We start from the raw sequence: 72,089 nt of genomic DNA on the forward strand, positions 1-72,089 counted from the left end.
CTACGACGTGAGCCACCTCTAGAATCCATGTGAAACACCTCTTGAGTTCGTATAAGTATATTCAAGGGCTTAATGCCAAATTATCCAAGGGCATAATGCCACTCTATTTAAGGACTTTATGCCGCCATGTTTAAGCGCTTTGTGCCACCATGTTTAAGGGCATCATGCCACCATGTTCAAGGGCATTATGCCACCATGTTCAAGGGCTTCAAGCCATTATGATTTAAGATGTGATATGTCAAGCTGTTACGTTCAAGACTGGGCCTAAGGCCGTTATAAGATGAACACAGAATCAGGTTAACTATGTGACCTCTGCACTTCCATATGTATTGATATATGTCATGTTTCAAGTTGAGCATTGTTTCATTTATGTATTACTATTCACCGAGCCCGGCTCACTCTCTGTTATATCTATTTCTGTAGGCAACCAACCAGGTGGTCAATCCTAACCCATGACGCCCAGTTTCTTTTGTCAACCTTCGTGTATCCAGGCACTTGCGAGGCCACTTATTTTGTGAAGTTTATTAAGATAATTGGCTTACTTCTTGACTATCCTTCCAAGGTTGAATGTATATAACTTTAATAGTTTTATACATGCCCGATTATAAGGCTGGGTCTGTATATGTGTTTGTGTATAAGTACTGCTAAGGAATATTTTTGGACTTTATCGACCTATTGAGATCCTGGCATATTAGAAATAGCTCAATGGAGTTTGTTTGGTTTAGTATTCTTTTAATATTTTGTGCTTCCGATAAGGCCCCATATGCTATATATACCAGGTTATATGTCTGTTTCTGAATGGGTCATGCCCGAACTTTTAGGGACAAGTATGGGGCGTGACAGTTGGGTTCTCATGTGTAACGATCAAAATATGTTGGTAATGCTCGCATATCATAAACTACTAATACGTAATGCATCATTACATTGACCGAACATTCACAAACATTACATTATTAATTATTGCAACGCGTGCGTTACGTGACAGTGGCACCACGTACAATTCATACCATCATAATCTAACATTACATGGCCCAAAAACACAACCTCCATGTTAACAACATTACAAAAAAACCACATCTACTATTCCCATTAACATGTGTATTACCCAAATAAAAATCAGAGCATCGTAAAAACATGACATTACAGAGCATTGTAAAAAAAAAAATAAAAAAAAAAATAGAGCATTGTAAAAACATACAACTAAAACCAACAAATCCCAGCTCCATGATAACATTGACCCAAACATGACATTACAACAATCACATTCCAAATATACCAAACGGACAACCACAACCACTATCTACACCACTGTCAGCCCACAAACATCCACCATCACGGTTTGCAACATCAGAAATACATACACCAACATATGACCCACAAACATCAGCCGACAAACATCAGCCGACAAACACCTCACTAACACGTACATAACATTCCCACAAACACAGTCCAGCCACAACCACCAACAAACCAATTTTGTAAAACGAGCACACATTACACATCAAACATCACCAATGAACACAACCCAAAATTACATTTCAATGCACACAAAAGGACGGCAAGACATACCTTCATTTCTCATTGCCATTCATACTTAACACCAACTTCACGATCAGATGACCATTTCATGGCTGAATCCAATGTTAAGATACTCAACTGTCACGCCCCAAACCCGCCCCTAGAAGTTTGGGCATGACCACTTCAGAAACGGACACTTAACCTGTTTTATATCTATATATATGGGGCCTAAACGGAAGCACTAAATATCAAAATTTGACACTGGAAACAAACTCCATCAAGCTACTACTATCATGCCAGGATCACAAACTTTTAACAAACAAATAAAATCTAAAACATACACCTGAACATTGATTATATACATATATATATATATATACAGACCTAGCCCTATCATTGGGCAAATACAAAAACAGGAAAGCTATATACATCACTCTTAGGTAGACATTCGAAAAGCAAGCCAACATCTTATCAGCTTAACAAAATCAATGGCTGTGTATAGTGCTTGGACATACAAAGGTTGACAAAAGAAAGCGGCGTCATGGCTGGGACTGATCACCTAATTGGCGACCTACAGAAACAGACATAATAGAGAGTGAGCCGGGCTCAGTGAATAGTAACACATAAATAAAACGATGCTTAACTTGAAACATAACACATAACAATGCATATAAAGATGTAGAGTTCACATAGTTAGTCTGATTCTGTGCGAAGTACATAATGGCCTTAGGTTCAATCTTGCAACATAAACATGGTGGCTATAAGCCCTTGAAACATGGTGGCACGAGGCCCTTGAAACATGGCGGCTATAAGCCCTTGAAACTTGTGGCATAAAGCCCTTGTAACATATGGCACTAAGGCCTTAAAACATGTGGCATAAAGCCCTTGAAGCATGGTGGCACGAGGCCCTTGAAACATGGTGGCTATAAGCCCTTGAAACTTGTGGCATAAAGCCCTTGTAACATATGGCACTAAGGCCCTTGAAACACGTTTGACCTTGTAGCATATTTAAACTTGTAACATATACTTGAAACATACCTGAACATACCTGAACTTGTAACATACTGGAAACATACCTGAAACATACTTGAACATCATTCATTAATTTAAACGGAACATATCATGACTAGAGCATTTCTTATTGTATCATGTCATCATCGTACGCTTAACAATGAGAGACTAATTCACATCCTCATGAGGGTCACACAATGATGCTAAACTTTGCACTTATATCGTAGATTCTGAATAACTTCCAAGTTAGAAGCAACATAGCAAAATGACTTCAATTCATATGGATACACATAGCTACTCTTATATTTACTCAGAATCCATTCTTAAAGAATGAACATAAATTCTTTTGGGCAAATGACTTACTTTACGTGCTCTATTAATCAATAGCATACACCTTTGTTTAATCATTCTTATATGTTAACATAGTTGCCTTGCCTTGTAATTAACAGAGTTCTAATGGTAACCGTTACACCATTCCCATGAGTTGACATAATTAACGTAAAGTTGACAGGACATTCCTGATAAGTAGTAACGAGAAGTAAGCACATTTTCATTAGATTACAGATGACTTTATTGGTTTCAAAATTTCACAGTTCGGCCCTTGGCCTGAGGGGTTCACACATTCACAATAGCCTTTGGGTTTCATAGATTCACAACTTATCACATCGGCCTTCGACCCTTTGGATTCACAAGTTCACAAATTTGGTCTTGGCCTCATAGTTTCATAAGTCACAAGTCGGCCCTTGGCCACATAGGTTTGATCTTCACAAATGGCCCTTGGTCACATAACTTCATATTTCACAAGTTCTTTTGATGTTTTCATAATTTCATAATGTTTTTCACATAACTTCACAAACTCTTTTGAAGTTTCCATAATGTCACAGTGTTTCTCACATAGCATACATAACATATATGTCAGCATAATTCTTACGACGAAGATTTAACATCAATAACGATATACGGTTAAAGGTACATCAAAGTACTACTACTCACAGCGTTCAGGTGCTTGATCCGCCCTTGTAGCTGACCCTACACAATTCACATAATTCAAACGTAATTCATCATAGTACAACACCAATCAATTCACTATAAGTCACACAACATGATCCTACAAAGTCGATATCACTTAATTCATCAACACCATTTGTAATTTAACATAATTCAAAATAAATCCTTGAATTCCATTTCAACATTCCAAAATCGAGTTCATATCATCCATATCGTTAATAGATTATTTCCCCAATTTTCCCTTCACATTACAGCATGAATTATAATGTTTATAATATAGCCCATTCGCAAATTTTAAACATAATTTTCAAACATTTCCAAATTCCAATTAAACTTGAACACATATAATTCCATACCTCAATTTCATTACTCTACTTTCAATTTGGGCCAATTCATTGGTTATCATCATTAATCAACCTAGGGTTTCAAGAAAATATTGAAATTTCAAGAAAAATACAAACTTATTAACCCATTACTTTTTATTCCAATTTTCCCAATGATTATACATCTAGGAGTCACAATCCATCATTTTAACCCACCAATTTAACTTCCAACATCTCCAACTCTAAACCCTCAATTCTCAAGTTGGACATAATATGCTCAAAACTATAGATTTTGTTTGTATATACACAAAATTTCATAATTCCATCCATGAATGCAAATATTGAAAGGGAATAAGGACCCCTACCTCAAGAATCAAGCAAAGGAGCAAAGATTGAGAAGAATCCTCCAAAAATTAGAATTTTAATCGGTTGGAAATGTTGACCCTTTCTTGTTCTCCATCCTTGATGCAAGATCCATGGTGGATTTGTTGATAAAAGTGGAGGAAATCAAGGTTTTGGGAGCTAGGGTTTCGGACATAGAAGAGGGGAGAAGAAGAGAGGAAAAAAAAATGTAAGAAATGGGCCAAAAATCTCGTTTTTGAGCTGCTGTCCCGCACAGCCCGCACGTGCGGCGCTATTCCCCGCACGTGCGGCTCTGCTTCCAGCGCAGATATAAAAACTTCAAACGGGTATAACTCTTTCATCGGGGCTCCGTTCTAGGTCGTTCTTGTGTCCAAATTGAAGCCCCAGAAATAAGCTTTCCAATGGTTCTAACCTCACATTCAAATTCAAAGTATAGAAAAAGAAAAGGGCAAATGAGTGATGGCTGATCGTAGAATAACTATCCGGATTATACTCTTTGGTCCAATCTTACTTTACCATCATACCACCACCTCAATCCATACCCCAAAATAAGATAAACACATTCTCAATTCCAATAGATATAGTTGAATTAAAACACATTAACCCGTAATTAAATAAGGATGACTTTTGGGGTCATTACATCAACCCTTACCATCGCAGATCCTCCCTTGCCCCAATTTATGCACTGTTTGTGAACCGATGTTATGCTTGACAAACGTTCTTAGGGTTTGGTCAATGTTAGGGATCCTGATTCACAAATGTATGGAATTTGGATTTGCTAAACCGACGCCGAAAACTATGCGATTCCCATTTACATTACACCAAAAACCACGTCAGTGTTGATCAACGTGACACATATCCATAGAATCTTTCCAAACATGAAATTTGAGATTCAATTCACAACATATAAAAGAAGCCCCAAATGTGTAATTTCCACATAAGCGAACTACCATATTTACCCCCTTATTATTACAGAATTCCCCATACCTATTAGTGTCCTTTTCTGTCAATCAAACTATAATAGGACTTATTGGTCTACAAAAATAAACACAAGACTAAATAGTTCATAAGTTCTCATCTTAGGATTTATTGGTGCATCACCTTTTACTAAAGCTTTATTATAATTTTTTTTAAAATAAATTAAAAATAATTAATTATCTAAAATATTAGTATAAAGGGTACTTTTGTGGCTATGTTGAAAGTAGGAAGCTAGCAATACCGTGTGGATCATTTTATGCATGCATGCAATATGCATGTTTATAGAAAGAATATAACTTCTAGGGGAAAATTTTCAGTAGAATAACGGAGAAATAATTTCATTTTGATAATGGTACAAATTTCTTATGTATATGGTGAAAGTCTATTCGTGTGTTTAGTGCCACTCGTGTCAAAATTTTATAAAAAAAGATTTCATCTATAGCCTATAATGCAATTACTTTATGACGGTCCTACTAATTTACAATTTTTCCTAACTTTTAATTAGAATACAATGTGGTTTTAGTCACCGGCTTTGTTATTTTATTTTGGTTGTTTTTGGTATATATATATATATATATATATATTAGTGGTTGGCACATGCGATGCATATGCAATTTAAATAAATAAAAATAAAATAAAATATTTCTTATATGTTGTGTGCCACTTGAGTGGTATCAAGGTCCAGGGTTCAATTGATCACCCAAAAAAAAAAAGGTTCAATCTCATTTCTCTCATCTATCTTTTTTTTTTTTTTTTTAAGTGGAAAAATGATGGACACGTGGCATAAGGAGAAGCAAGCAAAAGGCTTGGATATCAAATCCAACCTTCACTTAATATAATAGGATAGTATGGATGGTATAGATATATATAGAGTTAAATTCATTTTACTCTCTCATGGGTTGGGGTTAGAGCACTTCATTCCCTATGATTCAAATAGCCAAAAAGCTCTCAAGTGGTCTTGGATTAAAGTATCACTATTAGTTCTTTTCCAGCTAAACTAGCAGAAGGTGTATCACATATACTATTTTTTAGAGTGGGATTGATTCTCTAAAAAAATTGAGTGAAATTAATACAACAAAAAGATAATTTTAGCTCCATTTTCTCCAAACGTAAACTTCGATTAACATGTTAATTAAAATAAAATAAATTAAGAATTGATCCAAAATATAAAATATAATTAAAGATTAATTTACAATATAATTAAATAAAAATATAAAATAATTAATAACTAATCTAAAATATAATAAAATTAAAATTAGATTAACATGTTAGAAATTACAATAAATAATTAAGAATTTAAGATTAATTGTGATCTAAAATATAATTAAATTAAAACTACATTAAAAAGTTTAGAATTATAATAAATAATTAAATATTTAGAACAAATGGTGATCTAAAATATAATCAAACAAGAATTAGAATAAAAAATTAAGAATTATAATAAATAATTAAGAATTGATAATTAATGATGATTTAATTGAATTAATGTTAAATATTATAAATTACATGTATGAGAGAGGAGAGATAAATAAAATAACAGAAAGAGTATAGGATTTGAGAATATTTGTATCTTGGCTAACCACGTAGGACTTTTGGGGTTGTCCACGAGTCCTACGTGGTTAGCTGAGGTGCCACATGGGTGGGTCTTGGATTGTTGAGATATAGTAGGAACATATCAGAGTCTAAAATATGTAGATAAGGGACAAGAGTCCTGGTGATGTTGGATTGGCTGTTTGAGTAAGGATGGACTCTTAAAGGAGTTTGTTCTAGTCTAAATAGGTGGAGTCTTGATAAGTGATATCCTTGTAAGAGATAGAGTCCTATGAAGTAAGACTTCTAGGGGACGAGGGCACTATTCATTATAAAAGGAAGGCAACCCGTGGGTTTAGGGTAAGTTTTACTTTGTGAGTATTGTGATTAAATTGTTATCTTTAAGAGATAAGTTAACTGACTTGATAGTCGTAGTGCCCTCATGTGGATGAGCCACCAGTGTTTGTTGTCTTCTTGTGTGCATGTGTTGGGCCTCTCTATTTCTGCCGCGTGCTCTTCGACTTGTTTCCTGAATCTTACCAATGAGATTCAATTGGTTATGAGGTCAGATTTTAGCACCTACAATTTGGCGTCGTCTATGAGAACTTAGTCGAAAGAGATGGCCAACGATGCATACAATGGACAAAATTCACAAGTCGATGATGACTTGTCTAGTGTGAACGAGGAACACATGACTAGAACGGTGGAGAAAATCAAGAAGGAGATCTACAAGCAAACGATGCCATCAACGGCCAAAATCCAAAGACGGAAGACAGTCTGAGAAGAAGCAATGAAAGGGCACAAGATCAGGGCCAAGATGAGTATTACAACGAGAGTGATATCCAAGTTTCAAAGGACCAATGTTTACACCACAATGCAAAGGTAAACAAAGTTGCAAACCATGACGAAGTTCATGGTATAGATCCAGGTTTTGCATCCGACACCTCCATCCCCACCCGTGGTCATGAATGCTGGTGCCCAGAATGAGGGGCAGATATCGGCCTGACATAATGTGAGGCAACCAAGGAGCTCACCAAGGCTATCAGTACACGACAGCAGAGGTAAATCCCAAAGGGAAACATAGTCACAAATCAGAGGATTGAAGCAAGTCAACGGGCATGGATAGGACCCCAAGAAGAGCTTGGATCCTAATAGATCTGAGAGGTCGAATCTTAGCATGGAGAGTAGTACGCCAAAGAGGCTAAAGTCGGTTAACAGTAGAGCACCAGGGCGATCTAAGCAGAATCTTCAGAACCTCTTTGAGAAGAAGAAAAACGCGACCGAGGTCACCTCACCTCACATGCCGAGGTAGCAATTCTCAGCGGAGCTGGAGGTATTTGAAACACTGAAGAGGTTCACCACCCTTCAGTTCCACATGTATGACGGTAAGTCTGACCCTAATTGTCATGACCCGAACCCGCCCCTATGGATTAAGGTCATAACCGGCCAGTAATCATGAGATTACCCATGGCCTCAAACCTGACTAAATATGTTTTAGTACAAATAAAGGGGCCAAACAGAAGCAGACTTAAAAATTTTGTCCAATGAGCTGCGCTTATATGGCATAGCAAAATTGTTCCAAAAATATTTCATAATAACTCACACATATAAGAAGACTCAACATCTTGTACATCCAGGAACTTCAAGCATGTAGTCAGCCAAACAAAAGCCTATATATACATGGGTGGTCCAATGTATTCACCAAGGTAGCAAAAAGAGTAAACAAAAGAACAAAACAAAGTCTCATGCATGAGACATTCGGGCTGACTCCACAAAACTCGACTCTCTCTTAAGTTCTTCACTGAGGCTGGGTTTGGACATCTCTTTGCTCACCTACATACAAATAAGTGAGAGTGAGCGAAAGCCCAGTGAATAATATCAAATAAAGAAGTTACATGAATGAAATTCGTAACAGACATATCAAACGACCTTAGGCTTATTCATATTTCTATCAAATACATCAAACGGCCTTAGGCCCAAACATATCAAATGGCCTCTGGCCATCATATCAAATGGCCTCGGGCCCAATTCATTCTTATCAAATGGTCTCGAGCCTAATTCATTCATGTCAAATGACCCTTGGCCCAATCATTCATGTCAGGCGGCCTTTGGTCCAATCATTCATGTCAAACGGCCTTGAACCCAATTCATTCATGTCAAACGACCTCGGGCCCAATTCATTCATATCAAACGGCCTTTGGCCCAATCATTCATGTCAGACGGCCTTTGGCCCAATCATTCATGTCAGACGGCCTTTGGCCCAATCATTCATGTCAGACGGCCTTTGGCCCAATCATTCATGTCAAACAGCCTCGGGCCCAATTCATTCATCTCAAACAGCCTTTGACCCAATTCATTCTTATCAAACGGCTTTTGACCCAATCATTCATGTTAATGCGCATGTCATACTCAATATCATAATCATAATCGTATTCCAACGACCTTATTCAATCATTGATATAATGAATACTCATTCACAATTCAAATTAATGAATCCATGAAACTTATTCAAAAGTAAGCATTTGGAAAGTAGCATACTTGAAAATATCTTTACTCAGATATTACTTACAGTGTTCTACTGATGGATTTGTCCTTGCGTTTGTCCCTACACATTTCATAACATATTGGGTCACAAGTGATTCTTTTTTTTTTTTTTTTTGGGTGAATAAGAATCACACAAACGATTCAATCCGTTCTTAATTTATATATTTCTCTTAGGCCTCTTCCTTATCATTTTACTTCATTTACAATGCTCAATGAATGCCTAAGAGTGCTTAGAAAAGAAAGAGAACGGAAAACGAAACATGAAACAACTTTTCAAAATTTCTGAAACAGGGCTCTCCACTCAAGCATAGCTTTGGTCGCTTGAGCGACCTACAAAGCTCTGGAAAAGTACTGGTTGCATGAATTTTACACTCGAGCGAGACTTATGACGTTCGAGCGAGGAGTATTGCAAAACAAGGTTCGCTCGAGCGTAATGTCTGCCGCTCGAGCCACTGTGCAAATCTCTGCAAAACTTCTGAGAGCTAAATTTTCACGCTTAAGCAAGACTTTCCTTGCTCGAGCGGACTGGTCGAATACTGTGTTTTCCAGCAAGCTATTTGAGCTTCAAAACACAACCCTAAAGGCTCCAAAGATTGCAAATTAATGCTAAAATATAGAAAAACATTGAGTAACATAAAAACTTAGATAATTTGAAGCCAATTATCCAAAATCTTGGTTCATTTCCAAAATCATTCCAAATTCTTTTCCAATTTCAAAACTCATGCATTCAAGCTTCATACCTTCATGAATCATGCATGCATGTTAATTATTGACTCCAATTCTACTTCAAATGGCACAAATGATGCTCAAAATTATGAAGCTCAACAAAATTATGTATGCATGTGTGATTTGGTACTCAATTCTTCATGATTATGCACATTCATGGTAATTCTTTACATGCATGGAGATATTAACTTCAATTTCATCACACACCATTCAAATCTTGTTCTTGATTACCAATTCCCTTAGAATTCACACAATTGTAGGCTTAAACTCATGAATTAGTGGTTGGTTATTCACCCAAAGGCTCTAATTCTTCCAAATATAGTTAAGCCTTGAGCTAATCCACCTAGTTCTGAATTCCTTTGCAAAATCTTCAGGGATAAGTCCCCCTCTCTCTCTAGATTCAGCTCACTCTCTCTCTAGAGTGTATATCTCAGATTTTTGAGCTCAAACAACCATAAGCTTGAGTGTAATTAGCCTATATATACTAGGTGGTTAGCTTAGTTAATCAATTTCAATTAAGGCTAATGAACTTTACTCAATTTAATCTAATTATTTCGATACGAATCAATTTTTAATCAAATTTCACCATAGGCTCTAAAAATCACGCTAATCACAATGGTACAAACAATTTCAGTTTTAGTAACCTCTACGGTCTTCAATTTTCAATTTATAGCAGTAAGTTGAATAGATTTTCCTACGGTGAACAAATAGAAATTCAAAAATATATATACATATATATATAATCATAAAATTGGTACTCAAAATCATGTCAGGCATATAATCACAATCATAATTAAAATCAATTAACATAACACAGAGCAGGGTTATCACACTAATATCCACATCATACTCTATCTAAACGTAATGTCATTTTGGAATGGAACCGATATGCTCCTATGTAAAGTGTTCCTTGCAACATTGGGGGACATAGCATTTGATTGCTTTATGAAGTTACCAAAAGGATCAGTGAAAAGTTAGAATGATTTGGCCAAGATGTTTGTGGCTTGATTTATCACCAATAGTATTCAGCCACTGAGGGTTGACTTTTTGCTTGCTTTAAAGCTAGACGATGGCGAAAGCCTGAGGGCTTATGCCCAAAGATATTACAAGGTTTACGACTGGATTCCGGGATGTAACCAAGAGCTCCCCGTTGCGGCTCAGAGAATGATTGCCCATTTCATTAATCCTTGGCAAAGACCCTCCCGAAATTAATGGAGTATCTAATGGCAAGGATCAAAAAGAATGCAAGGGCAAAAGAAGATAAACCTAAGCAAGGAAGTTTGTCTAAACATGAGAAGAGGAATTTTGAAATTTCCCCTTCAAAATTCCCAAACACGCCCCATGCTTTCCCCCCACCTCTCGCTCTCTAGATTTTTCCCATTCCAATCGGTCTCTCCGTAGATATAAACCCTTTCTCAATTTCTAATTTGATAGTCGAATTTCATTCTCTCTAGGTATTTGTTTGGCTCTATCATATCCGTGTTAGCTATTTTTTATTAGGGTTTTATAACTGTTCTTTTCGATTCACGTGTCTTGATTTTCTTCTTGTTGAAACGGGTTTTTAATGTTTTTGTTTATTTAATTAGGGTTTTGAATTTTCTTGATTTGTTTTTTCACAAAAATAATTTCTTGTTTCTGTTTCTTATAGTATTAGTTCAATTGAGCTTGGTTAGTCATAGATTTTGGTTTGTTGGGTCCAATATATTGAAGAATCAACACTAAATTTATGACTTGTTTGGTAGTGTTCTTAGTTTTAGGTTTGTTTTTTTTCCTTATTTTTATTATCTTAAAACCTGCAATTCCAGTAAAGATTTAATAAAGATTTAAATAGATAAAAAAAATCAACAAATAGAATTTAGAGAAAAAAATTGAACAAATAATACAATTTGGATAGATAGATTTAAATAGATAAGCAAAAAATTGAAAAGATAACAAAATTTGGATAGATATTTGAACAAATAAGAGAAAAAAAAATTTGAACAGATAATAAAATTTGGACAAATATTTGAACAGATAGTCAAAAATTTAAATAGATAAAAAAAAATATTTGAACTGATAATCAAAAAACTTAAATAGATAGTTAAAAAATTCAACAGATATATAAGGGGTAAAGTTGGAAGTAAAATATCCTCATAACAAAAGGATTGTTCACCAAACTATTTCACAAAAGGTGGATATCTCACCAATTAAAAACATCCACTCGACCTAATGTCTTAGACAATTGTTAAATTGGACTTTATAGTGATTTAATCATATAAAACACAAGTCGATTCATTGATGGCTCGACAAATCTATTATAGGAAAAGGGGTGCCTGCTGTACAGTAGGTACTGACGTGCCTACTCGATCCATGGTTTTGCTTTTTTTTTTTTTTTTAATATAATTTTTCCTTTGTTTTTTCTTTTTTATTGGTGTGTGTTGCATGCACGGCACACCCTGCTATGCTTAAGCACAGCAGGTGCCCCTTGTCCTCTATTATATGTCTTCCTTTTGGCAATTTCCTTCCTTCCCACATGAGGAATCTTGGTTCCGCTACCATTGTTGCCTCTACTACTATTACCACCATCACCAATTCACTATAACAATGTAAAATTGATAAATATAACTTAAAAGTAATAAATTTTAAATTTAATATTATACATATTAAATAACTTATTTTAGTTCAAATAATTTTTCAATTTAAAAAATTTAACAACCAATTCTTATTACTTAATTTTTAACTTTCAATTTTAATAAACACCGCCGCCTTAATCTTAATCTTATTTTATGGGATAATAATTTTTATTTAATTTTTAATATTTTTTTTTAGAGTATCAACCACCCAACAAAATTTCTATGCCTCAATATTCAATTTAACAAACACAAAACAACACTGGACTACAAACCAAAATGGATAAGGCCCAAACGTTGGATGATGAGATAAAACGCACTAACTACTCCGCAAAAAGATATGTCTTAATTAATGATCCGTAAACCGACCAAACCCCAAGTGGCCTCCATATTTTATTACATTAGGTCAGCTTTTTGTGGACATATTCACACGTATATATCAGTCTTTATCCAATTAATAATTATTTTTTTAAAAAAAAAAAAGCACTCAGAGTCATAAGATCATTTTTTTAATCCTCTGACCCATTAGGCCAAGTTATAGTACTTTTGGCCAAAAAACACATAATTTGTCTAAAAATATAATTATTTATTATTATTATTATTTTTTATTGATAAAAATTAATTATTAATTATTAAATTAACACCTATGTGAATCAATATCCCCATCCTTACAAAACACGGAGGTGCTTGCTTGCTAATTTAACCTCCCTCGAAGATAGTTGAACCCATGGCCTTCTCTTTAGGATTAAAAGAAAATTATCTGTTAAAATCAACTTATTGATCTATCTCTTGAATTGAAAATGCCAAATCTATCTATCTGTTGAAATTCACCAAACCTATTTTCCTATATGTTGAAATTCATCAAACTACCTATTTGTTGAAATGTGACACATGTCATTCAATACCATATCTATTGGATATCACACATTTTTTTAGCTCACCACCACTACCCCTTGCTGCCGCTGCTCATCAGTCACTATTGCCAATAAATTTTTCGGTGACTTTTCTGGTCAATTTTTCGACGACTTTTTTCTGGCATCAACGACTTTTTTGGCAACTTTTCGACATATCCTTATTATTAAATAATATTTTATCTTGGATCTAATACCTTATACTCTTTTCAAATTAGATTTTTCACCAATTTTCTAAAAAAAAAAAAATTGATTACTCTTGAAATTTAATAAAAATACAATAAATTTAATAAATATTGCATTAAGTGTCTTATAGTAAAATCAAAGTGATTAGAATTAATACAAATAGTATATAAGTAAGCTAAAAATATCATTTTATTATAAATATAACTATTTAATTGTTGATAGAAAAAAAAGACTAAGGCTTTGTTTGGCATATACTAAAAAAGTTAAAAAGTCAAAAAGTCACATTATCCTATTTAAGTCACATTATCTTATTTAAGTCACATTATCTTATTTAAGTCACATTACCTCTCTACTACATCACTTCAAACCCAACTCATATTTCATAAAAAGTCAAAAAATTCACTTATTTAAAATATTCCAAACAATCCCTCAGTGAGCGTAAGTAACTACGTCAAAATAATTATTTGTCATAAGTTAAAAAAAATTAAATGTCACATCAATTTTTTACTTATAAAAAAATATTTTTTAAGCAATTTTTCTAATCACTCTATTTGAATTTGAGTTTTTAAATACAGTTTTTTATTTTTCATATTTTGTTATTTTTAGTATTTTTTTTCATAATTTAGTCAATTTTTTAAGATAAATTTAATCAAATTGTTTTGAAAAATTAAATTATTTATAAATTAAATTAATAATAAATAGAAAAAATACAAAAATGTTTTTTTTATTAGTGATCTTTTTATAAAAACAAAATTAGTTCTTTAAGTATATCTACATAAAATAGATCTAAAAAATAATTTTTATTGAAATATTAAAAAAAATTAAAACTTATATTTGAAAACTCAAAATTAAACATAATAACCTTTCTAGATTCTATCAAAAATCAAATGGCTATTTAAAAAAATCAACTCTCTACAGCAAGTATTATTATATGAAGTAAAATTTAGTTTAATATAATTATATTAAGGGTGTGTTTGGCATGTGCTAAAATATCACATGTTATTTTAGCACATTATCCTATTTGGGTCATAATTATTTTATTTGGATCATATCACCTCTCTATTACATTACTTCAAATTTAATATATTTTTCACGTTTTTTCGTAAAAAGTCAAAAAGTATATTTATTTAGGGTTATTTTGGGAAACATGTTAAAAGTCAATTTTTTGACATTTTTTGAAAATATGTGCAAAAAAATAGAGAAATAATATGATCCATAAAAACTAAAAAGTTAAAAAAGTGATTTTTAACTTAAGGCCTTGTTTGGGAACAGGCTTTTTTAGTAATTTTTTTGGCTTTTTGGCTAAAATGTAATGTAAAAAAAACTAGTATGTTTGGAATGATTTTTTGACTTTTTACGAAAAGATATGCAAAAAGTAGAGAGAAAAGGAAATCTTTAACTTTTTGTATGGGTTGTTAGCTTTTTGATTTTTTTAATAACTTTTTGACTTTTTGACTAAAAGGAGCACTTGCCAAACGAGGCCTTACTTCCCAAAACAGCCCTTACATCATCCCAAACACCCTCTAAATTTAGGAGAATTAATGTAATAAATAATGGGTGAAACACTAATAAATCTCAAAATGTGATATTGTGAACTTTTTTTTCCCCTTTATGAATCCAAAGGTTAACTCCGACGGGGTTGTTAACAACTCCGCCCCAAGCTCGGGTTAAGGAGAAGGGTTGTGTGTTAGGTGGTCGACAGCCAACACGTAAAAAAGCCGTTCAGATCCCTTATGAAAATGAATCCTATTTTGAATCGTTTAAATGCTAGGTCGTTACACTCAAGTAACGCGTTGCGCTTGCCTTCAGGTATTTCGAAAAGTGAGTAAGGGGCGCCGCATCGACGCTTGGGTACCGTGAAAAATGGGCAAAGGTTCCCGTGTTTTCCTGGACGAGCGCGGGTAAAGAAGCTAGTTCAAGAATACAGGTTTAGGGTAGCCACTTGGAATATAGGAACCTTAACTGGTAATGGAATTGGTAGATGTTATGATTAGGAAGAGAGTTAGTATAGCTTGCGTACAAGAAACTAAGTGGACGGGTGAGAAAGTTAGGGAAATTGAAAATACCGGTTTTAAACTGTACTATAGTGGTAAGGACAGACGCATGAATGAGATAGGAATCATAATTGCCAAGGGTCTGGTAGAGAATGTAGTGGCGGTCAGTAGGAAAGGGGATAGGATTATGTTAGTTAAACTAGTTATTGGAGAGAATATAGTGAATGTTATTAGTGCATACGCCCCTCAAGTAGGATTAGATGATTAGACTAAAAGGAATTTTTGGGAGCAAATGGATGAGATCTTACAGGAGATACCCGTAGGAGAGAACTTGGTTATAGGTGGAGATTTTAATGGCTATGTAGGTATAGATAAAGTAGGCTATGAAAGGATGCATGGTGGATATGGTTTTGGTGACAGAAATGAGGTTGGAGAGAGTATCTTAGATTTTGCGCTGACTTTTGACCTGGTGGTGGCCAATACTATATATAAGAAGAGTGAGGTGCATTTGATAACTTTTAAGAGTTGGTTAGTTAAGAGTCAAATAGATTACTTTTTAGTGAGAAAAGTGGACCGCCTAAAATGCAATGATTTAAAAGTGATTCCTAGAGAGAGTCTGACCTCTCAACATAGGATTTTGATACTAGATTTATGTTTTAGAAGGCAACACCAAGCTAGGAATGATGGTGGGCGTTGTAGGACGAGATGGTGGGACCTAAAAGGGAATAAACTAGAAATATTTAAGAATAGAACGAATAAGGAACGTACTTGGGACTTGGTAGATGATGCTAACACTATGTGGAACTCGATGGCAAATTGTATGAGGAGAATCTCAAGGGAAGTGCTTGGAGAGTCGAAAGGGATGGGACCCAACTCTAGGGAAACTTAGTGGTGGAGGGAAGAAGTTCAAGTGGTAGTTAAGACAAAAAAAGAGTGCTTTTAAAAAGTGGCAGAAGGATAGAACTGAGGAAAATCTTAAGAGCTATAGATTGGCTAATAAGGAGGTCAAAAAAGTGGTGAGTGAGGCGAAGTTGAAAGCTTATAATGACCTATACACTAGACTGGATAGTAAAGAGAGAGAAAAGAGGATATACAAACTTGCTAAGATATGAGAGAGGAAAATAAGAGATTTTAATTAAGTTAAGTATATCAAGAGTGAAGATTCTAAGGTATTGGTGAAGGATGAAAAGATTAAGAAAAGATGGAATAACTATTTTGAGAAATTATTAAATGAGGAACCTGGAGGTACGATAATAGGGGAAGAAATGGCCAGTAATACGATAAACCAAGACTATAGGTTTTACCGCAAGATTAGGAACTTTGAAGTGGAGATTGCACTTAAGAAGATGAAATCAAATAAGGCTTGAGGACCCAATGATATCCTTATTGAAGCTTGGAGGTACTTGGGTAAGAAGGGGGTTGCTTGGTTGGCTAGGTTGTTTAGCAAAATTTTCTTGACTAGGAACATGTTAGATGAGTGGAGGAAGAGTATTTTAATGCCAATATATAAGAATAAAGGAGATGTCCAAAATTGCAACAACTATAAAGGAATCAAACTAATGTGTCATATAATGAAAGTGTGGGAGAGGGTGATGGAACACCGATTGCGAGATATAACAGAGGTGTCAGATAATCAATTTGGGTTTATGCCTGGCAGGTCAACAATGGAAGCGATTTATCTTTTGAGCAGAGTAATAGAAAAATATAGAGAAAAGAAAAGAGACATTTATATGGTGTTTATCTACCTTGAGAAAGCATATGATAGAGTGCCTCGAGATATAATATGGTGGGTGTTAGAGAAGAAAAGGGGTGATAAAAGGTCACATTGATGTGATTAGGGACATGTATGAAAGGGTGGTGACCACTATTAGATCGCCTGCTAGAGAAACAAATGAATTTCCTATCACTGTCGGGTTACACCAAGGATCTACCTTAAACCCTTATCTTTTTGCTTTAGTTATGGATGAGTTGACGAGAAATATTCAGGATGACGTGCCATGGTGTATGTTTTTTGCAGATGACATCGTGCTAGTGGATGAGACTAGAGGAGTTAACATAAAGTTGCAGATTTGAAGAAAAAGCTCTTGAATTGAAAGGATTTCGAATAAGCAGAACTAAGACAGAGTACATGGAGTGTAAATTTAGTAACAGTAACAATGAAAACAGAGGAGAAGTGAAGATTGGGAACCAAGAACTGCCTAAGAATGAATATTTTCGTTATTTAGGGTCGATTATTACAACAACGGGAGAGATTGATGCGGATGTGGCCCGTAGGATTAAAGCGGGATGGTGTAAGTGGAGAAGTGCGTCTGGGGTACTGTGCGATAAACGAATACTCACTAGACTAAATGGTAAGTTCTATAGAATGGCTATTAGACCAACGATATTGTATGGGACGGAGTGTTGGGCAACCAAGAAACAACATGTAGATTAGATGAGTGTGACTGAGATGAGGATACTAAGATCGATGTGTGGCAAGACTAGACAAGACAGAATTAGGAATGAGTGTATTCGGGAATGGATAGGAGTAGTACCGATGTAAGACAAGTTGAGAGAGAATCGATTGAGATAATTTGGTCACATTCAACAGAGACCAACAGAAGCAGTAGTGAAGAGATGCGATGCTGCAGCGGTAGAAGGGAGTGTTAGGCGACGAGGTAGGCCTAGATTAACGTTGGCTAATGTTGTAAATAGAGATATGGATCTACTTAATTTGACTAATGAAATGACCTTTGATAGGGCCGCGTGGAGAAGAAGTTCATGTAGCCGACCTCATTTGATGGGACTCAAGGCTTGGTTTGGTTTGGTTTGCAAAGGTTCCATTAAAGTAAAATTACACAAAAGGCAGTCACTTACACGTTTGAGTTTAATTTTGAGGGATAAAAGTAAGTTTCTCCAAATGTGAAATTACATATTTCGACAATCCGCACTATAGAGGTTTTGATTTTTTTTTTTTTTTTTTATTCTAAAACAAATCCTACATTACGAATAAGGATGTAACACTCCAATATAACACATTAAAAAACTTCTTAGTATACTTTTCCTAAATGTAACAATGTAACACTCCAAAAAAAATTCTTAGTGTATTTTTCTCAAACGTAACACTCCAATGTAACACACAAAAAAAAACTTGTTATTGCACTTTTTCCAAACGTAACACTTCAATGTAACACACAAAAATTTCTTAATATACCTTTTCCAAATGTAATATTCCAATGTAATATACTCCAATGTAACACACACAACAATACTAAAAAATTTGTTAGCATATTTTTTAAACGTAAAACTCATAGTTTTTGAAATTATACATTTGTCAAAAATTTACTAATGAATTTTTGTATTCATTTTAGAATGGCTTGAAGTATCTCACATTTTTTTGGAATGGTTTGAATAATCCTATATCTTTTTTAGAGTGTTACATTAGAGTATTATGTTTAGAAAAAAATATACTAAGAAGTTTTTTTGGAGTGTTACATTGGAGAAAAATACATTAAGAAATTTTTTTTGTATGTTATATTAGAGTATTGTATTGATTTTTTTTTTTGAAGTGTTATGTTTGGAAAAAAATATATTAAGAATTTTTTTTTGTACTTCTTTTAGAATGTTCACATTTCAAATAAAAAATATTCATATATAAAAATTCATCCCAAATTTAATTATTATAAGTTTTGTATCTTACCTTTTACTTAAAAAAATAAAAATAAAAATAAAAATAAAAATAAAAATAATAAAAATAAAAATATAATCGTAAACTTAATTTTTAAATAATATATTAAATTTATATTTTCAAAATCAATAAAATTAATTGTTTTATAAAAAAATTCTTAGAATTAAATAAATCACCAAGATTTAAAGGTAAATTTTCCTTGAATACTAATGTATAATAAATAAGAGGAGTGATTGGAACCCCCTCTAATCACCACCCCCATCACCCCTACACACACGTGGTGGGTGGTGATTGGAGGAGAAGGAAAAAAAGAAAAAGAAAAAAGAAAGAAGAAAATTTGACTAATTAGAGAGAGGGGGGTCAAAGGAGATAGGGAGAAAAGGGGGTCCGAATCATTTTTTAATAAATAAAGAGTAATGTTGAAGGTACCAAATATTTTATTAAATATTTATATAAGTGTAGGACCCACAGCATAAGGAACCCATGGTTACCAAATGGGTTTTGTATGAGATATTTAATAAAATATTTTATATCAAATAAGATATTTAGTAGAAAATTTAATAAAACATTTAGATTTAATAGAAAATTTAATAAAACATTTGGATTTAGAGGTCGAAAGGAACACTAATGATATAAACAAATAATAAAAAAAAAAAAATCCAGAAATCAAAACATCACATCAGACTCGCTCCCATTATTTTTTCCAAGTAAAATGAAACAGTCAAATAGAAGCTCGTCTTCCTCTTCTCTTCACTCGTCGCCATATCTTCTCTTCACTCGTCGCCATATCTCGAGATCCTCAGATATGTCTAAACTCAACAAAAGGTTTATCTCCGTCTAAATTTAGAAGATAAACATTTATCTGTGATTCGAATTCAATGCTTCACATGTAAGTACATTGTATATACTTTTCATCTCCATTCTCTGTATATATATACGCATGTTTAATCACTTTTCGGATTCAACTACTCATGGATTGCTCTCGATTTGATTTTACGGACGAAAACAGTTAGGGTTCTGAATCAGTTGTTGTCTGAAATTCTAGGTGTAGTTCTGGAACTGTAATTATCTGATCAATGAGCTTTGTTTTTATGAATTTATGTTGAATTTAAGCTAGAATGTATTTTTGGAAATTTTTTTTGACAAGTGATATATACAAGAATATATATATATGTATATATAAGTGATTAATCTGCGGATTTGGTGATGGTGTCTGCAAATGATCATGTGGAGTTCTCCTTTAATCCATTTCAAGTTGTAAAGGATGTGTTTTTGCCGCTCGAATCTGGTATAAGGAAGGCAGCGAAAGACTTTGAGCATTGTTGGCCAGGCTCCAAGAATGGGGCTAATAATAGCCTTGAAGTCGTTGTGACACAGTTGAATCAGGGCAGTGCTAAGAAGGAGAATAAGGTTCAGACCTGTTCTGTGAAGAAAAAGAGTTATCAGTGTGTGATTAGTGATGAAAGAAAGAAGGATTTGTCGATAAATGTGCCGATTAAGAGTTTCTCGGGAATTTTTTCTCAAAATTGTGGGAGTAATAATGGACATAAGATTGACATGTTGAACAAAGGGTTGAAAGGGGATGTTGGTAATGCGGATGCGACTTGCTCGAATTGCCTACATTTTGCTGTCATGTGGTCGTTGCTGCTTAATGGTTTCTTTCAGTCTTTTCCAAGTCCTTTTAAATCTGATAAAAAGCGGTTTCACAAAACAGGTGACGAGGACAAAGATTGTATGCATTCATGTGCACAGGCATCCAAACCTTGGGTTTCATGTGAAATAAAGCGAAAGGAATCAAAGGGTCTGTTTGTTGCAACATTTCAGAATGAGGATTCAAAACATAAAGAAGGAATTAATTTGTCAATCGAATGCTTGATAGGTTTTGTATGTGACCAATTAACTCAAAATCTTCAGAAGTTCAATTTGGGTGTCCAAGAAAGTGAATGCAAGAGCAATGATTCATGTCCCACTCCTTGTCCTACCAATCAGGTCAACCATTTGAAGGCAGTCACTAATATTTTGGAAGGTAAAAGGGCAGATGTAAATGGGTTTTTGGGAAATTGGAAGTTTGCCCGAGTGGGAGGCGTGCCGTCAAGTAGTGTGGGAGTTACTTCTGCTAAGGAAGGGGATGATGATAGTGTTATTGCAAGCAACAAGGAAGAAGCGGGGGAAAATTCTACACAGAAGCTGGCAAATGGATTACTTAGTATTCCCTTGTCAAATGTTGAGCGATTAAGATCCACTCTATCAACTGTTTCATTGACAGAACTAATCAAGCTTGTACCCTATTTAGGACGATCTTCCAAAGACTATCTTGACAAGAAGAAGCTATTCTCAGTCCAGGATTTTTTCAGATACACAGAATCTGAAGGTATGTTTCTCAAGTAGCTTGGTAATCATTCCCAGATTCCTTAAATTTAATTGACGAAGCAGAGTGTATTAGTTTGAGCAGGGAATCCCTTCTATGCCATTTCTCTTTGTGCTGTTAAGATTTAATGTGCAAGTGTCCTGTGTTAATCGTACAGCACACTGCACAAATCATATTACCATCAAATGTTTGTGTTACACTTATTAAAGTAAATTTCTGACATTTAGTGCATGCCAAACACCTACTAAATGTTTGTGTTACACTTATTAAAGTAAATTTCTGACATTTATAATTAGGCCTACTGCCTAACATACTATAAAGTTGCTATGTCCATGTTGCCAACTGCCTTCCATTCCAGCATTTGTCAGTTCCCATTCCTGCATGAAACCTGATTTGGAAAGTTATGATTACTTCAAGCTACGACTTTGGTCTGCTTAATTCTGCACAAATTTTTTTTTTTGATAAATTAGTTCAGCACATTTTTTGGGGTGTTGCGACCTAGTATATTATGAATTGTGAACTGCCTGTGAAGAGAAACTTCTAAAATTTTAACTAGAAGTTATATTGAAGATATAACTTCTAATTTTTTTTCCCCCTGCATATGGGATATATAAGCTATATTGTATGGACTCTTATAAATTTGTGAATTGCCCTGTTAGACAATTACACTTGGGTTGGGGTATGGGATATGTGTCTGACATGTCTAGCTGGACAATGAATATGTTTAAGCAGTAGGATTTACTATGAACCTATGCATATGCACAAGCATCCATGTTGGTTTGTAAACACTATTGTACTCTGAATAAATGAATGTAGTATTTACAAAGTCTGAAATTTAGACATGTCCTGGTTGTAAGTTTTTTTGAATGATCTGTATATTCAACTTGTATATAATGCAACGAGTACAACTGATATATATAGCAATCCTAAACTTAATCTAAAATAGGAAATAATATTCACACAATCAATCTAAAATATACAATCAATCTAATATATATATATATATATATATATATTTCCATAATTAACATAATATTCTCACATTCCCGCTCAAACTCAAGATGTTTTACTAGAAAATACTAAGAGTTTATCAAGAAGAAACTGAAATCGAGCCGTGGTGTGGGTCTTGGTAAAGAAATCAGCAAGTTGCAATGCCGAAGAGATGAAAGGAAGCAAGATGGAGCCAGACTACAAATGTTGACGTACAAATGATAATCAATCTCAATGTGCTTCGTCTCCTCATGGACAACAGTGTTATGGCCAATCTGAATAGCACTGCGGTTGGCACAGTGAAGAGAGGATGGAGAAGACAGAGGGACACCCAAATCAGTCAAGAGACAATGAAGCCAAACAATCTCAGCAGTGGCATGAGCCATAGCACAATACTCAGCCTTGGTAGTGGAACATGCAACAGCAGTCTGTTTTTTGCTTTTCTAAGAAATCAAGGAATCACCAAGAAACATGCAGAAGTCAAAGCTGGACTTGCGATCAGTGATATCACTAGCCTAATCAGAATCAACATAAGCTACTAAATCCAAAGAGGAAGTAGAAGACAACAGTAAACCTTGAATATAGTACCCCGGAGATAACGAAGAATCCGAACCAAAGTAGCCTAATGTGTAAAATGAGGAGCAGAAATGAACTGACTAACCACATGAATAACATATGCAAAGTCAGGGCGAGTAACCATTAGATAGACTAAGCAACCCACGACCTCTTGATATAAAGTAGGATCAGGTAGAGGAACACCATTAGTAGTGTTAAGTTTTACATTAAGCTCAACGAGGGTATCAGCAATTAGTGTCAGTAAGACTAGCACGGTGAATAACTTCATTAGCATACTGGGCCTGAGACAGAAAGTAGCCCTTGGGAGAAGAAGCCACCTCAATACCAAGAAAGTATTGCAATGGGCCCAAATCCTTCATTTTGAAGGTGCGGAAGGGATGCTGCTTGACCTCAGAGATAGCAGAAGAATCAGAGCCAGTAATAATCACATTATCCACATACAGGAATATGGCAACAAAACCAGCAGAGGTGTGGAGTCCCATGCAGAAGGATGAAACCCAAGGTCAGCAACAGTAGTCTGAAAGCGATCATACCAAGCACGAGGAAATTGCTTCAGACCATACAAAGCATGCTGAAGACGACAAATCGGTCCAGAGGAATGGTGAAAAGCCAGGGGGAGGACGCATGCAAACCTTTTCAGCGAGATGACCATTAAGAAGAGCATTCTTAACATCCATATGATAAAGAGGCCAATGTCGAACAGTAGTGATAGATATCAAAGTACAGACAGTAGTCATCTTGGCAACATTGATAAAAGTCTCCTTATAATCAATACCATACTCCTGTGAAAAATCCTTGGTAGCCAGGCGAGGCTTGTAACGCTGAAAAGAACCATAAAAATGAGTCTTGACTTTGCAACCAACTAGATTCTTACTAGCAGGCAAAGGAACTGACTTCCACGTACTAGTTTTTTGCAAAGCAGACAACTCATTCTCTATAGCTTGAATCCAATGAGGATCTTGACAAGTCTCCTTGTAAGACTGAGGTTCTGAAAAAGAGTGAATAGCAGACAAAAACGTACAGTATAAAGGAGAAAAACATGTTTTAGTAAAATCAAGTTTGACTACCTGTTTACGGATGCAAAGAGGATACTTACGGTTAGCAAGATCAGAGTCGTCAGAAGCAGGAGGATCAGCAGCAGGGGCAGAGACAATTGATGGAGGGAGAGCCTTGCGACGAGAATAGACTAACATTGGAGAAGGAGAAGAAGAAGAAGAAGAAGAAGAAGAAGAAGAAGAAGGAGAAGGCGGGAAAGGAGGAGGAGGAGGAGGAGGAGGAGGAGGACGAGGGAAGGGAATAGACTCATGGGGTTCAGTGGGAAAGGACTCAGTAGGAGGGTGGTACAAGGAGAAGAGGGAATAAGCTCATGGGAAACAACAGAAATGTACTCATCAGGAGGGACCTTAGAAGGAAGTAAATCAATATGAACCAAATCCTCTTTGGAAATTGGGGCTATGAGAGGAGGAAGCTGAAAGTAAGGTAGATGTTTGAGAAAGGCAACATGGTGGGAGACATAAAAGCGACGAAAAATAGGATCATAATAGCGATAACCTTTCTGAGTGAGACTGTAACCCAAAAAGACATATAGGACAGATCAGACACTAAGTTTGGTCCGATCTTTATGGAGTAAAAGGACAAAATAAGCATACCCAAACACAGGAGTAGTTAGGAAGTTGAGAAAATAGAGCCTCATAAGGAAACTGACCAGAAAGAAGGGGGTAGGCATGCGGTTGAGAAGAAAAGCAACAGTAAGAACTGCTTCACCCCAAAATGGAGTCGGGACACAGGCAGAGAGGAGAGACTTAGTTGTCTCAAAGAGGCTCAGCTCGACCATTTTGGGCAGGTGTATCAGTACAGGAAGTTTGGTGAATGGTACCCAAATTGGCCAAATATTCACAAAACTCGGTTTTAAAGTATTCCCCGCCCAAGTCAGACCGCAATAATTTAATAGTAGACCCAAACTGTGTAGTGACCATAGACTGAAAAGTATGGTATATCTGGTAGAAGTCAGACTTATGAGTCATAAGATAAACCCAAGTGTAATGGGTGCAGTCATCAACAAATGAAACATAGTATGCAGAACCTTCTTTAGTAAGAACATGAGAAGGGCCCCAGATAGCAGTGTGAACTAAAGAAAACTGTGTATCAAATATAGAAGTACTTTTACGAAAAGGTAAGGCTGTCATTTTAGTAAGTTTACACCCCCGACACTTAGTAAGTTCACTAAGAGAAATTTTACCCAATATACCTGACTGAGTTAAAGGCTGTAAGTGGTTAGCAGACAAATGCTCTAATCTAGAATGCCACAAGTAGAAAGGACTGGATAGAGAATCCAATTGAAAAGAGGAAAAGGCAGTAGGAGTTATCATAGGCAGATGTAAGCTCTTCGCCACATAGAGGTCTCCAAGTCTACGGCCGGTTCCAATCTGCTGCGTGGACATCCAATCCTGCACAGAGTAAGAATAGATAACATTAAAACCGGAGGGATCAAACTGACTGATAGATAATAAACTGACAGATAACTAAGGAACATAAAGAATAGATGGAATAAAGATAGCAGACATAGCAGATGGTAGGACAGACCCAACAGATATAACGGACATATTAGACCCATTAGCAGCATTAACCGTAATAGGAAAGGAAGGGGGAATACAATTTTGAAGTAGGAGAGATGATGAGTCATATGATGAGAAGTATCAGAGTCAAAAATCCAGACAGACGAAGAGATACGTGAAGAAAACCCAAGTAAACCTAAATGAAGAGAGGAAACAACCGAAGCTGTCACGACCCGAGCCCACCCCTAGAGGTTTAGGTCGTGATCGGCTAGATCCCATTGTTTTTTAAGGTGAAAAGCGAACTGAGGCGACAAGGTCTCCTAATGCCTAAGTGCGAGGTGACGAGGCGAGGCGAGGCGAGGCGAGGCGAGGCGAGGCGAGGTGAGGTCTTCATCGAATCGAGGCGACCACAAACGATATTTTTTTAAAATAAATAGTATAGACAAAAATATAAATATTTTCAAGAACCATCATGCATTTATCATTCCAAATACTAAATATCCATAAACAACAGAAAATATCCAACAAAGACAAATACAATCCAACAATCTAAAGGTTCTAAAAATCATCTTCAACATCAAGCAAATGAATTTCTTCTTCATTATCATTGGCTTCATCATATCCCTCCGCATCTTCTTCCTCTCCCCCATCTGAAATTGACTCTTCCTCATCAATAAGTGGTAATCTAGGTCTAGCTGCTGATTTTGAAGTTGAACGACCCCTTTCTATTGCCCTTGTTGATCTAGTTCTTTGTCTACTTTCCTCAACTCCAGCAGCTCTAGCAACATCATCCCATGTCAAAGTATCATCCTCAAAGACAAGTTCCTCCTCTATCCTCCCAACCAACCACTCGTTACTTTCATTAATATTTGTCAAAGCGATGGGATCAATCATGTCACGGGAATTGTATCGACATCTCAATGCTCTATTATACTTGACAAATACCAAGTCATTCAGACGTTTTTGAGCTAACCTATTTCTCTTTTTGGTGTGAATCTGCAAAAATTCAAACCAAATAAAAATATTCAAATTTTTATCTAGGTATTAATAAATTTATAGGTATTCATATTTATTACATTTAAAAATAGGTACTTACATGTTCAAACACACTCCAATTCCGCTCACATCCAGATGAACTACAAGTTAGACTAAGAATTTTGATGGCAAATGTTTGCAAATGTGGCGTTTCAGAACCATATGCACTCCACCAATCAGTTGTTGATTATAACTAATTAATTAGAAAAAATATTTAAAATATAAAAAACTAACTAAAATTACTTAAGTATAAAATATAGATCACTTGGTGCCCTTGTAGTTCTTTGTCTAATGGCCAAAGCCATCCCAAAGAGACCTTCAGCTTTCTTATAGGTAGTCAACTCGGCGCAAGCTTTATCTTGTGTCTCATTGCTTGGGACCAACCTCTGTATGCATTTATACAGGCCTGACATGACTTTCTTATCTTTCTCAATATTTGGATTTGCGTAAAAATACTCTGGGTTTAAATAATACCCAGCTGCATGCAAAGACCTATGCAATTGAACATTCCAACTATTATCAATTATTTCAAAAAACTCCTTGTACTTCTCTTCATTTCCATTAAATGATTTTGCAATGGCTTCTTTAGCCCGATCCATTGCCTCATAAATATATCCCATGGGAGGCTTTCTCTCACCATCAACCAATCGCAGCACACGAACAAGAGGACTTGATATTTTGAGGGCATAAAGAACAGTGTTCCAAAAAGAAGGCATTAATATGACTTGTGCTGTCTTTTAACCTTGTGGTTCCTTCGTCCATTTGCTTGTGGTCCATTCCTCTGAAGTGAACATCTTCTTCAAGTTAGTTTGTTGTTGATGAATCCTTGATAAAGTTAGAAAAGCAGTTGCAAATCGAGTTTTTGCTGGCTTGATCAAATCCTTGCACTGGGTAAATTGCCTCATCATATTCAACAAACCAGAGCGGTTCACAATATAACCATGCACCACAATTGCCTTCTCAAATGTCTTGTTAAAGTTGGGAATTTTGAAAATGTCCTCCAACATCAAGTCCAAGCAATGAGCTGCACGTGGTGTCCAATACAAATGTGGCCGCTTTGCCTACAAAAACTTCCCTATTTCAAGTTTTTTTAAAAAAAAAACGAGTTTTTAATATGAGAATTGCATATTCATATTGTAAGTAAGTACTAAGTAAATGTATACTACGAAGTTACTAACTGGCCAACATATTTGCTGAGGCACTATCTGTAACAACTTGAACCACGTTGGCTTCACCAATACGCTCTACAAAGTTGTCAAGCAATTCAAACATCTTATTTGCATCCTTGGATAAGCTAGAAGCATCAACAGATTCAATAAACATTGATCCTCTTGGGCAATTAACCAAAAAATTAATTAATGCCCTGTTTCTTTTGTCCTTCCACCCATCGGCCATTAAAGAGCATCCATATGTTACCCAATCTTTTTTATGATCCTCCATGGTCTTATTAGTGTGGTCTACCTCTTTCTGCAAATAAGGAACCCGTACCTCATGGTAACTTGGTGGTTTCATGCCATGACCATATTGCCCAAAAGCTTCAACCATTGGCCCAAAACTATCGTAGTTCACAACATTGAAAGGTATACCCGTATCATACATCCACCTTGAAAACCAAACAAGAGCCCGATCTCTCAACACCTTTTTGCTAGGATCATTATCATCAATTCTTGTTTGCTTCCCCTTGGCTTTACGATTTTGCACCGCAACTTCCGGATCAGGAGTGAAGTACACATCCATGGGTCCCTTTTGCTTTGGTTGTTTGGAAGCAACAGATTTGGAGGAGCTACTTACTTGTTGTCGATGGGTAGAACCTTGAGTAGGAACAGGCCTTTTACCATGTTGATTTATTTCAAGAATTTCATCATTATCATCTTCATCATTATCCATCTCATTAAAATCAGGAACCATCCTCAATTGGACCTTTGATTGACTTTTTTGAGACATATAGGGTATGTTTGGTTTGCATTTGGGAGATAAGTTTTAGAAAAAAATTTCTAAAAAATTGTTTGGTTTGAGTTTTTCTCAAAAAATTTTCAAAATCACTTTCTCTCTCTTACATATCAATCAATCACTTTTTCTCTCTCCTCTCTCTTTTTCAATCACTTTTTCTCTCACACATCTACTCAAATTCTCCCAAAATATCAAATCACCCCAAACTCCCAAACTCCCAAAAAAACAACTCTCCTAAAATATACAACCAAACAAACCAAAAAAATTTCTAAACTCTCTCCCCAAATTTTTTTTCAAAAACAACTCTCCCCAAAACAAACCAAACAAGCCCATAGTCTTTAATCTCATCTTTCACATGAGATGGACATTTTTTTACAAGCAACAACATTTTTATAACCACCAGCAATATGTTGCTTGACTCGGTAAACACTGCCATTCATTTCTTTGTCACAAAAGTTGCAAATGAACTTTGAAAGGTTTTGGGGATTTACCATCCGTACATATTTCCATGCCGGATCTTTTTTACTTTCACTCGACTTCGACATCTAATTCTAACCAACCAAGCAATTCAATGTTACGAAACGAAGAAACAATTTAAATGCAAACAAATAAACAGTTTCAGCATAAAGAAATTAAAGAACAACATATTTTTAGCAACAAAATAATTGAAATTTTTTCAGTAAATAATTGAAATTTTTCAGCAAAATCAATTGAAATTTTTTCATTAAATAATTGAAATTTTTCAACAAAATAATTAAAAATTTTCAGCAAAATTAATTGAAATTTTTTCATTAAATAATTGAAAATTTTCAGCAACATAATTGAAAATTTTTTAGTAAATAATTGAAATTTTTCAGCAAAATTAATTGAAATTTTTTCAGCAAAATAATTATATAATTAACACAGAAAAATAATTGTAAAATAACACAAAAAATAATTAAAAAAAAAAGAAAGAAGACAAGGAGAGAAAAAAATTAACAGAATAGAGTTAATAAAATAATTAACAGAACCAGGAGAGAGAGAGAGAAAGGAAGGAAGAAGAGAGTATACAGAGTATAATTTTTCAAAGCAACAGAATAAAAAAAAAAAATTAAAAAATTAAAAAAATAAATAAATTAAAAAAAAAGCCTACGGAGTATAATTTTTTAAATCAGAGTCGAAAAAAAAAAGATGAAGAAAGGAAGAAGAGACAAAAGGAAGAAGAAGAAAAGAAGAAAAGAAGAAAAGAAGACGAAGACGCAACAACAGGAGGAGAAGAAAGGAAGAAGAAGAAAAGAAGAAGAAAGGAAGGTACTCACCTTTGTCCGAAGAAGGAAGAAGCAGCCGCAGGTAGTCAGTTAGTCGTTCGAAGCAAATGTCGACTGAGAGGAAGTCGACTTAGGGTTTCGACTGAGAGGAAGTCGACATATTTAGTAGAAAGCAATTATAAAGTGCATCGCATGTCCACAATTAGCACAAAAGTCATCTAAATGAAGGGCCCAAATCTTTCGAACTGAAATCAGACCGAAATTAATGAAGCGTCGCTTCGAATCGCCTCTCGCTTCGTCGCCTAAGCCTCGCCTCATGCGCTTTGACTTCGCCTCACCATTTTGCCTCGCCTCAGTGAGTCTGAAGCGCTACACCGTCGCCTCGCCTCGCCTCGCCTCGCTTAGCACTTAGGCGAGCACTTACTCACGCCTCTGATAACACTGATCCTAAATTACCTCTAGCCTCAAAGACAAAACTGGTAATTAATAAATATAACGGGGCCTTGCGGAAGCAATATTAATTATGAGCATGACCATTGAGCAGTACATACTTAAGAGTCGGTATAAAATTTAAACATCAAACATCTTACACTTAAACAAAATCCTTACATAATAACTTCCAAAAACAAAGAAAACCAAAACAAAGTAACATGATCCACTTGGTTGACACAAGTTGGCTCTGCATGAGACTAAGATTGCCCCATCATGGAGGCACTCCAAAACGGCTGACAAAAGGATGGACTCCCGAGGTTGCCTTGTGCTTGACCCTCCTTTTGCTCACCTACATATATATAGGGGAAAGGGAGTGAGCTAAAGCCCATTGAGTAATACCAATATAAGGAGGTTTAAATGAATGATGCCTATCACTGTACAAAATCATATCACATGAGTTCAAAGCATTTCATATCCCGTATACATATCGAATCAAAGTTCACAATTTGTAATCATATGTGGTACATCCAGTGGTGTGCAAAGAGACCGCATAGGTCTAACACGGGGACCACTTAGATCTAAAGGGACCATATAGGTCAACCACCTGGGTCAACATTAGAGATCTCTGTGCACATATAATGAAGGGCCACAGTATTGTTACCTCGGGCGAGGGCAACATGGCAAAGGGCCACGGTATTGTTACCCCCAGGCGAGGGCCACGTAGCAAAGGGCCATGGTATTGGTACCCCCAGGTAAGGGCTACATTAAGGATGTCACAATTACATTTCCAAAGGGACCGCCATTCATTTGTATTAAAATAGCATTTCAGATAACATTCTGGCGGTAATTCAAAAATACATTTCAACATATCTTTACAAATATACTACTCACAGTGGGCTGGTACTGACGGTAGACCCCGGTTGACCACCTACACAAAGCACATGACACAAATACACATTGAGGCACACGTTCGAAACGAGCAACGTATCTTAATTATTCTCTTACGTGTGTTCCTAGCTTATTTTATGTGTAAAGATGTTTAGATGAGGCCTACGAATGCCTAAATGGGCATGCGGATGCAACTATGGACTTGAAAGTGTTAGGCAAGATTTGCCAAAAACAGGGTATTTGATTGAGCATACACTTGGTCGCTCGAGCGGTTCAACAATATGCAAAGGGTTTGATCGAGCGCACACTTGGTTACTCGAGTCGTCTGTAAAGACTGTAAAAGTACTGGATGCTCAAATTTTACGCTCGACATTCGCTCGAGCCAATGGCCAAATGTCTGCAAAAATACTGGGTGCCTTTGTTTTTCGCTCAAGCTATGGATCCTTCGCTCGAGCGAACTGGACGAATTCTAGGTTTTCCAAATTTGTGTTTGAAGTTCAAAAACAATGCTCTCATGTTCAAACCTTGTATGGTTAGTCTCAAAAGCTTAGAAACACCTTATAAAACATGTATCTTTGGAAAATATGAAACCATTACCTCAAATTCCCTTTCAATTCTTCAAAACAAAGCTCAAAACATCATGTTCTTAACATGCATGTAACAAACTCAACACTTTTCCTTCCAGAACATGTTTTTATGAGATGTTGAGTGCAAAACCTTGAAGAACTTCAAGAAATAACTCAAATAGGTCCATGCATGTATGAATTTGTAGAAAACCAAATTCAAAAGTAAAGAATTATGCATGCATGTACACAGTTCACTCAAACTCACTAAACTCTTGATGATTCATGCTCAATTCTTTCAATTACATACAAATGGTCCTACGAATTGATGAATTCATCTTCCTACATGGATTAACTTCATGTATTATAGGTGAGAATCATACCTAGAGCTTAAATTAGGCCTTAGTTAAGCTAATCCTCTTCAATTCCCCTTAAGCCTCGGGCTATATTTTTGTGCTGGAGCTAGAACTCCATCTTTTGTGTATTCAAGGAAAATTCTTGAAAAGATGTAAACCCTTAGGGCATGATATTTTGAATTATCTTGAACCATTTATTCTTTTGATGAACGTACTTGACAATGATGTAATCACTCCAATAGTTCAACAGGGAAGAGATAACTTTTGAAATTATGGAATGGAATTACGTAATGGCCTAACTTGTTGTCATAAATCATTTTTTTTGTAAACTAACGTTGTAATAAGGTATTAATTATCGGGGCATTACATGAAGGGACTGAATATAGGCGCAGGAGACATCAAGTGGAACCCTAGAAATTTTAGGAGATTTTGTTTCCCAAATTAGTTATTTCTTGTTTTTTTAATTTTCCTTATTAGCTATGTAGGTTATATATATATAGAGAGAGAGGTGCCTTTTCTTCTTGTTAATCTTTTTTCTTCTCTTCTGGTTCTACACCACTTACGCTAATTTAAGTAGCTTAAGTAATATCCTAAGTTTCTTAACCCTTAAAGTCCCTCTTTAACTTTGTGAAATTGTATCGTATGTTAGTAGAGGTTAGTGAACTACTGTGATCTATAGATTCCCCATCTATATTCAATCCCAATGAGTAGAAGCTAGTCCCTCCTGGCTTGGCTTGTGGTCGTAGTCTTTTAGCTTATGTGGTGGATGGTGTCACGTTCACACACACATGCACCTACCAGAATGCCTCTTTGGTTCGAGATGAAGCCAAGCCAATACATACGATAGGCAAAGGAAAAAACCCCATTTCATAGCACCTTGGGAACACAAGTTTGATCAAGGATTAGAGAGTAGAGGAGGAAGAAAAGGCTCAGATGGATTTAGGAGTCTTTGTGCGAGCCATATGTGGTGAGAGTCACACATACAACAGCAAGGGGGCTTTGCATTTATATGTGTATTGTAGTGGTTGGGTCTATCCAACCTATTTGTTCCATGATCTGTTGGTATTCTGGAGCTACCCACTTCGATTAATTATCCAAAATATTGATTGGATATGAAACCACTGGTGCTTGATTTAGTGGAATTTTTACAGGGATTCTATATATCATTGTAGGATTGCTATTCGAGGTCACTATAATTCTTTTTTGGGCAGCTGTAGGATGAACGGCCGCCTATGTGTGGTAGAGTGAGTGGCAACCGATATTCCTAACCATGTGTGAGTTTTTTTTTGTGTTATCATGAATTTAAACGTTCAACAAGGAGTGCATAATGACATGGTGGTGGTGGTTATTAATTTTGTATGGAACTTTAAAATATCATAAATTTCATTATTACACATCTATTCATCATGAAATTGATATTTTTGGAATTTATTTGTTGAGATTTATCGAACAAGATCCATATTAAATATGAAATTATGTAAAAAAAATGGAAAGTTTGTGAAATTTATGAATTTTTCACCACTAAGAAATTTCTCATTTTGAGAAATTGAGAATTTGGGAAATTTCATATCAATTTCTTAATTTTGGGCGAAAATTTCTCAATTTTGGATGAGATTTTTCATTTTTGGGATCGAATTTTTCAATTTCTCAAAACTAGGTGATGAAATTTCATGGTTTCATTTCAATTCCTCATTTTTGGGCTGAAAATTTTCAGGTTTTGGGATGAAATTTCACAGTTATGGGTTGAAATTCTCAATTGCATTATGAAATTTTTGAGTTTCACAACATTATTAAATTTTACCATTGATGGGTTCTTGTAGCTCCCTCCAAGCGAAAGTAGCCATCAAGACAATACTCTAAAGCAAGTGCACGAACAAGGTAGCAAAAATGGTGCTAAAATTTAATGTAGTAATCGACTTTCAAGTTGGGTGTAGACAAGGACAAAGAATATAGACGTTGACTCTTGAAATTATAAGTTATAATTAACGCCACCACACCTAGAAATTATATTACAAGGCATGTCAGTGCTGTGGGTTTGATTACCTAGTTCCTTTCATAGGAAATTACTAATGTTTTTTAGCAGTTGTACATAGTGTTCAACGGCAATGAAACAAGCTTGAAGTGTTGGATCTTTAAAAACCCAGCAATATGATTCAAATGCCTCATGACATTGGCTGTCCACCCTTGCTAAATTTTAATCACCTCCTTTGCCAGTTTTAACACCAAGATTGCTCCCTTAAGCCTCTTCAATACTTGAATACTCTTTCCTTCTCTCTCAACCAAAGAATTCCATTAATCTCATTGGCCAATGATGGTCCATACAATAGCTTCACTAAAAATTCACTTTTTTAGTTTTACATAATTTTATATTAAACTTGCATCTTGTCTGATAGATCTCTACGAGTAGGTTCCAAAATATAAATTTTATAAAAAAAAAAGTGGATGTGTAATGAAAGTTATGAAATTTTAAAGTTTGAAATACAAAAAGTAATCACCATTGCCATGTCAGCACAGAAAGAGTCACGCTGACTATGTTCTCATGTGTTAATTAAGGAAAATAAGGGTATAAATGTCCAGAAAATTATAACAATTTAAAATGGGACTTTAGGGTTTAAAAAACTTATCATGGGTCCTAACTGCAAATAAGCTCTAAAATTGGACCTCTAGCCAAATCTCGTTGTCCAAAACTAGAGACTTTGGAGCTTTGACTACTAAACCATAATAATAATTTTAAGACTGTATTGAGGAGCCAGTATACAACTAGACAAATATACAATTCATGGACCAGCACTATGTTCATGCCCAACAAGTTTTTCTTTTCTTTTTTATTTTTTTAATAATAATTTTATAAAAAACCTAGGCCTTGTTTGGTTTGCTTTTGAGAAATAAATTTTGGAATTTTTTTTTTTAAAAATTTTGTTTGGTTTAGTGATTTTGGAAAACAATTTCCAAAATCATTCTCTCTCTCTCTCCTACACATCAATCAATCACTTTTTCTCTCTGACACATCTACTTAATTACAACAAAATATCAAATGATCCCAAATTACCATACTCCAAAACTATTTTCAAAATATACAATCAAACAAACCAAAAAAATTTTTGAACTCTCCCCAAAATCTTTTTTAAAAATTTATTTCCCAAAACCAAACCAAACACACCTCTCCAGTCTTTTAAATAAATTAAGAGAACATAGAACATAAAAATTAACATATAAACAAAAAATATATAAATTAAGTCAAACTAGTAGCGAATTAATAACAATAAAACTAGATTTGATTGCAGCCAAAATGTGGTTAGTGATAACAGAAGGTCCCAAGCAAGCCACATATGAGATCTCCTTCCTTCTTATAACACTTGCTTCAGAAATTATGAGTCTGTTTGAATGGATGTTGATTTCAAATCAAGGAATTAGAGATTGAATCTTGTAAAAATATTGTAGAGATAGCTATTATAGGTGGATTGAAAAACTATAGAAGAAGATAAGTTGAGGTAGAAGAGTTTTTTGTTTTTGTTCTTTTTATAGGATCCTTGAAGCTAGAAGGAGGATTCTTACTATGATTTTTTTTAAATGACACTTTTTGTATAGTTATTTCAATGCCATCATGATAAAGCTATTGAATTCAATCTTGATGTTCTAAGTAAACTAGGAAATCTAAAATTGAGTTATTCTCCTTGAATGATTAATGCCCAATTCTTGCATTTCAAATTCCTAAATACAAACGGAACCTAAGATATGGATACTGGAAGAGACATTGATGGCAGTGGGAATAACTTTTCCTTCCGTTGCATTATTAATATCTCATTGAAGACTTTCATTGTTGTTTAATGATCATTTAGGTTCAAAATACTTGAGATTAAAAGATATACAACCTGAAACCTTGCTTAAATTTATTAATTCAATTTTGTTACTTGTCTAAATTAGCATCCAATTGCAAGTTTTTGTTGCCTTTCTGCTAGAAGCGCATTCCTTACTAGTCGTTACAGCTTGACAATAACCAAACCAAACCAAGCCTTGAGTACTATCAAATGGGATTGGCTACATGAATCATTCTTCTCTACTTGACTCTATCCAAGGCCATTTCGCTAGTCAAATTAAGGAGGCTTATATCTCTATTTACTACACTAGTCCATGTCAATCTAAGTCTGCCTCTTCCCCTAACACTTCTATCTACCGTTACTGTATCACATCTCTTCACTACTGTCTCTGTTGGTCTCCATTGTATATGACTAAACGGTCTCAATCTATTCTCTCTCAAGTTAAATTCTATCGATACTACTCCTACCCATTCTTGAATATATTCATTCCTAACTCTATCTTTTCTAGTCTTGCTACACATCCACCTTAGCATCCTCGTCTCAGTAACACTCATCTTATCTACATGATTCTTAGTTGCCTAACATTCTAGCTCATACAATATCGCTGGTCTAATAGCCGTTCTATGTAACTTCTCTTTTAGTCTAGCGGGTACTCGTTTATCGCTCAGTACCCCAAACGCACTCTATCACTTAAGCCACCCTGCCTTAATTCTATGGATCACATCTGCTCCAATCTCCCTAGCCATTGTGATAATTGATTCTAAATAATGAAAATGTTCAATCTTAGGCAGTTCTTGGTTCTCAATCTTCACTTCTGCTCTGCTTCCATTGTTACTGTTACTAAAATTACACTCCATATACTCTGTCTTAGTTCAGCTTATCCTAAACCCTTTAGATTCAAGTGTTTCTTTCCAAATCTATTCTCTCTCAACTTAAATTCTATTGGTACTACTCCTACCCATTTTCGAATATAATCATTCCTAATCTTTTCTAGTCTTGCCACACATCCACTTGAGCATCCTCATCTCAACAACACTCATCTTATCTACATGTTGTTTCTTAGTTGCTCAACATTCCGATCTATACAACATCACTGGTCTAATAGCCGTTTTATAGAACTTTCCTTTTAGTCTAGTGGATACTCGTTTATCGCCCAGTGTCCCAGACGCACTCCGTCACTTAAGCCACCCTACCTTAATTCTACGGATTACATCCGCTCCAATCTCCCAGGCCGTTGTGATAATCAATTCTAAATAATGAAAATGTTCACTCTTAGGTAGTTCTTGGTTCTCAATCTTCACTTATTCTCTGCTTTCATTGTTATTAGTTCTGCTTATCCTAAATCCTTTAGATTCAAGTGCTTCTCTCTAAGTCTCCAACTTAGTGTTAACTCCTTCTCTAGTCTCATCCACTAACATGATATCATCTGCAAAAAACATACACCATGACATATTATCCTGAATATTTCTCGTCAACGCATCCGTAACAAAAGCAAAAAGATACGGACTTAAGGTTGGTCCTTGGCGTAACCCTACAGTAATTGAATATTCACTTGTCTCTCCAGCAGGCGATCTAATAATGGTCACCACACCTTCAAACATATCCCTAATCACATCAATGTAACCTTTTGTCACCCCTTTCTTTTCTAACCCCCACTGGATTATATTCCGAAACACTTTATCATATGCTTTCTCAAGATCGATAAAACTATATGAATATCTATTTTCTTTTCTCTATACTTTTTTATTACTCTCCTCAAAAGATAGATCGCTTCCATTGCTGACCTACCAGACATACTCAAATTGATTCTTTGACATCTCTGTTATATTTCGCAATCGACGTTCCACCACTCTCTCCCAGCTTGATTCCTCTATAGTTATTGCAGTTTTGGACGTCTCCTTTATTCTTATAGATTGACACTAAAATACTCTTCCTCCACTTCGCTAGCATTTTCCTAGTCAACAAAATTTTACTAAATAACTTAGTTAACTAAGCAATCCCCTTCTTATCTAAACATTTTCAAGTTTCAACAAGGATATCTAAAGCCTTATTCGATTTCATCTAGTTAAGTGCAATCATCACTTCAAAATTCGTAATCCTCTGATAGAACCTATAGTCCTGGTTTTTCATATAATTGCCTACTTCTTTCCCTTTTGACCTACTTCCATGTTCCTCATTTAACAATTTCTCAAAATAGTTCTTCCACCTCTCCTTAATTTCTTCATCCTTCACCAACATCTTAGAGTCCTCACTCTTGATGCACTTAACCTGATTAAAATCTCTTATTCTCCTTCCTCTTATCTTTGCAAGTTTGTATATTATTTTCTCTCATTCCTTATTATTTAGTCTAGTGTATAGGTCATCATAGGCTTTCAACTTAGTCTCCCTCACTACTTTTTTGACTACCTTATTAGCCAATTTGTAGCTCTTAAGGTTTTCTTGAGTTCTATTGTTCTATCACTTTTTAAAGCACTCTTTTTTTCGTCTTTACTACTGCTTGAACCTCCTCTCTCCATCACCAAGTTTCCCTAGAGTTAGGTCTCTTTCCTTTCGACACTCCAAGAACTTCCCTTGAGATTCTCCTCATACAATTGGCCATCGAGTTCTACATATTGTTAGTATCATCTTCCAAGTCCCAAGTACCAAGTACCTTCTTTATCCATTCTATTCATAAATATTTCTAGTTTATCTCCTATTATGTCCCACCATCTCTTCCTATGACTCCCACTATCCTTCTTAGCTTGGTATTGCCTTTTAAACCATAAATCTAGTACCAAAATCCTATGTTGAGACGTCAGGTTCTCTCAAGGAATCACCTTACAATCGTTGCATTTTAGACGGTGCACTTTTCTTACTAGAAAGTAGTCTATTTGGCTCCTAATTGATCCACTCTTAAAGGTTATCAAATGGTCCTCTCTCTTCTTATACATAGTATTAGCCACCTCCAAGTCAGAAGCCTACACAAAATCTAAAATACTCTCAGCAGCCTCATTTCTGTCACCAAAACCATACCTACCATGCATCCTCTCATAACCTAGTTTATCTATTCCTATATGGCCGTTGAAATCACCCATTATAACTAGGTTTTCTCCTATGGATATTTCTTGTAATACCTCATCCATTTGGTCCAAAAAATCTCTCTTAGTCTGATCGTCTAATCCTACTTGTGGGGCGTATGCACTAATAACGTTCACTATATTCTCTCCAATAGTTAGTTTAGGCAACATAATCCTATCACCTTTCCTAATAATCGCCACTACATTTTCTACAAGACTCTTGGCAACTATTATTCCTACCCCATTCCTATGTCTATCCTTGCCACTATAATACAGTTTAAAACCGGTATCCTCTATTTTCCTAGCTTTCTCACCCGTTCACATAGTTTCTTATACATAAGCTATACTAACTCTCTTCCTAATCATGACATCTACCAATTCCATAATCTTACCAGTAAAAGTTCTTACATTGCATGTGGCTACCCTAAACCTATAGTCTTGGACTAGTTTCTTTATCCACGCTCGTACAGAAAAATGTGAAAACCTTTGCCCATTTTTCACCACACCCAGGCGTCGATGCGGTGCTCCTTGCTTACTTTTCGAAACACCTGGAGGCAGGCGCAACACGTCAATTAAGGGGAACGACCTAGCATTTAATCGATTCAAAATAGGATTCATTTTCATAAGGGATCCGAGCGGCTTTTTGACGTGTTGGCTGTCGATTACCTAATAGACAACCCTCCTCCTTTACTCGGACTTGGGACTGGCGGAGTTTATAGCTTCACAATATATATATATATATATGCGTGTGTGTGTGTGCGTGTGTGTGTGTGAGTGTGTGTTTAAGCACCCGGTCCCACAAGAAAAAATGAAGGCCTGGAATTGGTTTCCCATTCATAATATCATTTTAATTACATTATGTTTTGCATTATCCACTGTCCTTTGAGATTCTCTCTTGTAACCTTGTCCTCTAAATGGGAAAAGAAGAGCCGCGATGTGATTGATTATATAGGCTGATGAGCTTTTAATTTTTTTCATATTTTCTAAAGATTTGTTCCTTATGTATATCTTGCATTTTTACAGGACGAAGGTTCTTTGAGGAGTTGGATAGAGATGGTGATGGCCAAGTTACTTTGGAAGATCTTGAAATTGCTATGAGAAAGAGAAAACTACCTCGGAGATATGCACATGAATTCATGCACCATACTAGAAGTCACTTGTTTTCGAAGTCTTTTGGTTGGAAACAATTCTTGTCATTGATGGAACAAAAGGAACCAACCATTCTACGAGCTTATACTACTCTGTGTTTGAGCGAGTCTGGGACATTGCAAAAGAGTGAAATCTTGACATCGCTAAAGAATGCTGGTCTTCCGGCTAATGAGGACAATGCTGTTGCCATGATGAGGTTTCTGAAAGCAGACACGGAAGAATCTATTTCTTATGGACATTTTCGGAATTTTATGCTTCTACTTCCATCTCATCGACTTCAAGAAGATCCCCGGTGAGATATTTTTGTTCTTTCAAATAGTATGATTTGTGAAATTTCAGCAGAAACTTAAAGTAACCTGGTGTTGACCTGTCTTCATTTCACGTGGAAGTAAGAAATGAAATGTGTTTAATTGATAGCTGGTTTGGTCTCATTTGCATAGAATTTTTCAGAAGAATGGAACAGCTGGAGAAGAAATTTGGTGACATGTTTTTAGAAAGTATCTAGTGCTCCTGTTCAGGTGGTTTCAAGAAATTTTTTTTTGGCGGTAATTGTTTTTAGTGAAAATTGCGCCTTTTTCTCATTATTTAAGTCATTGGTACATGATGGGCAATGAATATAGAAAAAAATTGTTGAAAAGTCCAATCTAAGGAGGGTATAAGACGTTAGGCCCAATAGATATTTTTTGTTGGTAAGAAGTCCACCTTTTGTGAAATAATTTGGTAAGAAGTCTTCTTATTTGTTTTGAAGGACATTTTGTTTCTAATTTTACCTCTTAATTTATCTGTTGACTTTTTTTTATCTGTTTAATTTTTTTGACTATTTGTTCAATTATTTTTAGCCGACCCCATTTGATGGGACTTAAGGCTTGGCTTGGCTTGGCTTGGTTTGGTTTGGTTTATTTGTTCAATTATTTTTCCCTTATCTATTCAAATATCTATCCAAATTTTATTATATATTCAATTTATTCATTTACCTGTTTAAATCTATCTATCCCAATTTTATTATCTATTCGTTTTTTTCTTGAATTCTATCTGTCAAAATCTTATCTATCCAAATTTTTCTAGGCAACCAAACAGGGCATCCAAAAACACACCCGTCTGTTGAAATTCTATCCAAAAACACAAAGCAGTCTCTCTCTCTCTCTCTCTCTACCAAAACAAGTCTCTCTCTCTGTCTAACACAACCAGAGAACAAAAGAGGAAAATGAACCTGACCCAAAAAAAAAAAAAGAAGGAATATGAACAGATCTGGACTTTTTGAAGTCTGCTTTCTCAACAGATCTGAGTATTTTGAACAGATCTGAACCTGTCTTTGAACAGATCTATTGAATTTTCATTTTCAACCACATCAACACTAGATCTAGATCTGGAAAATGCTGGAAATAACCCAGAAATTTACCAAATATAAACAAAGCCACATGTCACATACATATACATACATATATATAAATGAAAACACACATAGATATACATGAAAACAAATACAAAAACACACACAGATCACGTACATATACATACATATATATACGTATATATGTATATAATTTCCATTGAGATTCTCGATGTAATTCAGCACAGAACAAAACCGAAACAAACTCAAAGCTTAAATGTTGAGACTTTTTTAAAATAAAACACATTACACAAATTTCAATTGATCTGTACATTAGATAACAAAGGATATACCAGTAGGTTTTCCACCAATCTCCACAGATCACACACACACACACACACACAGAGTTCACACAAGAAAATGATCAACAGCTTGGAGTGGGTGCAGGTTGGATCGCCGGCGTTGGTGGCGAACTGGATATCTGATCTGTTTCAGATCTCAGATTTGAGATCGTCAGCGGTTGAGACGGCGACGGTGGTGTTGGGAGGAAGGATGGTGGTATTGCGGTGGTGGTGGTGTGGGAGATGAAGAGAGGGAGAAGAGAGAAGAGAGATCGTTGGCAGTCGCGATGGTGACAGTGGTGTTGGAGGGGAAGGATGGTGACGGTGATGGTGGTGCCGGAGATAGTGGTGTCGGGACAGTGGTGGTGGTGTCGGAGAGAGATAGAGAGAGGGAGAGAGGGTTTGATTTATCTTTTTCCACCGTATAGCATATATATAGACATGGGTACTTTTGTCATTTTACAGGAATTTGTTCTTATGGACAAAGTATTTAGAGTGTGGAACTTTGGATAGAAAAAAAAAAAAAAAAAAAAAAAAAAAAAAAGAAGAAGAAGAAAAAAAAGAAAAATCCAAAATTGGATTTACGGACCGAGAGCCCATGAATATATTCATTTGATAGGATTGGGAAAACATGGGGAAGCTATTGCCGGTGATTGAACTGAAATGGCTTTAAACATCTTCTGGCTTTAAATCTTCTCTTTGGTAGGAACTTCAAGTGCATTTATCATCAATAATAATAATAAATTTTTTCATTTCATTGTGCTCATCAAATAATCTAGAGTGTCATGTGTGATATTTATGTGAACCCACAAAAAAATATTAAACATGAAATAAATCTTCATATATTTGAAGCATACGGGGAAAAAAAAAACATTTAAAGCCCATGAATGATGCATGAAAATGTTATTCATTAACGAGAACTAAAATGCACATTTTATAAGTGAGAAGTGTATGTTGCGTTGTCGAGTATGATAAAGATTTTGACTTGTAATATATAGTTTATATCTGAGGTGCTCCCCTTCAGTGCTTTTTAATATAATTTATTTTACTTAAAAAATACATAGATTATACTAAAACTAATTTATTTTATGGTACCTGCAATCATTGAATATTCATAGAAGAATTCGGCATCACACACACAATAGACATACTAAAACTAATTTATTTTAAGGTACCTGCAATCATTGAATATTCATAGAAGAATTCGGCATCACACACACAAATAGACATACAAAAATATTCCTTGGAGATGGTTGTGTAGAAAACAACACAATAAATCATGCAAATGGGAAAATCAATATTAAATATCCTGTTGCAGCTATTTGCTCTTGAAAACATGTCTGCATGCGGCCACTTGTGTGTGTGTGTGTGTGTGCGCGCGTGTGTTTGAGAGAGAGAGAGAGAGAGAGAGAGAGTGTGGCAGTAAAGCACCTTTGTTGTTGTTGTTTATTTATTTATTTTATAAATTAGTAATAACTGTGGAAATGAAAATAAGAAGCAGTAAAGCACCTCTTTAGGTTTATGGGTAGGGTGTGCGGCTGTAATTCGCCTTGCTTTGTTGTTGAGAGATCCTAATTTTTTGATATACTTGACCTCAACGAGGGTCCATATGAGCTGCAAGGTCACTTTTAGCTGATAGTAACTTTATTTTATAAATCATGCAGGAGTATCTGGTTCGAAGCTGCTACTGTTGTTGCTGTTGCACCACCTGTGGACTTACCTGCTAACAGTGTTCTGAAATCTGCATTAGCAGGGGGCCTGTCTTGTGCACTCTCTTGTGCATTAATGCACCCTGTTGATACAGTAAAGGTAAAGTCATCAGCTTAATACTCTGTCTTTTTTTCCTTCCTTCCCTCACCCACAAGGGTAATGTTTCATGTGTATACTTATGTTATCATGTCCTATGTTTCTCACTCGCTTAGATATGCCCATACAGGGAAATCTATGACGTAAAATCAATGCTTAGCCTATAATATAATTGATATGACAATGAACATTTTTCGACTTGTCCGCTAGTCCAATTACAATAACATCTTTATAGATGCAAGCGATGGATGATAAAATCGATGCTCTGGATGGGCCTGGCCTTAGCGTATAGCTATTCTGTTTGTAATGGATTATGGAAACTTTGTAGTGAGAAAGGTCTCATTTATGAACTATCTTTACCGAGCTTTTGAGGCTGGATGATACTGTGTCTTTGTGAGAGATTATTATGAGCACTTGCAATGCAAATTGTTATGTCATAAAGCAATTATTCTGAATCTCTGGATGACGTGGAGGCAGGAAGGAATATTGTCACGCCCTTAATTCAAAGATACAGAACAATGAACCAGAACAGTATTAATGTGACAGGTGGTGAATAAATTATAAAGACTCATTTATTAATTTAATATTTAAAGTGATTTGGCTTGGTTTGAAGGTACAGTCACTAGGGAATGATCTGTGACCTTACACCTACCATGTACGAGCATGCATACATACATTTCCCAATAGGTCCCCATAAAGAAACAAAATTATACAAATTTCAATCATCTTGGGGCTCACAAATCAAGCCTTCAAATAAATTTACAAAAGTTTAATTAAAGAAAGAAAATAACTGGGACTACCCATAATGGCTCCAAGTCCTATATAATAATAACACATGGTGTAAGCCCCACCCAAAGTGAGTGTTATTCACCTTCCTTCTTTCCGAAAACAAACAGCAAGTCCAAAAGATATTACAGTCTTAAGAGTTTACTATTACAAATATTACAACAGAATATCAAAATGAAGCATGAAAGTGACTCTTTAAACCCCGAACCAGCTTAATGCAGGTCCTCTCGGCTCATTTCCTAAAAAGGAAGGGATGAACTAACTAGTGTAGTATAGAATAATTTTCTACAAACTTATATGTTATCATGGTGTACAGTAGTGTTGTGTGTACAGATAATTTCTGCGCACTGAACTAACAAGTAAAGGGCAATACGATGTTGTCAAATGAGATACGAATGATGCAATGTTGACATATGAAGCGTGAATGATGCAAAGTGTATGAAATGTGATAATTAAATAAAATAAGACCAACTCTTGATTAATTCCTCATTAATGAGTTTCGTGGTTTCACAAACACAGGTGCACACCACACCACACCACACCACACCACACCACACCAAACCACACCACACCACACACCCTCAGTTTGCATGACACCAATTCCATGCACCTTCTTTACGGAGAAGTCATGTGATATTCTAACTTTCACTAGTTGTTAGCCGGAAGGACCCGTTGTCCCATTGGCCAAATTTTGGGTCTTTCACCTAGGAGCCTGGAACCCAAGTTGATTTATTCCACAAAGTGACTCACACCAAAATTTCAACATGTGATTCAATAAACATGCTTCAACAATAATTTCAACATGAATGATAATTTAGATTCTCAATGTAAATCCTAACATAGCCAAAAATTAGGGATTTTCCACAAAAGGTGTTCCAAACACAAATTGAATTGACAACAACCACCAATCCACCACCAATTTCATGAAGAGGCTAAGAAACATGAACAAGTACAACTAAAATATAACTATAGCATGATGACCTGCAATGTATGTAAAACAAACTAAAGGAAACACATAATAACTTATAGAGAGAGAGAGAGAGAGAGAGAGAGACTTGTTCTGATGGAAATCATGCATAAGTACAAAAAAGGAGGGTACAAAAAGTGGAAAAGGATGGACCGTGTCACCTGAATTTTAGCTGAATCTGTTGCACTGCTCGAGAGGTCCCTCTAGTTCCTCAGGTTCTGCACTCTGCAGAAGAAGAAGATTTTGCGAGGTCCAATTGACTTCATGAGCGGTCAACCCAAGTTCACAGCATAAATCTTTGCAACAAAAAGTCCTGCAAGCTACAGAGACCGCTTGAGTGGTCAATTGATTGCTCAAGGGAACACCCAAAATTTCTGGTATAAAAACCAAATGAAGTCTCCAGTTCAAAGCCCCAACAACTCTCTTTAACTATGAAAATGAAATACAATGTAATAATTCGACATGAACGAGGTTCAATCACATCTTTACAACCTCAGTAAGTCATGTCAACCCATGGATCCAATTACAAATATTCTGAACCTGGAGAGATATTCATTTAAAATAGGGTTTTGAAACCCGGAATGTTACAAATGTGGTGGGGAGTCTGGACCTAGTGGCTTCATAGTTTTTACTTTACAGCACAAGACAACTACTAGTTCATATGATTAAATAATTAAAAGAGCAGAAGTAAATAATTAAATTATTCAAAAGAGTTAAACATATATTCTGCAAAGTTGGTCTTGGTACACATTGTTTCTTTTATGGTTTTCCATTGGGCCACTGATAATGGTTTAATGGTTTCTCAGACTCAAGTGCAAGCATCAACACTCAACTTTCCTGAGATTTTGTCAAAGCTTCCGCAAATTGGGCTCCAGGGGGTATACAAAGGCTCCATCCCAGCAATTCTTGGACAGTTTTCAAGGTAATTATTACTCCTTCCATCCCATATTGTTGGTCCATTTTGTCATTTTTTGATGTCCCAAAATGGTTGTCCATTTTAAAAAGTCAAAAACATAAATTTTATGTTATTCCAAAACTACCCTTTAAAAATTATTATAACAATATTTAATAATGGGAATAAAGGGGCAATATGGTAAATCAATATCTTTTGATTTGACTTTAAAACAATAATTACATGTTCCATTAAAAAGTTTGAATTTTCAAAAGGGACCAACATTGTGGGACGGAGGGAGTATTATTTTTTTTTTCTCTTGTTTTTTGGTTTTGTTTAGTGAGTCTTGCTTGTTTAACTAACATGTACTTCTGGCATTGCAGCCATGGCTTGCGAACTGGCATTTGTGAAGCAAGTAAGCTTGTGTTAATAAATGTTGCTCCAAACCTTCCCGACATACAGGTACTATCTATTGTAAAATTATACAGTGGTTCTTATATGGATTGCTCTTTTTTTTCCCTTATTCTCTAAGAAGCATGGACAAGGAAGCGTGACACGAGACGGACACGCCGACATGCCAATTTTCAACAAATGTAGGACATGGCACGTGGAGGACACACATGAAATATATAATTTTATATATTTATTATATGTTATATATATGAATATAGCATTTAAAGATAAGAAAAAATGCAATATGATACTAATTCCTATAAATTTATATAATTTTTGTTTTATTATTGTATTTTGAGTTGTTTTGTTTAAACTTATAATTAGTTTCATCTGTGTCTAATCGATAGATACGTGTGTTTAAGCGATAAACACGTGTATCTTCCAAGTGTCCAAAGAGTGTTTGGATCTTTAAAAAAAATTAAAAAATAGGACACGTTTTGAAGAGTGTCGGACTTGTGCTGGGGAAGTGTCCAAAGAGTGTCGGTGTCTGACATGGACATGACACGGATACGTAACCTTCTTTAGAAGTGTCCATGCTTCATAGCTTCTTCTTCTTGTAGTTTTTGTTTCTATTTTTCAGTTCTACATATATATATATATATATATATTTTTTTTTTTTGAGGAAAAACTTGCTTCCTTGGTTACCTAACGTTATTTATCTTCAAGATCGAACAGAATTTTGGCAGAGCATCTCACTGTCCTTCCCAAGCACAGCTTGGTTATCTTTTTGGATCCTTTTATTCCCTAATTTTTTCACTGCTGAATTAGTATGAGTGCAGAATAGTATGTCTAATCTTAATATGATTTTTAAAGTCTTTTCCTTGTCAACATCCTAGTCTCTTTTACTCTTGTTTGAATACTGCACTCTGTTAGCTACCCAGGTTTAATCCTAGGTCATAGGTTTGCTGCCACTGTTTCTAACAGGATTATGTTGGTAGCACCTTATCCTGAATCGCATCTTTCTTACAAGATTTTCTGTATCATTAATTGTGGGTGCTCTGCATTGTGTCCAGTGTATAGACTTCTTAATTTGTCATCGAATAGATTATAGTGTATTTTTCTTCAATTTAATCATTCAACAACACAGTTCTATGAGCATTATGATCCATTGTTTTACACTATTGTCATTCCAAAACTCCACTCCATCTAGATTTTAGTTCATTATATCTTACTTTTTCTCCTATTAAGAACTTTTAATTAAAAACGTAGAAAAATTTATTGGATCACTTTGGATCGATAAATTCACAGTTTTGGAACAAAATTGTACACCATGTTTTAGAACGTGCGTTCCAAAATGTAAATTGCTAGGGTGTTTGCGTTTTCTGGTAGCACTGGTTTGAGTAGTGGTGGCATCATTTGCAGAAGCATCTCTTACTCCAACCGAAAGTAGAACACTGCTGTTTGTTATGTAAAATTAACTCGGACCAGTTACCTTTTCACTTTTGTGATACTGCTTGCATATAGATAGACTTCAGGAATGGTGCTTGCTCAGTCACATGCATCGTGTGCACGTTGTGTTTGTGGCACATCACAAATCATATTTGAAGTGTGGTATTGCATATTGGTTTCCAGATGTAACTGTGAACTTGGATATGTACGATTATTTGACATTGATAGAGATTTGAAGCAGTGAATGAATTAGTTTGATAGAGATTTGAAGCAGTAAATGAATTAGTTTGTATTTTCCTGCTACATAGGTTCAATCTGTAGCATCTTTCTCTAGCACTGTCCTGGGGACAGCAGTGAGGATACCATGTGAGGTATTGAAACAAAGGCTGCAGGCTGGCATTTTTGATAATGTTGGGGAGGCAATTGTTGGTACTTGGAATCAAGATGGTCTTAAAGGTTTTTTCCGTGGTACTGGTGCCACTCTTTTCCGGGAGGTTCCATTCTATGTTGCAGGCATGGGGCTTTATGCTGAATCCAAAAAGGTATGGAATGTTCCCATGTGAAGCCAGATATAATACCTTCAACTTTACATTTATTTGGTGCTTCTAGAATGTGTTCATGGGCACTAATAGGTAGATCACCACTAGTGAAACAGACCCAACAATGTATGTCAAACTATCCAAGACTGTAGGGAGAAACATAATGCAAACAACAAACGAGTATAGATGGTGAGACTTGAACCTAAGACCTCCCAGAACACTCTTGATACCATGTTAGATCACCACTAGTCCCAAAAGCTTAAGCTATTAGGAAATTAGTCCAACAATGTATATCAAACTATTCAACTCTAAAATACATTTAGTTTTGCTTCCGTATTGCTCTTGTATTGTTTTCTTTTCCTGTTTTTTCATGCGTGCTGCTACTATTTTCTTCATATTTATTTTGATCTGTATTGGATTTGATAAGCTGAATGTTCCCTTTAATAGGGTCATCTTGACCAGGCTGTTAACTGTAGTACTTTTACTGGAGCACAACTATATCCATCATTGCTTTCACTAGACCCAGAGTCATAGGGTTACCTTTTGTTTTTCCTTCCTCAAGTCCAAGGATGACCCCCCATGTTTTTTCCTTTTTTTGGTTGGTAGCTTGCCTGCTTAATTTTCTTTTCTTCTGTTTGGTTGGGTGCTTGCACATGATTTGTTTGCCTTTGGGTGCCTACATTGTTGGGATTTCGAGTTTAGCTGTGATGCTTGCTGCATCTCGTGTCTTTTGTTGATGTAATTGAATATTGTATGTTGTTTTACTTCTTGATTACAGCAATAAATTCCTTTATTTTGCTGATCAAAAAAATAATCTTCTTCAATATCTTTGTTGGTTTGAGAAAACAAATACAAGATTTCCTTGGTTTTGTGTACTCAAATCAACATTGAGTTTGACCCAAATAATAAGATTTTTAATTTTTCCTTTTTAATCAAGCAATAAGGTCACTTCATTGTTGGAAATAATCCAGTATGCATTGTAATTGGCCCAATGATAATTGTATTTCCATTGTCTTACCTTCTTGTGTGGAGTAGTGCATCAATAATATTTTGTGACATCAACAAATAAATTAAGCACCTACTTGGCTGTTCCTTGAATCTGAATGACTTGGTTTCAGTTAAAAATTTGTTATTTCAAACAAAATCATTTCCTGGAAACAGTGGCCATCTCAAAGTTGATGTTAAGAATATCAAAATTTTCATTTCAAAAAACCTAGAAAGGATGATATACAAGAATTAGGGTGAAGTTTTCTATATTCCTTGTGTTCGTTTCAATGTCATAGATTTGTCCTATGAAAATCCTTATATAATTGGATGGAGCCATTCAAATTCAGGTTATGTGTAATTAGGCTATAAATTTTCTGAAGGTTGAATATAAAATGTGCAACTATACCTGAATAGCATAGAATGAGCAAGCAGAACAAAAAGCTACTAACAACCCTACCTAAAAAAAAGTCACGGAAGCATACCCGAAAAGTTTTCTGTGGCAGATACTCAAAGATACTAATTGTTTAAAACCTATCTACTGACATCTTCCTTATTTAAGAGTCGGATAATTTCATGATGGTCCAGAAATACCAAAAGATTTTCTTTTTTGCCACTTAAATATTATATGATTCTTTTTGCCACTTAATGGTCTGGAACTTTTTACCAGGTAAAGATCAACTCTTTAACCACTTTGAGATGATTAAAATAGATCAATGAATCTGGAAAATATTGCTGATGTTGTAACTTGCGGTAAAGGCATTCAAGGGGTGTTCAATTTTTATTGTTGACAAAAGAAGAAACGATACAAAAATATGACCACATAAGTGATGGGTTGCTGAATACAACGACGTGGAAAAAACATTTAGTGCACTTGCGTACTAGCATATTGTTATAGGTTATGCTGATTGTACTTGATTGTAGGGCTATAAACGAGTTACGAGTCTAGTTAAGCTAAGCAGAAGGTTGTGCAAGTTTGGCTTGAAAACTTAACTAACTTCAATATGTGGTTGAACTTGGCTTGTTACCTTTCGAGTTCATCTGAAATGAGTTTCAATCAGGCCAATCATAACCCAAGTTTTGAGTAACTTGGTTTTTTATATAATCATAGAGTGCATATAAGCTTATCGAGCCAAGTTTAAGCCAAACTCATAAAATTAACAAGCTTTAAAATGTCTTTAATCTTGCCTAGTTTACATAATGAGTCGATCTCAAGTGAGCTTTTAGTTAGCAGAACACTACCTTCAGCAGTTTGGTTCATTTTACAACCCTACCTGATTGCCTGAGGTATACCTCGAGACACATGCCTACATTTGCAGTGATGAGAGCAATTGAGATCAATATTGTCGACTAAGGCTCTACTTAAGCCCTATGAACAATTGAATGGACACTTTTCATAGCTACTTCGGTTTTCGCTCAGATTAAAGGTCATCATCACTCAAAAAATTCATAATTTTGAACTAAGAAGTTCCCTGATGTGAACTTCTCGGCTGATGAAGACTTTTTAGCTTCATTTTGCATTTATTGAGGATATTTTAGTTATTAGTCTAGACTGATCCATCCGAACAACCACTGTTTTCTCATGACAATTTATATTTTTATTGTTTTTCTTGCGCTTTCTGTGGCATTCTGTAAATTTATGAAGCAGTATAACTAAGGGTGAGAAATAGTTCAATGTTTGGTCTGATGCATGATTTTAAATACCAATATCAGATATGTATCAGTATCTGATATACGGTCATATATCAGTTGTTATCTGGCAATATTGGCTGATAAATTAGTAACTAACAGTATTGGAAGTCCAAAATCCCATATGTAATGGCCGATATCTAACACCCTAATTTTATATACAATCATGTATACATCTCTGTACTGACTATCATGTATCCTGTTTTAGGTCGCCCAGCGTCTTTTGGGACGGGATCTGGAGCCCTGGGAGACAATTGTTGTTGGGGCTCTGTCTGGTGGGCTAACTGCTGTCAGCACAACGCCCTTTGACGTAATAAAAACTAGAATGATGACTGCTCCTGGGGGACGGCGTTTGTCAATGTCAATGGTGACCATCTTTATTCTCCGTCGTGAGGGACCTCTTGGATTTTTCAAAGGAGCTGTACCGAGGTTCTTTTGGGTTGCTCCACTGGGTGCCATGAATTTCGCTGGTTATGAACTTGCTAGGAAAGCCATGGAGAGAAACAAGGATGATCCCGTTGAGCAGCTCTCTCAAAAGAAGTTAGCCAGTTCTTGTTAAGTTTCTTTGAAGCTTGTGGGATTTTGTTTCATAATCATTGAATGTCAATGCTGCCAAAAGTTTTGATCTTTTTCCAAATTTTGGTAGCTGCATTTGCTTCAAATTTTATCTGTCGACATGTCTATCTTTTTTCAATTTGACAATGTAATCTCTTTTTACTTTACTTGCTTTTGACCTGTGAAAATGCCTGTGATGGCATGCATTATGTTGTTCTTGATTTATTTTTGTAACCCATTTTGTATATTTATGTGCAGTTAACTGTTATATTTCCATCTTTTGATATATAACCTTCTGTTTTCATTCTGGACTAGAATGTTGACCCATCTATCTCTCTTGAAATACTTTGAACTGTCTATCTTGATGGATTTAAATTCACTTCACGAATACGATAAGAGTATGTTCATCCCAAACACCAAGTTTTGTTTGGATCATGGATTTAGGTAGAGATTTGGAAAGGGTAAAGAAAATGAGAGAAAAATGTAAAAAAATAAAAATAATTAGTCTTAAATTTCATTCACATTTCTCTCCCCTTTTATTTTCTTTGTACAAATTTTTATCCAAATCTGTAATCCAAACATAGTTTGTATGAAGTTTTGGTAAGCTCCACCTAAATTATAAAATAGCTGAATAAAACATATAAAATGAAGGGCACGTTAACCCGATAGTCCTTGTCATTTGTGTAATTTTACTCTTGAATTGTTTTACGTTGTATCAATTTTATTAATAACCCCTCAAAAAATTAGACTAAAATCAAAAGGGAAAAATAATGAAGGGTTTGGCTTTCTCAAGCTGTCGTCTCAACCTTTGAGCCAGTGAAAATGGATATGCACTGCATCCCTCTATCTCGAGCCCATCGCAGGACATCTAAGCAAGTCACGGCTTCGGCAAGAAATAGTGATGGAAGGTGTAGCCTCTTGGCACTCTGGGCAACATGTTCTTGAATTTGATTGTAACAGACCCATGCTGCACCTGCCTTGAATCCCTCCTTGCGCCAAGATCAGTCAATTACAAATGGCCGTACCTGAAAATCAACATTGGCGCTGTTTGGGAAGAAAGGGTTGAGGCTATTATAGTCTCAAATTACAAATAAAAGCCAAAAAGTCTCACTGTTCAAAGTTTTTCAAAAAAAAAAAAAAATAAGGTTGCAACTGCGGGCAGTGTAGGCACAGCCTACACGGTCAATTGACAAATTGTTACATCAACTAGTAAATTATGATTTTGCCCTTTTATATCAATTTAAAAACTTGTAATCTTAAGGACAAATTTGTCATTTTTACTTCAAATATCATTTCAACACATTTTACAATACAACAACTTAAATAAAAATTCATCTCATCTTCCCAAATCTCATCTTCCCAAACACAAAAATTAAAATAGCCTATTAAAATAGTTAAAAAGTCAAAAAATCTCTAAAATAGCCGCTTCCCAAACGAGGCCATTGTTATACAAGGAATTGGAAAGAACACAATAATTATGCTGTGCTTAGTTGATGAATTTGAGGAGGAATTTAGAAAGGAAAATGGAAAAAGGTAGGTGAAATGTGAATAAAATATATTTACATTTCACTTAGTTTCACACCTTTGCCTTTTTCTTTTTTAAATCTCTCAACCAAACACAATGTTAGAGACATCATTTTCTGAAACGTTTTCCCTTTCCTGTCCCCTCAAATCCGTGTTGTCCCTAGTTGTTTCTGAAACCTTTTACCTTTCCTGTTCCCTCAAATCCGTGTTGTCCCTGGTTGTTGATAAATTAGAACTAGCAACAGTAACCACTAATTCTTGAACTTGGCTTAGAGCAACGCTAATTGGAGTCATGAATTTGTGATAAATCACACTATTCCTCTGCTTTCAAACCCGAACAAAGAAGATCTCTACCCACGAGATGCTTTTGCAACCCCATGACGCTTTAGTAGCAGGTTTAACAAAACAAAAGGGAGGATTGACAGTATTTACCAATTAACACCCGTGCCAAAAGAGAATCAGGTTGTGACAAAATCTTCCACGCTTGTTTAGCCAACAAAGCTTGGTTAAAACAACTCAAGTCCCTCAAACCAAGAACCCCCTCATACATTATGTGCCCCAAACTGTGAAAAAAGAAAATAAAAGAAGTCCCAAAACCTAGAAAAAATAGGGAAGTACAACAATCTGTATCGAATCAAGAAGATTAGATGTTGTCTTCCGTTGTAGAGCAGGTACAATAATATATGAACAAATTACATTTTATTCTTCTAAACTATTGTTTTATATCACTTTATTCATTTAAACTAAAAAATAGGGGTGCTCACGGATTGGGTTGGATTAGGTGACCTCTCATCTGTTATTCGTCATCTGTCCAAACTTATATAAATTGAAGAAAGTTAATCCATATTCATCCCCTTAGTTAGCGGATACAGATTGAGCGGGTTCTGCGGGTTGACGAGTGGATGCGAATTGGTTTGACGGTTGGAATTTACTGTTTTGGGTCTTTTTTTAAACTATTTTTCAGTAATTTTTTACTGTTTTCTGTCCAGAATTTTTATTGTTCATTTTTTATAATAAAAATAAAGGCCCAACTTTAAAAGATCATTTTTTAACATACAATGCACACAATTCATTTTATTAGGAGTGTTGACAGATCCAGGTAGAGTCAGGTGATCTCATACCCACTATCCGTCTTAACTTAGGCTAATTGGGAAAAATATATTTGCATACGTCCGCTTGAACCATTGAAACCGTCCATTTTTAATATTTTATTATTTTTCTAATTTATTTTGTAACTAAATAATATAAAAATTAAAATTTTCTAAATAGACAGGTCACGCTGGGCTAGGTTGGGCTAAAACTCTTTATTTCAAACTCAACCAAAAAATGGGCTAATTTTTTTTTTTTAACCCGACCCTATGGGTTAAATATTTTTTCCAATACCTAAAAATATCAAGTTGAATTGGGCAGGATGGCCATCAGCTCGATGTCTAGCCCTAGCTATACTCACTCATCCAATTTCTAAATTAATAAATATTCAACACAAAATTGAATTTCTTTTTATCATTTTGTTTGGGTCAATTGACAAATATTTTAATACACAAATTTAATAGGATAAATTATAAATATACCTCCTAAGATTTATCAAAAATATCAATATCTCCCTCACATTGAGGAAATTGCATCCTAACTCTTGAAGTTTCAATCACACAACAAATGACTATCCGTTAATCAATAGTTTAGTCAAACTAACATAGTGTATGATGTAAGCAACAAACTAAAAAAAACATCTATATTAACCTTTATGAAATTAAAATACTTTATTATTTTTCTCCGTTATCTTGCCTTCCTTATTTTCCATTTTTTCTCAACTAGTAACACTACTTTGCTTGACCACATTATCCTACTCTTGACCACTGCCACCGTCATTATTGTCTAGAAGCATTTGGAGTGTTGTCCAAGAATATTGTGGTGGTTTAGAGAGATGAATTTGGTGGAAGGTGGATAAAAATAAGAATCGTATGATAGTTTCATTTTGGTATAAGAAAATATTTGTGTAATTTTATGTACTATTTGTTTGAAGGACAAATTTTGGTAAAAGGTATTTATAATTTTTCTTATCATGAAAGAAAAATTATTTTTAATAAATGTGAATAAATGTATTTCTAATTGGGCAAATTACACAAACGGTGTTTATTGTTTGAAGCTTGTGTCACTTTGGTTCTTGACCCTTCAGTTATGATATATTTGATTCTGAATTTTGAATCTTGTTCTAAATAAGGACAATTGAAAACAACGTTTCATTTGCAAACAGAAAATGCTCAATTTCAATGGCAAAATCAACAATTGGATAACATATAAACTAGTTTGACAAAAATAAATGTCAAAAAGTTTTTTTTTTTTTTGAATTTTTAAAAAATATTTCTACCTACCAAAAATAAAATTATATAAAAATGATAATTTGTTTTTACATTTATATATATATTTTTACCAAATTAATTTTTATTATGTGTTTGGTTGATAATCATGTAATGCGTGGTTGTTTTTGTTGATGTTTTTGAAGGGTTGTTATGTAACGGCTCGGGTAGAAATCCGACTCTTATTCTTTTTCGTATAAAGGTGGTTGTATTAAAAACGTTTTCTGTCAAAAATTTGACTTAGTCTGAAAATTTTTTAAGTGTAAAAAAATTAGATTTTTCAAAACTTACGATTTTAAAATTAATTTTTGGCGGTAATTGTTCTTTATATATTAAATAGTCTAATTTAATTTTATGAAATTTTTATATGAGGTATTAACCATTTTGCTTCAATGTCAAACTTAGAAATTTCAGTCGAAAAATTATTTTTGTACTAAAACTAGGGGAACCACTTTTTGATTTAATTGATTTTTGAGTTTTTCGTATTTTTCTTTAAATCTAAATGGGGGGTATTTCCTTATTTACATTGTAAACTTAAGTAAATGAAATATAAATGTAAGAGGCTAAATGAAAACAATGGTTACATATGAAAATAAGGTTGATTTGTAGGGAGTGCCTTAGGAACTGAGCCTGTGTTACTAGCTGTTTTCAGGGTGACCGCTTGAGCGGTTGGTTTCACTGCTCGAGCGGTGAAGAGGGGTAACCAGTACTTTGCTCTGTAGATCGAAATGCTGAGAGACTGAGTTCACTGCTCAAGCGGTAGAAAGACCTCTCGTGCTATGACAATTTGAACCAGGTCGCTTGAGCGGTGAAAAGACCGCTCGAGCGGAGATGAGGTACTCCCAGTAGTTTGCTTTGTAGATCGAGCAAGTGGTCGTTCGAGCAAAGATGAGGGGCTCCTTAATATCTTGTTTTGCACGCAGAGATACTGGGAGATTTTATTCACCTCTCAAGCAGTGAAAAGAGCGCTCGAGCGGTTTGCGTGATATCAACCACTTAAAAAGTGACTTTTAGATCATTTCTTTCACTTTTTCTTTCCTTTCTTCTCTTATCTCTCTTTAGCTCTAAAAATCCTAGCCATATCTCTCTAGAAATCTTTCATTCTACTTAGATTCACAACCCCATTGCTTGCAAAAGTAGGAGTTTAAATAAGAATAAAGCTTTCCACTGATTAGATTAAAATTTTACGAAAATTTCTTCGATAATCTAGCTTCTTGGCCTTGATTCTTGAGGTAGGATTATTATTAACCTTGTATCTCATTGATTTGAAGATGATTATGTGGTATTATTATGACATTTGTGAATTGATGAATGTTTGGGTTTATAAGTGGAAGTTTTCTTCAAAAAAATGGAATTTCTCTATTATTTTCTCAAGATTTCCCTTATTATCTTAGATTATGAAAATTTTACATAAGAAAAGGCCTTTGATATGAAGGAGGGGCAAAACCCCCAAATTTGATGGAACCCCATTTCTTTGAAAATTTAAAATAATGTAATTAAGAGAAATTGGTCTTTCATTCCTTAAAATTTGTGATTGGATTATGATATTTGAGAAGTATTGAATTGAGAATTGTGAAATTGGAATATTCTTGAGACTTGATTTGAGATTTTTGGAAATTATCACTTTATATTTGTTTCAATTGCTTGGTCGGTGAAAGATTACTTTTATTCTCATGAATGTATAAATATTTGGAAACCTTGGAAAGATTGTTTTGAGGGGGTGATAAATAGCGTATGAGTCTAGGTAGAGAGTTGGTTTTGGTAAGTGTTGTGTGTTGTGCTACCCGCACGGGGAAGGTTTAGGTGCCCAATTGCCTTGTCTTGAGCTTATCGTTGAACGAATGTGAAAAATGTTTCTGGGTGTCCACTGGTCCTACCGTATTGTGGTCAATAAAAGTGAAAAAATGGATGATTTTGGGTACCTATCTCTTGTTGTATTGTAACGCCCCAAAATTTATCATCCATTTCATAATTAAATCCATTAAACATTTTCCACCAATTACAATGAATACCATTAAAGAACAACGTCTTTCACCTAAAATAATTTCTTTATCATTATACAATTCCAATTGAAATATACATTATTGTTCATTAACATACAATCATGAATAATAATCGATCAGAGGGTAAGAGAATACAAAAGTAAAGTGTCCTAATGGCGTACACATTTTGAAGGATAGTCCTTGATTACACAAAAATGGACATTCAGTCCCAAACCACAAAATAGCTTCAAAGTTTCAGCAAGTAACATCCAGTGAGCCTTCGTGCTCCAGTCAAAACACATCCATCGCCAAGTCACGTTGGCGGAATCACACCATCATTTCCTGAAATGTTGTTAGTTTGGGGTGAACTATTGCCCAATAAGAAATACTATTAACAACATATATAAATAATCGAGATGCATATTGTAACACCTTGATATTTCATCATCAATTCACAATGATAATCTCAGAACATTATAATTAATGGCATTAAGTTAAAGTATTAAATATATGTTTCATGGCTCAAAAATCATCTATTCCCCATTGAACTATTCATACGCTTACCTCATTGTACGGTTACATTCATCAAATAATAACAACAGTTCAATAAATAAGAGATAATACAACATATAAGTGCCCTAAGGCAAACATCTTCTTAAGGAGTGCCCTTGGATACACAAAAAAAATAGATTATAGTCTTCATCACAAAAAAAAAAAAAAAAAAAAGCCTGAGGCTTCAGCACATAACACACAAAAGAGCCTCTGTGCTCCCATCCAAAAATATGTCTCGATGCCAATCACTTAGGTAGCAAGTCCACATCATCCCCTAAAAGATTGTTAGTTTTGGGGTGAGCAATTGCCCAATAGGAAATGCCTTTAACAAATTATATAATTAATTGAGATACATATGATTATGCCATGCAAGAGATGAGAAAACCTTTGTCCGTTCATTTGTAAAACCATGATGTCAAACTAAGTAATGTCAATAACAAATTCTTGTAAAAAACATGGGGTATAAATATGCTATGACGTCCCGATACAAGAGCCGTATGTCACAATTACACACACACACACACACACACACACACACACACACACATATATATATATATATAAAGAAAATAATTCCACATTTGCTGACTCCATAAACGGCGGGACGTTGGGCACCCAAGACCTTACTTTTCCACATTTGCCGACTCTAGCAACAGCAGGCTCGTGTACACCCAAAATCCTGTTTTCCACGTTCGCACATTTGTTCGACGGAATACACAAGACAAGACAATTGGGCACTTTAACTTCCCGTGCGTGTAACCATTTACGACACACAACTCACACCAAGACCCGACTTGCAACTTGGACTTATAAGCTATTTACCCCATTTGACATTTCTCCGAACATCCATAATATTGCAAAGTCACATGAGAAAATTTTAATGCATATGATGCATGAGTTTTCAAACCCAATTTTCCTACGATTTGTTTAATTCACAACAACATCATAAGAGCAACAATGTTCTAAAATCCATCATTCCCAAATTTCACATATATCCCTTTACAAATGCATATATCCAAGATAACGTCAAAAAAACTCATATTCATCATCATTGTCACGCATTTCCCATCCAATTTCATGTTCCAAGAGTCAATCGGGTTAAACCCCTCACTTAATCAAAACATCAAATTTTAGGGTTTAGGCAAAATCTGGGGCTTTTCCCTCCATTATACATAAATGACTAATATTTATCATTTATAATAATAATCAACAAGAATATTCATAAACTTCCAAAACCTTGAGGTACAACCCTGCTTCATCTATCAAACCCACTTTATGAGTCTCAAATCAAAGATAAAACAAGTTAAAAGTACTCCTACCTCAAGATTGAAGACAAAATGTGAAGACCCAACTCTAATCTTTGAGAAAACAAGAAACAATCAGTAGAACTTTAGGATTTAGCTTGCTCTTCACCCCTATTTGAAGATCTAAGGTGGATCTTGGAAATGGAGGATAAAGAGAGAAGAGGTATAAAAAAAAATGAGAGAAAAAGTGTTTAGATTGACTTTTGAGTGTGTTGTCCCGAACAGACCGCTTGAGCAAACTTTACACCGCTCGAACGAAGTATACGAAATCAAAGAGACTATTCGAGCAAACTTTCCACCACTCGAGCGGTAAACACAAGGTCTCAGAAGTTTTACAAAGCTACAATGAAACTACTGGAAACCTAAATTCTACGCTCGAGCGACCACTTCACCACTTGAGCGGTCTCGCCTACAAATAGTCAAGATACTGGGACCTCTATATCTCCGCTCGAGCGACTGATTCACCTCTTGAGTGGTCACCTAGAATAGAATTTTACAACCTATCCTCCTTAAAGAATTTCGTCCCCAAAATCTTGTGACTCCTAACAACAACTCTGACAATTCCCAAGGAAGATGAATACCGTATTAACATAAGATGAATACCATATTAACAATAACTCAAACCATTACAATATCATTAATTGAAAACAAAGTTAAATCAAAATTCGAATAATGGCATAAAAGTTCAAGTCTTTATGAAATTAACATTTTTCATTACTCCTTTCCATAAGTCAAGATGCACATTATTAAAGAAATAACAATCTAGCAAGATTACACATTATTAAACAAGTTCGGATATTTCTCTCGAACCTCGACCTCTCGTTCCCAAGTAACTTCTTTTACCTCGTGGTGGTGCCATAACACTTTGACCAAGGAAACGATTTTGCCACTCAAAACTTGTTCTCGGGAATCTAAGATCTTTACAAGTCTCTCTTCATAAGAAGTGTTTTCATCTACCTCTAAAATTTTCCAATCTAAGACATGGGAAGGATCAGGCTCATATTTATGAAGCATAGAGACGTGAAATACATCGTGTACCTTGGATAGTTGTGGTGGTAAGGCAAGACGATAGGCTACTTCTCTCACTCATTCTATGATATCGAAGGGGCCAATAAACCTAGGTGACAATTTTCCACTTTGCCCAAATCTCATCAAACCTCTTCTAGGTGATATATTCAGAAACACATGATCACCCACTTCAAATGATAAAGGTCTTCTTCTCCAGTCGGTATAACTCTTTTGTCGGCTTTGAGCTGTAATCAATCTCTTCCAAACGAGAGCCACTTTCTCGGTGGTCTTCCGAACTAACTTGGGTCCAAGCGTAGGTAAATCCCTCACCTCGGTCTAACACACTGGTGATCTACATGAACGCCCATACAAGGCTTCAAAAGGTGCAATCCCAAGGCTAGCTTGATAACTATTATTGTAGGCAAACTCCGCTAGAGGCAAATGCCTCTCCTAAGAACCCTTGAAGTCTAAGACACAAGCTCTCAACATATCTTCTAGGATTTGAATGGTACGTTTAGATTGCCCATCAGTTTGAGGGTGATAGGTGGTACTAAAGGTCAACTGAGTACCCATAATACTTTGTAAGCTCTATCATAATCGCACGGTGAAACGAGGGTCTCTATCTGAGATGATGCTCACTGAAAACCCGTGGAGTCGGACAATCTCCCTAACATAAAGTTTGACCAAATAATCAACTGAATATCCCATACACACAACAAGAAAATAGGCTGACTTAGTTAGTTGATCCACAACAACCTGTTAGTCATAGCATTAATAATATGGATTTTGATGATTTTGTTTTGATTTATTTGAAAGAGTTAAATTGTTTGAAATCATGTAATTAATCTGACATCATAATACATCTTTTCTACATCTAATTTATGTTCTTTGGAGACCATAATTGAAGCTTAATCAGGAAATGAACAAAGCAAAGAAGCAGCAGAACACAACATAAGCAACAACACACAACACAAAGCAGGAGGTCAAAACCACCTTGGGTGGTCAACCTGGTGGGAGGAAAGTTTGGCCAAGTTTTTCTCCAACTTCAAGGACATTTGGATGGACATCCGAGCGGACATACATGAGGACATTCGGGTGGATGACCACCAAGAGAAAATGTTCATTTGGGATGTGGATGACCCCTCTCTACATGAATCAGTTCTGCAACGGCTATTTTTCAAATTCAACTGCGCAATGGTTATTTGATTCACACCCATCTTCCAATGGGCAAAGCTCACATGGGCTAGAGACAAAGGCTGACATTGATTTTATGTATATTATCTCACCATCACCAATGGGAAGAAACCAACGGTAAGAAATGAAAGCACTCAGCTCTCTATATAACAGAGCTCTGAAGTGAAGAGACACAGAACAGAGGAACAGAGAAAAGAAAACCAAGTGCAAGAAATATTCTTTCATCCTTCATCAATCACTCACCCTATCTTCTCTAAGTTATTTGAAGAGTTCTAAATCTTTGTTTCATTCATCCTTTAGAAAAGATACACTGAGCTTTAGCCTTAAGCTTATTTGCCTTTGAGAGGTTTTATAGAAAAATCTAAGAGCTTCATTATTTTGTATCTACCTATGAGAGGTTATTCATTGTAGCTTTCTTTGAGATTAAAAACACATCACAAATCTTATAAGAGGCTACTAGCTCTCCTGTAAAGCTAGAAAATTTGTGGAGGATTGCTCCATGTGTATGAGGTTACTAGCACCCTTGTGAAGCTAGAAAATCTGTGGAGGATTGCTCCATGTACATAGTGGAGAATTTCAAGTGAAGTTTGAGGAGTGGACCTAAGCTTGGTTAAAGTCGAACCACTATAAATCTTGTTTGCATTCTCTTTTTCTCATCTCTTTAAATTGCTTTAACTATGGTATTCATCTGATATTATTGTGATTATTATCTGTTATACCTACTATACTAATTTTTAGTTTTTATTGGGTAATTATTAACTTTAATTTGTAAAAACCCAATTCACCCCCCTCTTGGGTTGCCTTTTGAATAACAATTGGTATAAGAGCCTGGGGCTCTTGCTTAGATTTAACAATCTTAGAGTTTTTGATCCATGGCAACCATATCTAATACTTACTCTGCTGTAGTTCAAGCAAGCAATAGGCCATCTATATTTGATGGTAACAATTATAATCATTGGAAAAAAAAAATGACTTTGTATCTTTAAGCTACGAATTATGTGTTGTGACTCAGTATCACAAAAGGCCCTAAAATCCCTACCAAATTAGTAGACAATATTAGTGTGCCCAAAACTGAAGAAGAATATGATGAGTATGACTATAAACTGTTACAAGCTAATGCTAAGGCCAAACTTATTCTTGTGTGTGGATTAGATGCAAATGAGTACAATAGGATTTCTAGTTGTGATACAGCAAAGAGATTTGGGATAAACTTGAAATTATCTATGAAGGATTTAGTCAAGTATAAGAGTCATCTATTAATATGCGTATTCATGATTATGAGCTCATTAAGATGAAATCCCATGAATCTATTTTTGAAATGTTTTCTAGATTTACTAACATTATTAATGTTCTAAAATCTCTTGGTAAATCTTATACTAGTGCTGAGCTTGTGAGAAAAATTCTTAGGTCCCTGCCAAAGAGATTTGAGAGCCAAAACTAACTGCTATTCAAGAAGCACAAGATCTAACAAGATTAAGTATTGAAGAACTTTTGGGGTTACTCATAGCTTATGAAATTACAATGATGGATGGAAGCAAAAAGAAAACTAAAGGTATTTGGGGAGAAGATTGTAATGACCCCAAAATGCATGTCACGATGATCGTTATGTAATTATGAATTAATATGATTTAATTTGGAAATATCTGTCTGAATTGAGAAAATATCTGTTGGAGCTACGACTTCGGACCTAAAATTGACGACCTTGATGGGTTGAGAAACCGAAATTGAGTAGATGAATATGCTAATAGGAATTTTTAGCGCCCTTTGGGAAGTTTAATTGAAAATTGATTTTGTCTAATTCGCTAAGTTGTGTTTGGCTTATCATTTATACAATTATATATAAATATCTATATGAGCTTTAGTCTTAGACTCAACAAAAGAATGAAAATCTGTGAGAGAGAGAGAGAGAGAGAGAGAGAGAGAGAGAGAGAGAGAGAGAGAGAGAGAGAGACTTAGAAGAAAGAAAGAAAGAAAAGAAGAAGAACAAAGAGGGAAATCAAACAATCTTTAAAGATCAACACTCAAAGGTAAGAATTTCCTTCTAATTTCTTGACATGGAGCTAAGACATACATGAACTCACGAACATTAAGTTGAGATAGGATGAATTCATGGTTATTTAAGGGTTCCTAGGAAGATTTATGCACATCTATGAACATCAAAGAGAAAAAGATAAGTAATAGCTCAATATTTTGGCATTCATGGCATGAACTCATGAACTTCTTGTTCATACACTTGATTTCTTGCATGGAATCTTGATTTTGCCCTTAAAATGCAAAGTTTTGATCTTTTCCTTGGAACCTTGGTTTTGATTTGAAGTTATGGTTTGAGTTTGAAGTTCAACATGGTTAATTCAACATGTTTTTAAGAGTTTTGTGCCTTGGTTTGCTTGAAATTGAAGTTGCTTTTACAAAAGAATGAGGTTCCATTAAAAACCAGATTTTCAAACTGGTTTTCACCCAAATCGCTTGAGTGGCTGGACCTCTTTCGGCTCAAAATGCATACTGCTTAACCACTGCTCGTGCAGCCAAGGCCACCGCACGTGCGGCTTAACAGGGCAATTTTTCTAGTTTTGTTTTCTTTCTGTTTTCTAACTTTCGGACCTTCATGTACACGGTTTTTACGTGTAATTCACATCTATATACATATCATAAGCATTAGAGAGATTAAAGAACAGGACTAACCGAACGAATATATATAACGAATGATCCGAATATACTAAATTGAATGTGCTATGAAATGTGTTTTGTTGTGCTTGGTTATATTTTTGCAGGTTGAACCGTTAAGGTGGACCATCCGACCTAGCACTGTGAGTAACATTTCTGTAAAGATATGTTGATATGTGCTATGCTTGAAATATTGTACGAAATGATGTATGATATGATATGTTTCTGAATTGTGATTTTGATTATGCGAATGAATATCCGATTTGCGAATCTAGTATGGCATCCAAGGATAGTCCCAAGTCATGGGGGATGTCACGTTAATGCGGGTCCATGACATACGTGTGATTACGAGATCTCGTTTGCCACTTCATTGTGGTGATGTGTGTATAATCGGTATCCAGAACCGATTACTCTAGTCGGAAGATGTTGCAAAATGTTCCTTTGGATGTACCATTATTATGTGCTGATATGAGACTGATATGATAGATATGTATGATCGATTTTTCTGTGTATGATATGATTTGGAATTCATTCACTAACTCATTTACTTTAACGTTATTCACTGGGTTTTAGCTCACTGTTTTCTATATATGTATAGGTGAGTGTTCTGGAAGACAAGTCTAGAAGGGGTCTTTGGCCGAACCACCGTTTTGAACCTTACTGATTTGTTTTGAGTGCCTTCGAGTTGAGGCTAGGCTTGGAAGGCTATTGTCAAGCTTTTGATCATGATGTACACTTTCGGCACATGCATATGTTTTGTATAAGATATTATGTTATAATTTATGTATCATTATGTGGATAAATTAACATTTATATTGTAGATGTTTGTTCATATAGATGCACAACTCATTGGACCATTGGTATTTTTGTATATTGCTTCTGCTAGCCCCGATTATTTTGGTTTATACAGGAAGGCCTTTGGTAATCTTGGATTATTGGCCGGTTACGATGCCAAACTTATAGGGGCGGGTTTGGGTCATGACAAAGATGATGAAAGTTGCTCTGATGAGGAAAACAACAACAATGAAGCATCTCATCTATGCTTAATGGAAAAAGATGACGATGATGTAATCTTTAATTATAAAGAACTTGAAAATGCTTTTAATGAACTTCATGATGAATTTATAAAAGTTTGTGCTGAAAATTATGTGTTAAAGAAATTGGTTACTTCTCTATCAAATGATGTGGATGCATTGAAAACTGAAAATTCTACTTTGAAAAATGATTTTACATCTATTGCTAATGAGAAAGATAGTTTGAAAAACAGTGTTGAGAATTTAATCAAAACTCTTGAAAATTTTGTAAAAGGAAAAGAAAACCCCATCAAGCTTCTTGGAAATCAGAAATGTGTTTTTGATAAAGTAGGCATTGGTTTTGATCCTATCAAGAAACAAAAGAACTTCAAAACCATCTTTGAAAAAGATCCTCCGAAGCCACTTATGAGGTTAAATGTTCTTAAGGCTAATCCCCATGGAGCTAAGAAAGTATGGGTACCAAGAAAGAAAATTATTCTGTAGGTGAAATCTCAAAGAACACCAAAAACTTGGAAAGAAGATGCACATCAAGAGTATTCAATTTTGAGAACAAAAATCCCTACATGAAGAAAAATGATGAAATGAGAACCATCACGATGAACATAAGAGGTAATGTATGGATGGGAATTCCAAAGAGGTAAATAGAGGTATAACCTCTAACCCACCTTTAAGCGTAACTTCTATATTCTTTAAGGTGTGATTTATGTACAATAGTTTGAGTTTGATCATCACTTTCATGAACTCCAATTGTGCGTAGTAAATAAAGGTATAACCTCTAACCCACCTTTAAGCGTAACTTCTATATTCTTTAAGGTGTGATTTATGTACAATAGTTTGAGTTTGATCATCACTTTCATGAACTCTAATTGTGCTTAGTTTAATGAGTCATGTTATGATAACTTGTCCTATTTCAAACAATCATTAAGCTAAAAATGAGATTTATATTATCTTGATGAATGCCTAGTAGAATATGAATTATTCATGTATTTATTGACTAGTTTATACCTTATCATCCATTGCTATGAAAAAGAGATTAGAATTGATAAAATGCTTTTTTCAATTATAAGTATACCTTCATACTATTCAACTCACATATATGACTACATACTAATTTGATAATCCTTTTGAGTCATATCATTGTAGAATCAATTTTGATGATATGTTTTGAGATTGTATACTAACTATTTTGAGAAAAATTGTGTTTGATACATCCATGTACACTCGTGTTCTAAAAAAAAATGCTCAAAATGAAAATTTCATGCTCATATGCTTCACATGGAATATTTGAATGAGTTATGAAATATTTGATGCATTCAAGTGTTAAATAGATCTCTTGATTAATGGTCCATCATCAATGTCTAAATAAAGTGAAGAATCATATGTTTGTAGAGACATTGCATTTATACTATTGAATATCATTTGAATATGTACTATTTTGGCATATACCTTATGAAATGCTATTGGGTGAAAAATGTAAAACTTCACTGATTTATAGCATTCACGTTCTTCTCCATATTAAGTAAAATGATTATATCAAGCTTAACCAAGGATGAATCTAGGGGGGGCGGCCGCACCCTCAAAAATTTGAAAAATATCATATATTATACTAGAAATTTTAAAATAATTTAAAATTATAGGAGTTCGCACCCCTAAATTATTTTTAGATAATTTCAAAATTATATAGAGTAGCCCCCCAATTATAGTTGATTCTCAGTTACAAGAATTAAACAATAGGTTTAAGGAAGATGTAATGGAATTGCTTGTTCTTAGCTCAACTTTGGATCCTAGGGATGGTTATAAATCATTCAAAATTGAGGATATTTGTAATCTTGCAAATAAATTTTATCCCATGGATTTCACTGAGCAAGAAAAATTACATTTGAAGTATCAGCTGAAAAACTATAAGCTTGATATTTCCATATTTCCCGAGTTTCAAAAGTTGTCAACCATTTCTGAGTTATGTTGGCAAAAACAAAAAAGTTAACAAGTTATCCTCTTATTGATAGATTGATCCGTTTTGACTTTACCTGTTTCAACTACTACATCAGAACGTGCATTTTCAGCTATGAAACTCGTTAAGTCTAAATTGTGCAATAGGATGGAAGATGGTTTTCTGGCTAGTTACTTGATTACGTACATTGAAAAAGATATTGCTCGAGGGTTTAATGTAGACTCTATCATTCATGCTTTTGATATTATGAAAGAGCGTCGAGTTCAATTGAAGATGCCTAATTTTAGTAAATAAATGCATGTAAAAATAGTTACTACTTTTTGTAAGTAAATATGGGCAAAAAAATATTTTCAATTGTATGATCATCTTTTTGTAGTCAACTATGTTGACAAGGAATATATAGTTCAATATTTTATTGTAACATTATTGATTTTTTTCATATTAATAGAAAATGGTATTGAACTTCAAACTTTATTGGTTAGAGGTTAAACGTACTTTGGTCCCCCCAAAGTCATAATCCTGGATCCATCCTTGAGCTTAAGCATGTGAATTAGATATAATTGATGAAAATGCCTATTGATAATGTTATGTGATTAATTGAGCATGATGCATGACTTCTTGATAGAACAAAGAAGTTAAAATTATGAATCAAATTTTTATCATGTATAATATGGTATGTGCCACAATTTGAAAAATCTGAAAATAGCATTATATGTTTTTGACTGATCATGGCACCTATTGAAATTTTTCTCATCTTTTGAGTTTGTCTATGTTTATTAATGATAAAAGAGGAGAGTGAAATAGAACAACATTTATTTTGTACTGTATTTTTCATGAGTATAAAGGTGATTGGTTTATGATTGCTAATTTGTACAAAAATCACCATAGAAAATGGAAGCACTAACTTAAGGGGAGAAATAATTCTGTTTAAACCCCTTTGATATGACTTTCGTATGAGAGGAAATTGAAGATTGAAAAATTTCCAACTCATGAATCAAAGGTATGTTTTCTTACCCAAAAGGCAACCCAAGAGAGAGGGGGGTGGGGGGTGAATTGGGTTTCAACAAATTAAAATTAATAATTACCTAATAAAAACTAAAAATTAGTATAGTAGGTATAACAAATAATAATCACAATAATATCAGATGAACATCATGGTTAAAGCAATTTAAAGAGATGAGAAAAGAGAATGCAAACAAGATTTATAGTGGTTCGACTTTAACCAAGCTTAGGTCCCCTCCTCAAACTTCACTTGAAATTTTCCACTATGCTTCTAGCTTTATAGGGGTGCTAGCAACCTCATGTACATGGAGCAATCCTCCACAGATTTTCTAGTTTCACAAGGGTGCTAGTAACCTCATACACATGGAGCAATCCTTCATAGATTTTCTGTCTTTACAGGAGAGCTAGTAACCTCTTACAAGATTTGTGATGTGTTTTTGCTCTCAAAGAAAACTACAATGAATAACCTCTCACCAGTTGATACAAAATAATGAAGCTCTCAGATTTTTTTGTAAAACCTCGCAAAGACAAATAAGCTTAAGGCTAAAGCTCAGTGTATCTTTTCTAAAGGATGAATGAAACAAAGATTTAGAATTCTTCAAATAACTTAGAGAAGATAGAGTGTGTGATTGATGAAGGATGAAATAATATTTTTTGCACTTGGTTTTCTTTCCTTTGTTCCTCTGTTCTGTGTCTCTTCACTTCAGAGTTCTGTTATATATAGAGCTGAGTGCTTTCATTTCTTATCATTGGTGATGGTGAGGTAATATATATAGAATCAGTGTCAGCCTTTGTCTTTAGCCCATGTGAGTTTTGCCTATTGGAAGATGGGTGTGAATCAGATAACCATTGTGTAGTTGAATTTAAGAAATAGTCGTTGTAGAACTGATTCATACAGAGAGGGGTTATCTACCGGATGTCCCAAATGAATATTTGCTCTTGGTGGTCGTCCACCCGGACGTCCCCCCGAATGTACACCCAGATGTCCCTGTAGTTGGAGAAAAACTTGGCCGAACTTTCCTTTTACTGGTCGACCATCCTGGGTGGTTTTGACCTCCTGCTTTGTGCTGCTGCTTCTTATAATTTTTTCTTTGCCTGATTAAGCTTCAATTATGGTCTCTAAAGAACACAAATTAGACATAGAAAAGATGTATTATGATGTTAGATTATTTATATGATTTCAAATAATTTAACTCTTTCAAATAAATGAAAATAAAATCATCAAAATCCATGTTATTCATGCTATGACTAACAATCTCCTCCATTTTAATGATGACACACATGGATGTTTTGATTTGTTTGGGGTGAGGAACAACTCCCCCTCAAGGCATGCTCTCCTTAATTCTCTCCCCTCGACAAAGTCACATTTACATACATAAACATCCTTTCATTCTCTCCCCCCGTGACATTATCAATACTAAATAAGGAGCTAATGTTCAAGTCACTCTCCCCTGGAGGAAAACATCTTTACTCTTACATTATCAACAATTAATAAGCCAAAGATCATGTTTGTAAGAATTAAGATACCAAAAATAGAGATACCAAAACAATCAACTTTTTCTCCGCCCCTATGACATTATCAAAAATAAAGAGGGAAGTTGGCTCTACTTAGCAATATGAGATGATGATGAAAAATGGCAAGTCTCATTATATCTCAAATAATCATCCATTTCAATATTACTATTGGGTAGATATATAGTACATTTCAAGCTCATGCCAATACCAAGTTGTCAATAATGGGCAAATAGATAATAATAGTACAAAAGTACCATATCGCAGTGAAAGAGCAAGCCCATATATTTGATGCCAAATATCATTGATATTACTGATGCCAATATGCAATCTAAGAGATTTAGCAATTACAGTAAAAGCATTATGCAGAATACCAATTATCACTCACAATAATTTAAACTTACTATAATATCATGGAGCTAAGGTAATTCCACAACTAAAGCGTGTCCAAAGTATAACATTTCATATGCCCAGAAAATTATGAAATCAATATATAGCACATATTTAAGCATAAGCATGAGAGAACATATGAAATTTACCACAAGAGCTCAAGAGTTACCTCTCTATGTTCTAGGAAGGCTTGAAACAAAATCCATTGTGATGTGCTCCCACTTCCATTCGGCTATAGGCAAGGGTTGCAATAATCCTGCTGGTTTTTGGTGTTCTACTTTGACTTGTTGGCACGTTAGACACTTGGACACAAACAAGGCTACATCTTGTTTCATACCTCTCCACCAAAATTGATGACTAAGGTCACGATACATTTTTGTCCTTTCGAATGTACTGCAAGTGAATGATGGAATTCTCGAAGTACCTTGTCTCTACAAAATTATGGTACAAAAAGGTAGTCTAAATATCGGACACTAGAATCAGAATGCACCCTCAAACCTTTTTCCTTCTTTCCCTGGAAGATTTTCTCTCTGAGTGCCTCTACTTCCAGATTACCTTGTTGTGCTTCTATAACCTGTGTGACAAGTGTTGGTTGTGCAAGAACCGAAAATAAGGTGGCATGCTCAGGCGACTCATCAAGGGGCAACTCAAACTTATCCAAATCACCCAACATCTCCTACTCTCTCAAGGCAAGACTAGCAACAAAGCTCACAGATTTTCTACTCAAAGCATCGGCCACCACGTTGGCCTTTCCCAGATGATAATGCAATTCGAAGTTGTAATCCTCCATAAACTCTATCCATCTTCTTTGTTGTAGGTGCAAATCTTTTTAGGAAAATAAATACTCAAGAGTCTTATGATTCGAGAACACATCAAATTTCTCCCCATATAGATAGTGTATCCAAAGTTTTAGAGAAAAGATGATTGTGGCTAATTCTAAATCGTGGGTTTGGATAATTTCTTTCATGGGTCTTTAATTGATGTGAACCATACACCACAGCTTTGCCCTCTTGCATCAGGACACACCCTAAACCTTCCCTAGAAACATCACAATACATGGTGTAACCCAACCCTCTCTCCGAAATAATTAGAATTAGTGTTGTAGTTAGTGCCTTGTGGCACAACTTATAAGCAGCTTATTTAAGCTTGCAGCTTATATTAAGCTATTTTAGAGTGTTTGGCACAGCTTATCAAAACAACTTATAGCTTAATTTAATATATTTTCAGCTTAAATCCATAAGTAGCTCAACAACAGCTTATCAAAACAGCTTAAGCGGACAACCATTTTGGGAGGGGCATAATGACTTAAATGCCCCTCCAAAACTTCAAAAATTATCAAAAAACCAATATTTAAACCCTTTTCTCTTCAAACCTAACAACCACTCCTCTCCTCTCACACGACGCTCCTCATCTTCTCCTCCCCTCTCTGGCGAACGATGAACGGTCATATGACCTCCACAGCCAAGATTACAGGCGAAATCATTCACGAGGTCCAGTGTTTTCTATTGATCTCCATCAAAAACGTAAGATTTC

The 72,089-nt window shown here is 35.1% G+C and overlaps 1 protein-coding gene across 4 annotated transcripts; it reads left to right on the top strand.

The window, feature by feature from the left end:
• Positions 1 to 20,032: 20,032 nt before the first annotated feature.
• On the top strand, positions 20,033 to 52,396 carry LOC114312393 (uncharacterized). Of its 4 annotated transcripts, none has more exons than XM_082882987.1 (8): positions 20,037 to 20,257; positions 20,602 to 21,739; positions 40,226 to 40,643; positions 43,687 to 43,831; positions 46,388 to 46,503; positions 46,857 to 46,935; positions 48,624 to 48,857; positions 51,736 to 52,396. In XM_082882987.1, exons 2-8 carry the CDS (start codon positions 20,926 to 20,928, stop codon positions 52,084 to 52,086), a joined length of 2,157 nt encoding a protein of 718 aa, XP_082739113.1. In that variant the 5' UTR covers positions 20,037 to 20,257; positions 20,602 to 20,925; the 3' UTR covers positions 52,087 to 52,396. The 4 variants fall into 4 exon arrangements, with proteins under 4 accessions (XP_028114424.2, XP_082739113.1, XP_082739115.1 ...); XM_082882989.1 differs by having other exon boundaries at positions 20,050 to 20,257; positions 20,624 to 21,739; XM_082882990.1 differs by having other exon boundaries at positions 20,050 to 20,257; positions 20,632 to 21,739.
• The last annotated feature ends 19,693 nt before the right edge of the window (positions 52,397 to 72,089 follow it).

The sequence above is a fragment of the Camellia sinensis genome, chromosome 8 (assembly GCF_055761805.1).
Source record: "Camellia sinensis isolate YWXY chromosome 8, ASM5576180v1, whole genome shotgun sequence".
NCBI lineage: Eukaryota > Viridiplantae > Streptophyta > Magnoliopsida > Ericales > Theaceae > Camellia > Camellia sinensis.

What these genes read in the sequence shown, in the direction of transcription:
- LOC114312393 (XM_028258623.2), top strand. Translation starts at nt 20,575, where the DNA reads ATGGTGTCTGCAAATGATCATGTGGAGTTCTCCTTTAATCCATTTCAA. An exon ending in ATTCTTGGACAGTTTTCAAG is followed by an intron (nt 46,504 to 46,856) that starts GTAATTATTACT and finishes CTGGCATTGCAG; the next exon opens with CCATGGCTTGCGAACTGGCA. An exon ending in TTTATGCTGAATCCAAAAAG is followed by an intron (nt 48,858 to 51,735) that starts GTATGGAATGTT and finishes ATCCTGTTTTAG; the next exon opens with GTCGCCCAGCGTCTTTTGGG.